At 39.8% G+C, this 60,948-nt stretch overlaps 2 protein-coding genes across 3 annotated transcripts; both read left to right on the top strand.

The window, feature by feature from the left end:
• The first annotated feature begins 4,377 nt into the window (after positions 1–4,377).
• Gmppa (GDP-mannose pyrophosphorylase A) lies at positions 4,378–14,324 on the top strand. The gene is made up of 9 exons (XM_028184695.2): positions 4,378–4,602; positions 4,964–5,162; positions 6,168–6,336; positions 7,262–7,470; positions 8,301–8,397; positions 9,362–9,514; positions 10,900–11,020; positions 11,613–11,756; positions 12,406–14,324. The coding sequence occupies exons 1-9, from the start codon at positions 4,563–4,565 to the stop codon at positions 12,504–12,506; spliced, it is 1,233 nt and encodes a 410-aa protein (XP_028040496.2). The 5' UTR covers positions 4,378–4,562; the 3' UTR covers positions 12,507–14,324.
• Positions 14,325–25,597: 11,273 nt separating this feature from the next.
• LOC114250718 (facilitated trehalose transporter Tret1) lies at positions 25,598–58,298 on the top strand. Of its 2 annotated transcripts, none has more exons than XM_089735670.1 (8): positions 25,598–25,661; positions 44,092–44,321; positions 50,935–51,104; positions 51,513–51,666; positions 53,384–53,516; positions 55,102–55,331; positions 56,485–56,679; positions 57,215–57,631. In XM_089735670.1, exons 2-8 carry the CDS (start codon positions 44,118–44,120, stop codon positions 57,473–57,475), a joined length of 1,347 nt encoding a protein of 448 aa, XP_089591796.1. In that variant the 5' UTR covers positions 25,598–25,661; positions 44,092–44,117; the 3' UTR covers positions 57,476–57,631. The 2 variants fall into 2 exon arrangements, with proteins under 2 accessions (XP_089591796.1, XP_028040507.2); XM_028184706.2 differs by lacking the exon at positions 25,598–25,661 and adding an exon at positions 27,901–28,060 and having other exon boundaries at positions 57,215–58,298.
• The last annotated feature ends 2,650 nt before the right edge of the window (positions 58,299–60,948 follow it).

The raw sequence follows: 60,948 nt of genomic DNA on the forward strand, positions 1-60,948 counted from the left end.
TACAAACAAAATATTACATGTCAAAGAAAAATATTTAATTGTTCTTATAATTTTCCTCATTGTCGTCGATATTGAACTGATGAATAAGGCGATATCAATATCGCCTTATTCATCAGTTTCTGTAAAAAATTAAGAAAAATTATACAATTTGAATAATAAAAAGAATATGTACAATAATTTGTCATAATAATTACATACCTGATTGAGTTTTGAGCGAATCTCTAACATAACTCGGTAGTAGATCTTGGTGTTTGTCATCTTTCAATACCCTGTCATCATTATCCGGTTCCATATGAGGTTGGATTTTTTAGATGAGCATTATTCCAAATGGTATATACAGAATTTGATCGCAAAAATTGCTGCAATAGCTCGCTTTTACAAGGTGGTAGATTGCTAACGTCAAAATTTCGCAATTTCTTTCGGTCAAAAGCTTCGTTTACATTAGAGACTGTATAGGAGTCGATGAATAATTGAAGTCGAGCAGCATCAATATCAATTACATTACGGACATTGTAAGCATTGCATATAGACCTCTATTATAGATGTTTTGTTGTTGATCTAAATTTTCAATTGATTCGCTGTTACGGAAATTTTTGAAAGCTTCCTGGTACTCTGGATATTTTTTAAATGTTTTGTATGGTTTTAATTTTCCTTTCCTGAAGAACGCAGGATAAATCCTTTTTTTTTTATGATTGAAAGATTACTGGTGGCCCGGAGGCCTTTCCAGCTTCACCAGGACAGTTGTTGAGTGAGTTCCACCTGATGTGTTTACAATTTAGGTCGCCCGCCAGAATGACAGAGCTTCCCATGCCGGGTAGCGCCTCGATATCACTGCTTAGAACGGATAAATCCTATAAACGACAGCTGATGTGCAGTAAAAGATCACAATAGACTAAGCACTCTATCTCGCTCACACCCGCTTGAACAGTTGCTACCTCGCGCTCGCACCTACAGCGGGCTCTCAATGTGTCTGGCAAGATGTAAGAACCATTAAAGCTGTCCGGCTATTGGGGTAACATATTTTTATAAGTCCCTAAGTAACATATATAAAATTTAGCTTTTATAGTATAACGAAAGTATAATTAAAATTTATTAAAGTTTAGGGGTGTCTGGCAGGGGGTAACAACTGGAAAAAGTGTCCGGCAACGGATATCGTGATTTCTAAAGATATTCTGGAGTAAATATTTAAAAAAAAACCTTTATACTTTAACGAATTTAAGGTACTATTTTATATACCTTTACTGCCTGTTACCTGCCCAAGTAACCACAATCGAAACTCTATAATCGCGGGTCGTTCTTACCTGTGTTGGAGACATATACAGAGAAACTTTCAGCTTTTATAAAATAACGAAGGTCTGGCTGTCGTGGGCTCTTGCTCTATTAAGAAATGTAAATACCTACATACTTGTCATTTTAAGAAATAAATCTAATTTCGTTCGTTCATTGTATTAAAAACATATTTTTAGCGGCGTGTATGTTTTTAAAACTGATTTTTTTTCTTTACTTGTTTCATCATGTTAGTAATCATTCACTTTTCCGTAAAACGTTTCAATATAGTCTTGTAGGCAACGGAAATAAACCAATTTCACGTGTACACAAACTCATGTGCATTCGACGCGGTAATATGATGACAGATGGAGCGGAACTACATTGGATAGCATGTGCATGATACAGTCCCATTAGGAGTAGGAGAAACGTGGATATAATACAAGATAAAAGCATGTAATATACGACTAGCCACAATTATGTAATGACAAGTTGTAAGTGATGCTTAGTTTGACGTGAAAGACTATTATGATTATTCAATTTCGTTTTTTTTACGATTTAAATTTTAAATCGATATTATCACAGTGATTCATTGATCGTTATAAATTAATTAAAATATCTAATATGTAACAGAAAATTTGGCGATATTGTAGTTCGTGACTAAAACACAGGTAAATTTGTTAAAGTTGTATTGGTTTATTTTATGGGACCGAACAAATTTTGTGGCAAAGGTATTGTGTAAAAGGGGAAAAATTAACCAAATAAAACTAATTAGCTTGCGGTAGTTGATAACTTTGTATTCGTATGTCGTATCACTCTTGTCAGAGCGGTCGTGGTCGCCATACGGCATCATTGCTGTGGTCAGATGTTATCACGCCTCACGAGCAATCGCCACTCCTCCCAGTTTTTCGTGAGCCTGGTACACTCATGCAAACAGCCGCCAACTGCCGACTTGATCTGATCGGTCCATCGCATGTTATTTTTGTTAATCCCTTTTGTTATAAATATATACCTACTTATTACAATATATACTTTTGTTTTACTAAAACAAAACCGAAGCTCACAAAGCATATTTATTTTACGCGGGTCCGTTTTTATCCGATTTCAGTTTATCCGATTTTATCATATTTGAGCAGAATCCGAGAAACTACGTCCAGCAGATTTGTTTGATTTTCTCACATTTGTGCATTTTCACAGATGCTAAAACATTTAAGAAAGTACCGTTATTATATTATACATATAAACCTGGAGATATATTAACTAAATTAACGAAATTAAACAACTTACAACATTAATTCACACAACTTAGCTTCTCGCCTTCCCGCCAAAAATATAGTTTTTTTTTTCTCCAAGTGCAACTGAATTATAACAAAAGTTTAATACGGAGCTCTAGATACAAGTTACTAAAAAAATTTAAATCGTAAACTTTTAAATGAATAGTATTATCCACGATAGGGTTTCCTCAATTCATGTTCGATATATTGTGCTATATGACAAGAGCTCGCGCTGTAGTGTAGATAGGTAGGTATTATACTCTTAATGGCATATCGATTTTGTGCTATGTGATCGAAATATTGCTTCCAAATTGTACCAACATTTAAAATTACTATCAGCAACTATTAGAAACGATCGTTTGATTTTAAAAGCTATATGGTTCATGTGGCTCAGCATTATCCCATGAGTGTGTACCAGAGAGATTGCCAATCCAATCAATATAACAAATTACAAACTGTTTTCAATATTTTAATTGATGATGCTTTTAATATTTAGGACAAATGGGTAGTAAGCTGGTAAAAAAAAAACAGAAATTGTCCCTCAAAATGGTGGTGGATTTGAACTATTTTGGTTGTGTGTTGAGTATTTAAATAACCAGGTATGTACAATATCTGTGGTGTAAACGCCAAATGTAAATGAAAATTACATAAAACAATTCCTTATTCAATTGTAGGTACTTATTCGTCAAAAATCAAATCATCTAAGTGCGTACAAAAGTAATTCTACGACTCAATCAAAATAGTTGTTATCACTAGTCGTACTGTCATCATCAGCATTATCATCATCATGACCTTAAAGTGGTTAGTACAGCCACGGCGGCGAGCTTACAGAATGCCTAATGTTAAGCGATTACCCAATCTGACACGGCGCGGGTATAAAATTGCTTAGATGAGTGGACGAGCTCGCAGCCCACCTGGTGTTAAGTGTTGAGATAAGTTCTAAAGTCTCAGTATAGTTACAATGGCTGTCCCACCCTTTAAATCGAAACGCATTACCGCTTCACGGCAGAGATAGGCGGGGTGGTGGTACCTACCCGTCCGAACTCACAAGAGGTTGAAGTCTTCGTGGCCTAAAGGATAACACGTCCGGTGCATTCGTGTTAAAGCGATGAAGGAATAACTCAAAGTGGGTGGCGCATTTACATTGTAGATGTCTATGGGCTCCAGTAACCACTTAACACCAGGTGGGCTGTGAGCTCGTTCACCTATCTAAGCAATAGAAAAAAAATACATAAAAGGCCCTACCACCAGTAATTACGCAAATTATAATTTTGCGGGTTTGATTTTTTTCTTCCTTCACCGTGGAAGTCAGTCGTGAACATTTCTTAAGTACGTATTTCATTAGAAAAATTGGTATCCGCCTGCGGGATTCGATCACCGTTGCATCGCTAGATACGAATGCACCGGACGTCTTATCCTTTAGGCCACGGCGACTTCAAAACAACAGAAAATAATCTTAAATTACATTGCACAACATATTATGATTTTACCTATAATTTGCGTTGCTAACTCCTGCTGCTAAGCCGATGACAGTAATTTTGGAAAGATTTTACACAAAATATTACGTTTTGCGGTCTTTTCCAGGTTATTTTCTCCTGCACTAGAAAGCGTTAATGAACTGTAATAATTATTGTCACAAATTTTGACCTAATTACGTACAGTCACTACTTTTCAGTGGGAACACGAAAAGAGGGGTGATGACAATTATTTTATTTTGTTTAATAATGGAAGTTTGTTCAAGTTTTTGAGATGGTGGGAGAGCACGGTCTCAGTCAAGGGTGTAATTCAACCTGACGTTCTAGAATATTTATATGTTCCCTTTGCCGATTCACTTAACGAAATAAACAAAAAGTTTGACATCTTGGGTTTGACATATAACTCTAAGCTAAGTAAATTTAAAAAAATGTTTTGAATTATGTTTTCAGAATGACGTGGTGGTGAGATATTTTCTTTAGTGGAACTGAATTAAAATAAACTGAATTACACTTACTTATTTTTGTAGAAGAATATATCTCTGTTAACATGTTGAAAGCCGTCATACTTATCGGAGGACCACAAAAAGGTAAAAATGAAAATGCCGACAAAGACTCCCCGGCCTAACGATATGCCCTATCACCAAAAATTCCAGCCTTATTCTTTCTGAAATTGTGTTTATTTAAATTCCAGTATATATTATATTTATGTTCTAGTGAAATGTAAAATAAATGAACTTAAATATAAATTACGGCCTACTACGGTAAAAAAGCGGCTTGGCTCTGCCCCTGGCATTGCTGAAGTCCATGGGCGACGGTAACAAAACAACATCCGGTGGGTTGTATGTTCGTCTGCCTAAAAGGACAATAAAATAAATAAATTAAAACATTGCTTGAAGTGAATTTTTTTTATCATAATAGGTGAAATAAAAAGCTAAGTTTTTATTACAGGTACCCGATTTCGGCCTCTATCACTTGACATTCCAAAACCACTATTTCCAATAGCCGGTTTACCCTTAATACAACATCATATTGCCGCTTGCACTAAGCTGGGAGAATGCAAAGAGATCTTAATCATAGGCTCATACACAACCACTCAGATGACTCAGTTTGTTAACGACATGCAGAAGCTATACCGTGTAATAATTAGGTAAGTTTATATTAAACTTCTAGAATATGTAAAAACGCTATCAGTACTGGTTTGAAGGCTTGGCCAGCCATTAAACTACACAATTGAAATTGATGTCGGTTCTTAAGAGAAAATGTAAGCAGTACCTAAAATGAATCTTGAAGTATTGGTGATGGTATTCACATTGTTTTTCTTTTAATTTCTGCTATAGGCAGATGGGCATACTTAGCTGTACCATCACTCATAGATGTTAATATTGCCAGAGACACAGCTAAACCTCTGCTTCAAATGTGCATTGTGGTGGGTTTCTTGACGAGGCCAAGACCTTGTTCAAGAATCCATTTTTTTTTTTTTTTTTTTATTGCTTAGATGGGTGGATGAGCTCATGGTGTTAATTGCTTACTGAAGGTCATAGACATCTGCAATGTAAATGCCGCTACCCACCTTTAGATATGAGTTCTAAGGTCTCAGTATAGCTACAATGTTTGCCCCAGCCTTCAAACCTAAAAGCATTACTGATTGACGGCAGAAATAGACACCCGGTAGTACTTACCTGTGAGGATTCACAATAGGTCCTACCACCAGTAATTGCATAATTTTGTAGGTTTGATTTTTATTACATGGTGTTATTCCTTCATTGTGAACATTTATTAAGTACGTATTTCATTAGAAAAATTGGTACCCACCTGCAAGATTCGACATTGCATCGCTAGATACGAATGCACCACTTATCCTTTAGGCTAAAACAACTTTAACTTCTCTAAAATGATTTCATAAAAACCCTCAGTGATTGTTACAATATTAGAATTATGCTCATTAAAGAAAGGACCAAACAGACACCTTATCTACTGGTACGCACTCAGTAGATAGTCCATTAGAATTTGAATTTTTAATAATTGGTAAAGTAACTCATGCTAGCTTTGAATTCAATGACTGCAACTATGGTAACACCTTGATAGTCTCAATGTTGCCAAAAAGTGTTTATATACTTAAAGCATTTACCCTGGTAATAAATAAAAATTGCAGATACTTACAAGAGTTCACACCACTCGGTACAGGAGGAGGTCTGTACCACTTCAGAGATCAAATCCGAGCAGGAAACCCAAGTGCATTTTTTCTATTGAATGGCGATGTCTGTGCCGATTTTCCATTAAGAGAAATGTACGAATTTCATGAAGAAAAACCTAATGCTATTGTAAGATTCTTAATTAATTATCTTTAATAATTATATTGAAAAACTGCACTCTCTTAAGTGCATCACATGAAAATGTCTAAAGCAATTGAGGTGATTTTTTTTTAGAAATATAATACATTTGGTTAAGGTTTAGGTATAGAAAAGGAAAATGGAAAATTCACAGAGATATTATAAATCAATATCACTTGATTGTCAATTTATTTGCAACATATTTATTAACAAAAGACTTTTATACAAATAATGAGTGTTACACATTACTAGAATTTTTCTTTTTATATAAACAATGGGACCCATGCTGAGCATGTCCATTGAATAGATACCAAAACAATTACAAGTTTATGTGAATATAATCAAGTAATACAGGAAGTGGAGGAAGATAAAAATATTATGTTGGTTCATTATAGTAAAATAACAGAAAAGCACTAAGGTTCACAAAGAATTAAAATATATGATTAAAACAAGAAACAGTGAATTTTAATGGACATTGGAATTTTTTTAAATGTCCAGAACAGAATCCTTTATAGTAAAAAATAATAATTTAGTATGTAATTTTTTGTGTAGAAAAAGTGCTTCACAATGATGGAAGCAAATTCTTAATTCAATTATTGAATTTTGGCAGAGCTCTTCAGAAATAAATATAAAATATTTTTAGAGATATCATTTCTCGTGGCCTCTATCAAATATTACCAGTACTTTACCAGAAAACCTGTATCTGAGTACCAATGATAACTCTATATCTATCTGAATACTATTTCTATAAAATATTAAACTGAACATATATAGTTGTTTGTTCGGTTAAGTTGGTTTATCCTCTTGAGGTTACCAGCATAGGTAGGAAAATGTATAGCTTTATGGAGCCACAAACAATTTAATGTCACTGTATATGTTAGATTTATTGAATGTTACATGTTGAATCTAATTACAGGTAACGATAATGGGTACTGAAGCAACACGCCAACAATCCGTGCACTACGGTTGTATGGTACGCAATGGCTCTAATGCTGTCACACATTACGTAGAGAAGCCAAATTCATATGTGTCTACATTAATTAATTGCGGTGTCTATGTATGTTCCCTCAACGTTTTTCAAGTAATGGCTGAAGCTTTTCAAAAGAAACAGGATGGATTTTATAGGTATGTACTGTAGAGAGGAGAATAAAAACTTATACTTCAAAACAGATGCTCATGCTTACTTAAAAACGCACAAAGCTGATGGCAGGTCATCTCTAACAATTCCTCAGAGCCCCAAGGAACATATTATCTGTACATATAAATAAAATTGGAGTGTCTGTTTGTAATATTGAAATAACCGCTTTTTACTACATGCATATGAATATTTATACGGTACATACACCAAAATAACATTTTTTACAATTTTTGTCTGTCTGTCTGTCTGTTTGTTTGTTTCGGCTAAACTCTGGAACGGCTGGACCGATTTTGAAGAGACTTTCACTAATAGGTAACTGATATAAGGAGTAACTTAGGCTACTTTTTTAGACTAGCTTCGCCCCGCGGCGTCACCCGCAGTTATTGTCGTACCGCGCACAACATGGCGGGACTCGCTTATCAATAATAAAATTTAATGTTTCCGAAGCGAAACGAGGGCGGGTCGCTAATTATGATATAAAAAAACACAGTGATAACCAAACATCTGTAGACCCAAACAATTGCAGAGATTCAACAGCATGAGATTGTTTCTAATAACTCATAGATAACACATGATTTTACAATCCTCTTTGAGATTTGAGGTTTGAATATCTGTCAAACTGGTATGGAAGTCTGCTTCGTGGCAGAAATAGGAGGGATGGTGGCAACTAAATGTGGAGTTCCTAAATTCCCTACTATGACACAGCTTGTTGCCATTTAAAAAAAAATTACAGTAGAAAGTGCATTGGGCGTGAATTTCATTTCAGTTCACACCTAATTATTGTTTGTACAGTAATTCTTGAATATTTTTTTTCCAGTGGTAATGGTCAAGGCACTCCACACCCGGGATACATGTCATGGGAGCAGGATGTTTTGGCACCGCTGGCCGGCACTAACAAATTGTATTCAATGCAGGTAACTCCATGTTGAATGTCTCAGATTTAGAAATGCTCTATTTTTATTTAGAGGGTCAATGAACCCCACCGCTACTTATGTGAACAATTTTATCTTAATTTACCATTTCTATATAGTCTTTCTTTATATTATATACATGTATATACCCATCTATATTAGACAAAGACTAAGCATTTCAATACCATTATTACTGTTTAGAGACTGTTCTTATTTAATAGCAGTTGATGAGTTTTAGAGTGGTCATTAAAAAATTTGGATTTTATACCGTTAATTCAGCCAGAAGGTAGAAGGCTATGACTTAGAGTGTATTTGTATCCAGCAAATGCCACCATACCAGTGTTCGAATCCTGTATGCAGATAGAAAATTTTCTAATTAAATAAGTACTTAATTCACGGTCACAAATGACACAACGAAGGAATAACATCAACATTTTATAAAAATGAAACCCGTATAAATTATAATTTGCGTAATTATTATACAATTGAGACATATATAGACCTCACGTCTCATGGCGGATGCCGACATTCACTTGAGATGCTTATAGGCTCCGGTAACCACATAACAATGTGGACTATGAGTGGGTAGTGTAATAACCCAAAAAAGTAATAAATAAAAACTTTTATTGTGAAATTCCCGACGTGAAGGGTGTGTTTAACATCTTGCCTGCTAATTTGATTTAAAAAAAAAATTGTACGTTTGCATCTTGGCGCACGTGGGAGAAGTGAAACTTCTTTTGCGGTGTGTAGTAATGCGGTTTTCTTTATTTTTCGTCCTTAAATCAAATTTCTCTTGTAATAGGGTATGCTGTGTATAAGAGAAACGACCTAACTCTTACTAAACTGTTTCTTTTCTCTTTAGCCGTAAAGAGTTAAATTTTACTCTTAACGCCCCCAAAGAAGTTTCGCTTCAAAAAGTTTGGTATCAATTTCCCTTTGCCGATGACACGATTGCGATATTTGACAGGTGTCAAGCTGGTGGTCCCAAGTGAAGACGGCCGGCTCCGCGATATACGCGAACAGACACTGTCTAACGCTACACTGCACAAGAGACGACGTTTGTCAGATCATACCCGACGTCTACATACACCCGAGCGCCACTGTCGACTCAACGGCTGTCGTAAGTCAAATTTGGTCTTTGTTATAACGGCGTAAAGTCGCTTATCCATTACCCCAGATTTTCAAATTGTCATTAATTCAATTCTATGTATACGTATAAATAAAATTGGAGTGTCTGTTTGTAATATTGAAATAACCGCTTTTTACTACATGCATATGAATATATATACACTAAAATAACGTATTTTTCAACTTTTGTGTTTGTTCTGACTTATCTCTGGAACGGCTGGACCGATTTTGACGGGACTTTCACTGATAAGTAGCTGATAATATAAGGGGTAACTTGGGCTACTTTTTAGACTAGCTTCGCCCCGCGGCGTCACCCACGGTACGACAATAACCGCAGGTAACATCGCGGGACTCAGCTAATGAATAAATAGACATTTTGCGGGAACGCGAGGAGTGAAGTTGTGTGATTTGCTTTATTTTGTCTATTTAGTGTTTCTTCAGGTTTAAATGTGTAATAACGGTGGTTTATTAACTATTTAATATCTGTGAAAGCGCACAAATGTGGGAAAATGAAACAAAGCCGCTGAACGTAACTTCTCGGGATCCTCCAAAAAGTCTCAGTAAATGACCACCATTTTACTGAGGTTATATTTTATCCCATATTATTTCATTTCATCTCATTCGTTTTTAATCATTTATGCTATGTCGCGATTAGTTTCCTTCGTTTTTTATTATTCATAAACTGGTATAAACTGTAAATAATTGAAATGGCGAATTATAAAAATCTTATTACTTGACCCTGGTTAATGCGCAAACCGTGCCGAAGCCAAACAATAAAAAAGAAAGAATACATAAATAAATGACTGACTCACCTTAAGACGAGTAGGTGGAAATTTATAACAATATCATAGTAAGAACCAGTTTAGTGATGCTAAAACCTGTCGGTCCGCACCGGCGGTTAGATAGGGTAGACCTTATTCAGGTCTACCCCTAAACTATTGGAACTTCCACTCATGGTCCCCTCATCCTTTTTATCATCGCACCTCCCGACATCGGAGTAGAGTTCATCCATATTATCTGGAACCGCTGCGTTCATCGACAGTGCGTTTCCAGAGGTCTTTTTTGCCACGTACCATCCGGCTATGGAATGAGCTCCCCTCCACGGTGTTTCCCGAGCGCTATGACATGTCCTTCTTCAAACGAGGCTTGTGGAGATTATTAAACGATAGGCAGCGGCTTGGCTCTGCCCCTGGCATTGCTGAAGTCCATGGGCGACGGTAACCACTCACCATTAGGTTGGCCGTATCCTCGTCTCCTACAAGGGCAATAAAAAAAATTAAAAAATATGTTCCCCAGTGTTCCTCCATTGAAAATACACATCAAATTAGATCTACAGTAGGTACATTAAGAATAACTCAAACAAATTCGTTCTCTCAGATCGGGCCTAACGTCTCCATAGGTACGGGCGTTACAATAAAAGCGGGCGTCAGAATAAAGGAATCAATAATACTCGAAAACGCGACCGTGAATGAGCACTCCCTGATCATGTATTCTGTGGGTGAGTCCATTGAAAATTGCACTTTAAAAACAAAAAATATTTGGAACCTACGCTTTGTTTTGTGGTTATAACATATATCGAAGTATGGAGGGTAGATGAAAGGTCTTGAAGGAACATATTGAAAAAATGTCCGCCTGTAAACAGCAAGTTATTGTTGGAAGACTCACCGAAATAACCTGTAGCTTTGAAGTCGTCGTGGCCTAAAGGATAACACGTCCGGTGCATTCGTATGTGGCGATGCACCGGTGTTCGAATCCCGCAGGCGGGTTCCAATTTTTCTAATGAAATACCGTACTCAACAAATGTTCACGATTGACTTCCACGGTGAAGGAATAGCATCGTATAATAAAAATCAAACTAGCAAAATTATAATTTGCATAATTACTGGTGTTATAGTTACAACGGCTGCGCCACCCTTCAAACCGAAACGCATTACTGCTTCACGGCAGAAATAGGCAGTGTGATGGTACTTACCCGCGCGAACTCTCAAGAGGTCCTACCACCAGTAAACTAAGAATAATTGTGAAACACGGTATTTTGTCGTCACGATAGAATTTCGAGTAATTGTCATGTCAATTATTTCATTTTGTAGTCGGTCGGGAAGCTTCAGTGGGCGAATGGTCGCGTGTAGAAGGTACTCCTTCAGATCCTGATCCGAACAAACCCTTCGCCAAGATGGACAACCGACCGCTATTCAATACGGACGGACGACTCAACCCGTCTATCACTATATTGGGTAAACACTTTATATTGTCTATGTCAACAGAATATGGTAGTCGATCACTGAGTACTCGACATGGTCGATCAGTGACGTCGTGAGACACATATGGTTTCTGGGGTTTTTGGGATCTGTTGTTGTTAATTTTTATCTATAACTAGTTGACCCGGCAGACTTCGTAGTGCCTCAATCGATAGATAAAAGACCTAAACTTTTGTATAAAATAAACTTAAAACAAACAAAAGGAATCCGTCCGACGAAGGACACATCAAAGGAAAATCAAAATTGATATTTTTATTTAATTCCGAGCATTTTCATATTTATTTACCCTTTAAACCTTCTCTGGACTTCCACAAATAATTCAAGACCAAATTTAGCCAAATCGGTCCAGCCGTTCTCGAGTTTTAGTGAGACTAAGGAACAGCAATTCATTTTTATATATATAGATTTTTTTTATATTTAATTTTTTTTATTGCCAGTTGAGTGGACGAGCTCACAGCCCACCTGTCGTTAAGTGGTTACTGGAGCCCATAGACATTTACGACGTAAATTCGCCACCCACCTTGAGATATAAGTTCTAAGGTCTCAAGTATAGTTACAAGTATAGTTAGATATGTAACCTTGCAAGTCGTTCAATGGGATAGTTTATTTCTAATGTATTTTGCAGGTGCAGGAGTCGTGGTACCCGCTGAGACGATTTTGTTAAACTCCATAGTGCTACCTCATAAACATTTGGCGAGAAGTTTCAAACACGAAATCATATTATAGTTTTTTATTTTATTTTTCTAAACGACAATACAGGGCTGTATGTGATGCATTCTGTGCGCATAGATTTTGTTATGTGTGACTTTTTTCAAAAAATTACGTAAAAGGAGACTGAAACGATTACATACATTTTTGGGCCCGGATGTAACGTGATGAAACTAATATGAATTAATAGATTCAGATTTATCAGTACCTTGCTGAAAATTATAAAAGTATTCTCAATCTGAGAACCGAGTTAATAAAGATTTAGTAAAAGTTAGGTTATGTTACAATTCTTTAAAAGAGCTGAATAATAACTTATTTAAGCATAAGTACCTAAATGTTTATTATATCCATTGGATAATCTTTTCAATGTTATATTATGAATGAATATTAATGTTATATGGAATATGGAATTGCTATCCCACAATTCACACAGCGATCCATAATTTCAACAGTATCCAATGCAACAATTTCAAGTCAAACGTGTGAGCGATCTTCGGTGTCCAGTGTAGAAGCAATTGTCGTACAAGGCTGGCAGAGTTGGAATCCGTAATAATAAAGCAGTGATCGTTGAAAATATTAAAACAGCCCGATAGATACACACTCGAAATGCGTCGAAGATACAAAACGAGTAGAGCAGAAAAAACCAACAAGCGCCAAAAAATAATTGTATAATCTATGAACAAACGTCATGTCAGCTTACTGTCAAAGCTGTCATCAAAAATACAATCGATATTAATCGATTTGAAATCGATAATCATATTACTTTGTTAAGTAATAATAGACTTTTTCTTCATTTATGTATATAATCGCAATTAAATCCGGCGTATACCGCACTTGTATACAACAAGTATAAATAGCTCATTTAATTACTTTGCATTAATTACCTAGTGCAATGTTTTTCTTTTTATAATCCTGTAATCGATTAATTAAATCGATCACACCGCTAAGCCGACAAAAACTAACTTTCTCATTTTTCTCCGGTCCCAGAAAGAGGATTGAGGTGATTTTTTATATTCTTATATAAAAAAATATGACAAATTTTTTAGACTACATTCCAAGTTATTACATTTTTGGCCCACGATTTTCCGTGTCCTTTGCTTCTTGGCGGGAACGTGAAACCCGTTTTGTTTTTATTCTGTCAATTTAGTGTGACAAGTTGAATCGTGTAATCATGACGAATTGTTAACTGTTTAGGTAAATGCGACATTGTACTTCCCAGTCTCCATAATTCTCGATATACGGCATAACATAACATATACAGGCATTATTTACTGGCGGTAGGACCTCTTGTGAGTCCGCGCGGGTGGGTACCACCGCCCTGCCTATTTCTGCCGTGAAGCAGTAATGCGTTTCGGTTTGAAGGGTGGGGCAGCCGTTGTAACTATATTTGAGACCTTAGAACTTATATCTCAAGGTGGATGGCGCATTTGCGTTGTGGATGTCTATGGGCTCCAGTAGCCACTTAACACCAGGTGGGCTGTGAGCTCGTCCACCCACCTAAGCAATAAAAAAAAGCAATATATTTATATATGATTCAAGAAAAAAAAATCCGTATTTATTCGCTGTTAGCCTAAAAGGGCTATTCTAGCTATCGCGGACGGGTAGGTGATCTCACGGGCTCAACCTGAGATAATTTTTTAACACTGGCCCTAGCAAGAGCAGTGCTTCGCAGAATCTACCACCGGATCGGAAACGCGTCTATTTTGTCACACGTGAGAAACCCTTGAAAATACTAATGGTACAGTTGAAGCGTAAAGTGTCTATTTTAATAACGTTTGGAATTATGTAAATTGATTTAAGGAATTGAAGGACCAAATGTACTGTTTAATCATAAAATAGTAAATTTTTTTTTAAAATAGTTGTATAATTGTATAATGAAGTGAAGAAAAAAATATCGAGAGGTGAAAGGCTATGTATTTGATTTAAGTGACATTTCGCTTAATTCGCGAGATTTTTCATTGTAATTTGTAGGTCTGTTTTCTATACTAATATTATAAAGAAAAAAGATTTGTTTGTTTGATTGTATTGAATAGGCTCCAAAAGTACTGAACCGATTTGAAAAATTCTTTCACTGTTTGGAAGTTTCAATATTCCCGAGTGACATAAGCTATAATCTTTTATGAAAAAAATTAGGGATCTTTACTAAAACGCCAATAATGTAACTCAAGGTGTAAAAAAATTACGTAAAATATTCTTTACATAACGTGCCCTGCGAAAACTATTGATGAAAAAATAAAATAATGTACTACGACTTTGTAGAGACAATCATTATTTACAAAAGGTGTCGCGGCAGCATATGTCTAACTATTATAGTTATGCCGCAATAAGTGTTATTTTATTTTAAAAAATAAAGCAACGTCAAATATCGTTGAAAATTTTGTTAAAGACCCGAGCGGAGCCGAATCGGGCCGCTTGTATTTGATATTCGTATCAACAATTATGTTATTAATTGAACTTCAATCGAGTTTACGTCATTCAAATATGTGACGAAGTTTTTATTAGGATATTTTCTCCTAATTTTAAACTTTAAATGGTTCTCCTGTATAGTTGAAATAATGTCACTTAAACGAAATAGCCCCCCTCGATATATACATATATAATAAAATTGTCGCACAAACAGTTCCGATTGCATCGCCGTTCGGTCCGGACGCGTTTTTGCAAATTATTGTCGCTGCCGTCGCGAACGTGAGTCTCGAGTTGTCCAACATTGTCGTTGTCGCACCGATCGCGGCATTGTTGTGCATTCTTGACGCGCTGTCGCTGGCGTCGCGACCTTGAGTTGTAAAAACAGTTTGTACTTGAGTTGTGCACTCGTAACGCTAACTCATTATCACCCACCCATTTCATATATTAAATTCATTTATATATTCGGCGAGCAAAACAGTCTCTTTCGAGACTAAAACTCCACTGAGATCACCGCTTGTTGTGGCATTCTCACAACCCAGTGGAGCCCTACCTTCCCAACTTTCCACCCCAATTCCCAGCCGACTGCCGTTTTCACGGCAAAGGCACTCCCCCCCCTTGGAGCTGGTAAAGCTCAGGGGGTGAACTCCCACTCAGGGGACTCGCCTTTCGGCGAGTTTGCTTAAGTCCCGGGGACGCCCCCCCCGGGCACACACTCACCATGAGTGACGCCAATGGCGCGCTCTTCTTTAAGTTCGTCCGCGACGTCTGTCCGGACATAATCGCCAAGTTCGAAGCTTACAAGGCCGGCCTTGACGCGCCGGCACTCCGCGACTCTCCGTTGTCGCCCCCCGCGCCGGTACCTCGCGACTCGCCGATGTCGCCCCCCACCCCCGCGCCTGCGTCGATCGCGTCTTGCGCGTCATCAAGCTCCGGCTCCGACTCCGAGTCGGAAATGGAGTACGAGTCCGCCGCGAGTCCCCAACCGGGAACCTCGGAAGGGTTCACCACCGTCGCGCGCGGGAAAAAACGCGCCCGCGCCGTGGAACCGTCCGCGGCGCCGAAACAGCCAAAGGCCGCGAACGCGTCGCGTCCTAAAGTCGTGGTCTCACCCGACTCCCCTCGCCGCGCAACCCCGTCGCCGCGACCCCAACCCGCGTCCGTCCGCAAAATTCCCGCGCCGCCGCCGGTAATTTTGCAAGATAAGACCGCGTGGGATCGCGTATCCCGTGCCTGTAAGGCACAAAACGTAAACGTCATCCATGCGCGTAACATCGCGCACGGCATTCAAATAAAAACGGCCTCACCGGACGACCACAGGGCGCTGACAGCCCACCTCCGAAAGGAACGCATAAGCTTCCACACTTATGCGCTCCAGGAGGATCGCGAGCTCCGCGTAGTAATACGCGGAGTACCGAAGGAGCTCGACGTCGAGCTGGTCAAGGAGGACCTCATCGGGCAGGCGTACCCGATTGTAAGCGTGCACCGAATGCACAGCGGGCGCGATAAATTCGCATATAATATGGTTCTCGTCGCGTTAGAACCAACCGCCGAAGGCAAACGGATTGCCTCAAGCCTCCGCACCGTTTGCGGCTTATCCGGGGTCACCGTCGAGGCCCCATATAGGAAAGGCACTCCCGGGCAGTGCCACCGCTGCCAGCTGTACGGCCACTCCGCGCGCAACTGCCACGCGCGTCCGCGGTGCGTTAAGTGCCTCGGTGACCACGCGACAGCCGACTGTTCGCGGGTCAAAGAGACCGCGACCGAACCTCCGAGCTGTGTGCTCTGCCAGAAGCAGGGCCACACAGCCAACTACCGCGGATGCCCCAAGGCCCCGCGGAAGCGTCTGGCCAACGCGCCCCCAAAAACCGTCGGCCCAAAGACTTCGGCGCCCCGTGCGCCGAAGCCTGCCTTCGTGCCGGCACCGGTGCCCACCGTCTCCGCGTGGGCAAAACCGCTGCCGCTCACGCTGGCAGGGAAACCACCGGCACCCCAGCCCCTGCTCGCGCCGCGCCCCGCCCCCGCGCCCGGTCCCGCGCCTCGCCCCGGCCCCGCGCGGCCTGCTGTAAACGACTTTACAATTATTCGCGACTACATCGCCGCGATAAATATCGACCGCATGCGTGCGTTCGCCGACGCCATGCGCAGAGCGGTCACGGCCGAAGACCGCCTAAACGCGACGTTCGAGTACATCGACGTCATCGAGTCCGTCCAGCGCACGCTGGTTTGATTACCGGTAATCAATGGCGTGCAACGGTAGGGAAAAACCGCGTTCCATAAAGTTAGCATTTTATAATGCTAACGGACTCGCGCGTCAGCGCGATCAAGTATATGAGTTTCTCCGCGATAATCTCATCGACATCCTTCTGGTGCAGGAGACCTTCCTAAAGCCCTCGCGTCGCGACCCCAAAGTCGCGAATTACGTCATGGTTAGGAATGACAGACTCTCCGCCCGCAAGGGCGGGACTGTCATTTACTATAGGAGGGCCCTGCACTGCGTCCCTCTCGATACTCCCTCGCTCTTACATATCGAGGCGTCAGTGTGCCGCATCGCGCTGACGGGACACCAGCCGATCGTCATCGCATCCGTTTATCTCCCCCCTGACAAACCCCTCCTGAGCAGTGACCTCGAGACACTGTTCGGTATGGGGGACGCGGTCATCCTGGCAGGCGATTTAAATTGCCACCACACTAGGTGGAACTGCCATCGCACGAATGTGAACGGTAGGCGTCTCGACGCGTTCATAGACGACCTCACATTCGAAGTATTCAACCCCCCGACCCCCACGTGCTATCCGTACAACGCCGCGCGTCGTCCGAGCACAATAGATCTGGCACTGCTGAGGAACGTAACTCTGCGCTTACGCTCCATCGAGGCAATGTCAGAACTCGACTCAGACCACCGACCTGTCGTCATGCAGCTCGGTCGCCCACTCAACCGCGAACCAGATACGAGGACCATGGTGGATTGGAAGAAGCTGGGCACGTGCTTAGCTGACACCGCTCCACCAATCCTCCCTTGCGGCCCGGATTCAACTCCATCCCCCGAGGATACCGTCGAATCCATAAACATCTTCACTGATCACGTCTCGACGGCGATCATAAGATCCTCGAAACAAGTCGATGTGGAGGACTGCTTCCACCGCATCAGACTTTCCCCCGAACTTAGGGACCTCGTTAGAATTAGAAACGCGGCAATCCGGGCCTACGATCGATATCCCACGGATTCAAACCGGACTCGGATGCGTCGCTTACAGCGGGAGGTCAAATCCCGCTTAAGCGACGCCCGAAACGAAAACTGGGATAGTTATTTAGAAGAACTCGCGCCCACTCACCAAGCATACTGGCAACTAGCTAGGACCCTCAAGTCCGAAACTATAGCCACTATGCCGCCTCTCGTACGCCCCTCAGGCCAACCACCGGCTTACGATGACGATGACAAGGCAGAGTTGCTGGCCGATGCACTGCAAGAGCAGTGCACCACCAGCACTCAACACGCGGACCCCGAACACACCGAGTTCGTCGACAGGGAGGTCGAGCGCAGAGCTTCCCTGCCGCCCTCGGACGCGTTACCCCCCATTACCACTTCCGAGGTCAAGGAGGCGATCGTTAGCCTACAACCACGGAAAGCTCCCGGCTCCGACGGCATCCGCAACCGCGCGCTTAAATTGTTACCAGCCCAACTGATAACGATGTTGGCCACCATATTAAATGCTGCTATGACGAACTGCATCTTTCCCGCGGCGTGGAAAGAAGCGGACGTTATCGGCATACACAAACCGGGCAAACCAAAGAACGAAACCGCGAGTTACCGCCCCATCAGTCTCCTCCCGGCGATAGGCAAACTATACGAACGGCTCCTTCGTAAACGCCTCTGGGACTTCGTATCCGCGAACAAAATTCTGATAGACGAGCAGTTTGGATTCCGCGCCAGACACTCGTGCGTCCATCAAGTGCACCGCCTCACGGAGCACATCTTACTAGGGCTGAACAGGCGGAAACCCATTCCGACAGGAGCCCTCTTCTTCGATATAGCGAAGGCGTTCGACAAAGTCTGGCACAACGGTTTGATATACAAACTGTATAACATGGGAGTGCCAGACAGACTCGTGCTCATCATACGAGACTACTTGTCGAACCGTTCGTTCCGATATCGAGTCGAGGGAACGCGTTCCCGGCCCCGTCACGTCACAGCCGGAGTCCCGCAAGGCTCCGCCCTCTCCCCGTTACTATTCAGTTTGTATATCAACGATATACCCCGGTCTCCGGAGACCCATCTGGCGCTCTTCGCCGATGACACCGCCATCTACTACTCGTGTAGGAAGAAGGCGTTGCTTCATCGACGACTTCAGACCGCAGCTACCACCATGGGACAGTGGTTCCGGAAGTGGCGCATCGACATTAACCCCACGAAAAGCACAGCGGTGCTCTTCAAAAGGGGTCGCCCTCCGAACACCACGCTGAGCATCCCTCTCCCGACTAGGCGCGTCAACACCCCCGCCCCCGCCGTTCGCCCAATCACGATGTACGACCAGCCCATACCGTGGGCCCCGAAGGTCAAATATTTAGGCGTCACCCTCGACAGTAGGATGACATTCCGCCCCCACATCAAGACGGTACGCGATCGTGCCGCCTTCATCCTAGGACGTCTCTACCCGATGATATGTAGGCGAAGTAAAATGTCCCTTAGAAATAAGGTGACACTCTACAAAACTTGCATACGCCCCGTCATGACCTATGCAAGTGTAGTGTTCGCTCACGCGGCCCGCATACACTTAAAATCCTTTCAAATTATTCAATCCCGTTTTTGCAGGATAGCCGTCGGAGCCCCGTGGTTCGTCAGGAACGTCGACCTCCATGACGACCTGGACTTAGAGTCCATCAGTAAGTATCTGCAGTCGGCGTCCATGCGCCACTTCGATAAAGCGGCACGACACGAGAACCCTCTCATCGTGGCCGCCGGTAACTACATTCCCGATCCTGCGGACAGAATGGAAAGCAGTCGACGTCGCCCTAAACACGTCATCTCGGATCCTCCTGATCCACTAACGGTGCTTTTAGGTACTTCAAGCACCGGTCACCGTTCTCGTCGAACCCGTCGCTTGCGACGAAGGGCTCGACGAGTAAATTAACTCTCAGACACAGCCCACTGAGTTTCTCGCCGGATCTTCTCAGTGGGTCGCGTTTCCGATCCGGTGGTAGATTCTGCGAAGCACGACTCTTGCTAGGGTCCGTGTTAGCAACATCGTCAGGTTTGAGCCCCGTGAGCTCACCTACTAAAGTTAGGGTTACGCTGACATAGCCTCTCAAGGCTCTCAGCTTAGGTAGGAAAAAAAAAAAAAAAAAAAAAAAAATAAATTGCTGTTTTATTTTTCCATGTACAAGAAAGTATTTATCGATTCTGGTTTGTAATAACTCCCTCCAGATTCTCCTGTAAGTTTTTAGTAATAAAATAGATGGCGTTGGTGTTTTAATTTTCTAAGTGCGTCGGGTCGGCAATGACCAACCCAAAAGTCTAGTTTTGTTTTGCGTGGAACTACCGATGAATTGTAACCTGTGTATACCTAATACACCAAACATTTCTGGTGGGCAGAGCACCAGTCATGTGGTCAGATCTGGTTAAGAAAGCGGTTGGTGGTAGCATACACCATGAGGTACATGCCATGACCAAACACTATGGAGTCATATCGTCTTCTCGCATTAAAACTGTATAATCTCAAAACTTACTAATTTTACAGAAGAGTGTTTTAAATGTTTAACATGTAATATTTTTAATATTAATCACCTTTGCTACATTTATTTTTTATTTTTTACCAGTTAAATTATCTGTATTTTAAAGTAAGATAAAATTATGTATTAATTTTGTTAATAGTAGTCAAAATATAGGTAAACTAAATTAAACTACGCTCTTTTGACAATATTTATGAAAATAATACTGGTGATACCAAATGATTCAGCATATTAACTCAATTTCGAATATCTTTGGAAATTGTACACTTTTAATGCGAAAAGACGATATGTGGTCGCGATCCTCAGTAGTGAGGGAACGATGGAAAGACTTCATCCGACCACGACGGGGCAACGCAGAGCCGCCGTCGCCCAAACATGTCTTATCGGTCCCTCCAGATTCACTCTCGGTGCTTTTAGAACCCTCAAGCGCCGTTCTCTTCGAACTCATCGATCACGACGAAGAGTTCGTGCGAACTAACCCATGGACACTGCTACCCATGACCGAACACTGAAGGAAAGTCATATGTGGTCGCTATCCTCAGTAGTGAGGGAACGATGAAGAAACAAGACCTCATCCGACTGCGACGGGGCAACGCAAAACCGCCTTCGCCCGAAACATGTCTTGTCGGATCCTCCAGATTCACTCTCGGTGCTTTTAGGACCCTCAAGCACCCAGCGAACTTACCCATACACACAGCCCACTGACTTTCTCGCTGGATCAAAGGGTGGTCATTTATGTCGCGATTCCGATCCGGTGGTAGATTCTGCGAAGCACTGCTCTTGTTGGGGTTAGTGTTAGCAAATTCTCTCAGGTTGAGCCCGTGAGCTTACCTACCCGTCCACGCGCAGCCGGATTAGCCTCTTAGGCTACCAGCGGATAATAAGGAAAATAAAAATAGATAAGAGGTAGGCACCTACTTCGTTACTAGATGGCGCTGATACAATTTTGATTGTATACCTGCACTTTTGTAGCCCACTGTACATTATATAATAATATATATTCAAAATATTCATTTTAGACGGATGTTAGCTTAAATTCTAGTGCGTCCAAAAATCTATTGAATACTTACATAAAATAAATTTAATTATTTCCCAAAAAAAAAACGATCTTGTTGTTTTATCTAAAAATATTATTATAAATTTATTAGTTACGTTTAGGAAGCGATTGCCGAACTTCAAGGCCAACCGTCGTTTATGTGTTTCGATTTACATTAATTACAAATTTTGAGCGATATTTCGATGTTTATATTATATTTGATTGTTTAAAAACTAAGCTTACTTTTATTACGTATTCAAAAGATATGTACAGAATTTAACGCGTTGAGCGCTATATAAAAAATCGAGTATTTTTATTCAGGCCACGGTGCTCACCGGTGAGCCTTATCTTACTGAACCGCTCAGCTTGCAGAAGCAGAAGCCACAGATTGCAGCTATCAAACAAAACGCGTATGGAAGTGAGCCGCGTGGCCCTTTTGCCGAACCGAACGGCGTGGTTTTCAAATCCAATAGAAACTTTTAGTTTTTATCGAGTACCTAATTTCCTTTTAAAATATATTAAAAACTATACGGTAGAAGTCGCTAATAATTATCTTCTGTGCAAATTATCGAATTTTATAAATTTTAAAATGCAAATCTCAAGTTGATAAAAATTACTCCTTCCCTGATTTTGGCTTCACCCAAATGGTAGAATACGCTAAGCTCACCGGTGGGTCGTAAAGTTCAACGTATACACGATGTGCTTTTAGCCAACTCTGGTATGCAAGTGTTCTTTGTGCTCTGGAAGGGGTTATGATAATTTTATTTTAGTGTAGTATGGGCGGCAGTAATGAAATTGAATCGAGGAAAAAAAATTCCTTGATGCAAGAAAAAATCCTCACGTGTCTGAGCCCCGTTGAGATAGAAACCAGGAGAAATTGGCAGACGTTGCGTTGCATCTAAGTGTTTCGCCACCTTAACTTGGCGCCAATAAGCTCGGTTTCTTCATACTAAAATTCCGAAGCCAAGTTAAAACCGAAGAGATTTGTAAACAAACACACACAATTTAGTCTAGACAAAATAGTAAAACTTGACGTGATGTCATCAATTAACACAATCCATATAAAAATATATTTTGAGTATTATGTCACTGTCCTGAAAATTTGTTAATGTAAAATTAAAATTAGCATATAAAGGTGTAAGTAGTAATGTACCTAATATTTAATGCTTTTGTAGTTTAGTTTTAAGGCAACATATTTAATTATTGAGCATCACAAACGCAATAACCAGACTTATTTCCAAATTACGTTCAAAAAACGTCGCTTAAGCTCAGGGCAAAACGAGGAGGACAGATAACTTTTATTTGACCTACATGATATATCATTTTCTCTAGTTTTTGCGAGAGAGATGACAACAAAACCTTGAGATGACACCGTGAAAGTAGTTATAATAAATTTTAATATAGTTTTTATTGCTATGAAATCCGCATGAGTACCAATGTTTTTCTTTCATAAAGGAGTCCTTAGATTTTGGCAGATGCATTCTTTTCTTAAATTTTTTTATTGCTTAGATGGGTCAATGAGCTCTCAGCCCACCTGGTATTAAGTGGTTACTGGAGCCCATAGACATCTACAACGTAAATGCCGTTACCCACCTTGAGATATGAGTTCTAAGGTCTCAGTATAGTTACAACGGCTGGCCCACTCTTCAAACCGAAACGCATTACTGCTTCACGGCACAAATAGGCGGGGTGGTGGTACCTACCCTTGCGGACTCACAAGATATCCTACCATCAGTAACGACTCTATTCTTTTCTTATGTTACCAATTCTATTTCTGTGCACAATGAAGAATCTGTACAATTGAGTCTTTGTTGCATCTTCTTTTTTTTCTACCTGATAGCCTTAAGAGGCTATATCGGCTTTACCCTAGCGTGTAGGTGAGCTCTCGGGGCTCAGACCGGAGGTGTTGCTAACACTAGCCCTAGCAAGAGCGTGCTTCGCAGAATCTACCACATCCTCGGAATCGCGACCCACTGAGAAGATCCGGCGAGAAACTCAGTGGGCTGTGTCTATGGGTTAATTCACTCGTCGAGCCCTTCGTCGCAAGCGATGGGTTCGGCGAGGACGGTGACCGGTGCTTGAGGTACCTAAAAACACCGTTAATGGATGCATCCTCTGATAGATTGACCATATAAGATCTTCTAAGGACCTTATGAAGTCTTAACGGCTTCTGAGTCCATCTGTAAAAATCTAGAAACTGGTGGCGTTTAATTATATTGAACTTACTGAAATTAGAAAACTGTTGCTTACGTTCTATGTTCCTCGATTTAAGTATTTAATACCTATATAAATATTTTATATTTGAATTTTTAATTAGTATTTTCCATTTTTTCAAATCATGTATCAATCACGTGTACATTTGTACATGTGACTAAGTAAAATTCATAACCATAACTTGAGTTACGTCAAGGTAATGACTAAATTAAGATTCTAGTTATATCAATTGTGATAGGGGGAGCCACTAGTACGAGTACAATATTTGCATATTCACGTCACATTTTCTAACTTAAAACTCCAGGTAATTTCCTGAATTTTCAGTCTAATACTTTTAACGGTAAAATTCGAAATCACTTATACATTGGAGTTGCCGAGTGGGTCGGTTGGTGGGTAATAAAACTCCCTCGCCAAGCTTTTTAATGCACGCAATAGGATGCTCACAAATACAATCCCCGATTCAGAAATAGCAAGATAAGCTGCTGTCTAATAAGGCTAAGCCAATCGAGATATAGCTGTTCATATATATATATTTGTATAAAAAACAGTAATTTTCGCATCACACGTAAACACATTGAAAGCATTATAAAATTGACGTGGGCTTTAGATATTGCAAATCCTTTTCGAAACCAACTTATCTATGAAAACGTATGAAGTTAATTTTTATGTGAATTACATGTGAAAGGTAAACAAACATGTGAAAGCTAATAAAAGCTACGCAGAAAAATTTGTTATGGAACCGATAGCTTTATTTTATGGCTATCCATTATAGTTCAAAATTTTTTTTATTGATACGCTGTATCTATATTTATAAGCTATTGTCCAAAATCAATACCTGGTCGGAATGAGCAAAAAAACCTTACTATGGTTTAGGTGTATGTACCTACGTAATGTTACACGATGTTACATTGTGGAAGTCGTCATGGCCTAAAGGATAAGACGTCCGGTGCATTCGTACCGTATTCGTAGGTGCACCGGTGTTCGAATCTCGCAAGCGGGTACCAATTTTTCTAACGAAATACATACTTAACAAGGTTCACGATTGATTTCCACGGTGAAGAAATAACATCTTGTAATAAAAATCAAACACGCAAAACTATAATTTGCGTAATTACTGGTGGTAGGACCTCTTGTGCGTCCGCACGAGTAGGTACCACCTTCTTCCTATTTCTGCTGTTAAGCAGTAATGCGTTTCGATTTGAAGTTTGGGGCAGCCGTTGTAACTATACTGAGACCTTAGAACTTATATCTCAAGGTGGGTGGCGGCACTTACGTTGTAGATGTCTATGGGCTCCAGTAACCACTTAACAAGCAGGTGGGCTGTGAGCTCGTCCCCCTATCTAAGCAATAAAAAAAAGGCTTGATGACTAATTCTAACAGCATCCTGCTGTACCATTAAAAAAAGTAATTCTTGAAAATGAGGAAAGATCTATTTAGCTGTCTACGTAGCGAATTTTATAATTGCTGGTGCAAGTGCGATCGGAGTTCTAAGGCCTTTCGAATAAAAACATTAACAGCCAATAAAACCTCTAATCAAACAAGTTTTCTAACATCTATCGAACTATACCTCAGACTTTTTTTTATTCCTAGGCAAAACTAGTGCATTCCGATCTCCTCCATGTGCTTGTTTAAGGTCCGCTTTGACCCAAGAAGAAATCAACGCGAACCTTGTGAAAGAGAGTGCCGGATGGTGACGGATGCCGTCAATCACGGACCCGACCGCCGGCAGGAAGCCGGCAGGAAGATCTTGGTACCGGTTCGGTATCCAGTGGGGGCAAGATGAAGGGGAGGTATGTGGCGATAGCATAATACAACGCAAGATACTGGACAGATGCCTGAATCTCGCTTACATTTTCAAGATAAACTTACTTATATACAAGTTCCGAACAACAACATTCGGACCGTCGGACTACCGAGCAAATATCACCCGTTTGGTGGAAGATCTTCCTTTCGTCGTAAACCTACACAAGGTATGCACATGCGAAACACGTCATGTTGCCCTCAGTCTGATGAGCTCTGATTCGAACGCGGGCTGTTGAGCGACAGGGTTTTTAGTCAATTTAACTCCGGTAGTGCAACGCCTACCTATTTTTTCGGGCAGTGGGCTGAACTTCAAACGAGATATCCTCACCTAGGGGGTACGCAGGGTATGTGGGAGTTGACAGTCTGCCGATGCTATGGGCAAACCGTGAGCCTAAGGATGTTTTTAGGGTTCTACCCACAAACTCACCCACCCATTGCACTCTCTCACTCTAAGTGCAATTCTCGTCCGGGCTTAGAGCCCGAGCAGATTAGGGCGGTTCCCGCGGTCAACTCTACAACCAGACTCATGGTGCCGCCCCAAGGGGTCATCAAGGCGATCGTCGACGATGAACGACGTCGATCTCCACGATACGGCCGCCTGGTCGATGCCACTGGTGTTCCTGGATGTTCGCTGGGTCAGAACCAGCGTGCCGGGTCGGAACGCGATAAACTGCGGACTGAGTGACTCTTCCACAATACGTCCGGCGACGATATTAACGCTTACCTTAACTCTTCCTTACTGCTTCACGGGAGAAATAGGCCGGGTGGTGGTACCTACCCGTGCGGACTCACAAGAGATCCTACCACCAGTAAAATCACCAGTAAGATCACCAACTTCCTGCAAGGCGTAAGCGGAAGTCATACAATTTCCTTCCGACCAATGAAATCACTCAAAGTATCGATCATGATAAATTCAGAAATTACGAATTATTCTACTCTTAATGTCGCCCGTGGAAATAAAAGCAAACATATTTATTATGATTGTTATACCTTCCGGTGGCCGGCGTCAATAATCAACAAACACGTCTTGGAATTTAAAAACAACAAAACATTTCAAACACGAATTACGGCTTCGAACAAAATTTCGTTTCGACAAACTTATTTCGCTAGATCTTAAAATAAACTTCCGCCTAAAGATTTTATTTGATACTAGCTGACCCGGCAGACTTCGTAGTGCCTCAATCGATAAATAAAAGACCGACGGGGGACACATCAAAACAAAATTGTTATTTTTATTTAATTCAGAGCATTCTCATATTTATCTACCTTTTAAACCTTCTCTGGACTTCCACAAATAATTCAAGATCAAAATTAGCTAAATCGGGTCAGCCGTTCTCGAGTTTTAGCGAGACTAACGAACAGCAATTCATTTTTATGTATAGAGATTTGCTTGTTTTGCGTATAATTTTTTTGTATGATACAGATATGCGAGAACTATATACCAACTACTTGTATAACCTTAGTGTATCTACGTGTACTAGTACTCAAACACCGTCTCCTCCAAAATAATTAAAATATACAAAAATATTTTCATTGATTACTTGGCGACCTATGTAGGTTTAATTTGTTTATTTAGTTGTAGTAGCGTATGAACTAATTAACCACCTGTTATTAAGTGGTTACTGAAGCCTGTAGACAACATAATGAACAAATCCCGCTATTCACCTTGAGAGAGAAAGTCAAAATCTCAATTGTAGGCCCACTATCCCACCCTTCAAACTGGACCGCATGGCTGATTCCGGCAGGAATAGTAAAGTGTTACTTACCCGGGTAAGGTCACAATACAACCTACATTCGGTAAGAGACCAGGTATTTTTTTACCTTTTAAGCGTGGTCGATCAGAAGAGCGTACCAATCACCGCAACGGCCAACCAATGGATATAATAATTTCAGCTGTTCTCTTCAAAGTGCAATGCTTAAATGCTTTCCAGTAGCAAACGGCTTATCTACGAAAACAAACTTTAACACGACCGGTATGTAAATGCATTCATGTTAATTAATCTGTAATATACCCATTAAATAATAATATAAATAATAAACTATAACACTCATTCGCAACAACGAATCTTTCGTTAAGAACAAAATCAACAACTTAACGCTTCGTATCATCAATTAAAATGTTATCTCACGAACAAGGAATCTATGAACTCGTAGCCGTTAAAGTAAATAATAAAAAAAAGCTAATGAAAAACAAAGTATCGTAGGTACGTTTTGCATTTTCTGTGTCAAGCATTCAGTTCCTTCAAAGTCGCGGCATCGTCCGGTCGAAAAAGATTAACACGATCGCAGAGTGACAAAAAATATATAACTAAAATGAATATCTTTCTAACAAAAATGATGTGGAAAAACGGCACTAGGATTAACCAGTATTTGTTTGCGATTTTAAGTGAGTTTTTTACTATTATTTTTGAAATTTATTCATTGAAAAATTATGTTTGTAGATGATGCGGTTTTAATTCGTAAATTAAAGTGACTTAATATTTACAACATTATATTATTAAATATAATGTTTTTAGAGACTAAAGTTTTAGATATAATTTAAGAGCGCAGTGATTTCTCTAAATTCTGTGGGTGACGAAATACTTAGAATGAATGAGTTTTGAAATTATTTAAATATCAATCTAATCACGAATGAGTTTAATAATTTCTAAGAGGTGTCGTTGACGCTATACATAAACAATTCAACGATTTAACAGCTTCGCTCACTAATTCGATGTTTCGAACACTTTCTCGGCTTTTCTGGAAAATTTAATGAAAAAGATGTACTTAAATTTGACAATAAAAATTTAAAATGAATGGAATGAACGCGTATTTTTTTTATAAATTCAATTTTGTTGACAAATTTTATTCGTCCGGGTAATTTCAAAAGTTCTTTACAAAGCCTTCATTGTAAATATTAAATACTACGTAATATCTCAATTTAGATTTAAAACTTTAAGAAAATATGTTTCTATTCATGCACATTTGATTATTGTTTACATATAAAGTGGAATTCGCTTACTATAATCGATCTTATATAAATTAATCATTCATAGGGTCGCTTCTTCTGTTTTGTTGTAATTCTGAATTCGAGTACAAATTGTTTTTGCCTGATTGTTTATGGTTTATCTTTAGGATCGGTTTTCGAAGTGTCCATCAGATATCTAAAACATAATTGAAAGGGGTTTTAATTATAACATTGTCTTCGGTTTTCGCTAGTCTTCTAGAAATAATTAAAACTACCGCACCTTGATCTTTCGTTACCAAAATAATTACGGTATTCGCAACATCTGAAAGAATATAACGACAATAATAAACACGAAGTTAAACCGTAAGAGTATTTCTAGTTATGATGGTTTGATTGTTCAAAGAATGTTTTCTTTTTACGTGGGTAGTCTCCGGTTATTTTCAATATTTATAAGAAATACCTAATTTATTGTTTGACAAAAACATGACGGGGCGACCAGAGTTACAAGTGAATGAAGCTCTTAAATTCATACAGGATTTATAAACGGTTTATTATCCGAATTATTTATCATGCAAATATCACAAAAATATAGACCGTAAATTGACAGATATTATTCGAACATATAAAATAATTTGAAACCTGTTTATATATTATGTGTTTAAGTTAGCTAAAGAGTTAGCGACGGACAATGAACTATAATTATTGATTAGAATATAAGCTACCGTTTGCTCGTTCGCTAGACTATTAGCTAATACTATACAGCCTTATTATTTTTTCCTACCTAGTATGCTGATAACCTTGAGAGGCTATTTCAGCTTCGCCCTAACGTTTAGGTGAGCTCACGTATTTTTGATTGGCAGCTAAATTCCCAGACGGCCTTGAAGAGTTCAGCTCCACATAACAGTGAATGGTTACCGATGTTCGTGAACATCAACAATGCCAAGGGCACAGCCAAGCCGTTGTTTCCTGTTTTTTTAAAAATCGAAATGTAAACAAGGAATACGTAAAATACGTCTGTTGTCCATTTTTTTTTATTTTTTTTTGTTGCCCCTGTAGGCAGACGAGCATACGGCCCATCTGATGGTGAGTGGTTACCGTCGCCCATGGACTTCAGCAATGCCAGAGGCAGAGCCAAGCCTCTGCCTACCGCTGTGTTAAGTGATTGTCAAACGTCATAGATATCATGAAGTTTTTTTATTGCTTCGACGCGTGGACGAGCTCACGGCCCGTCCGGTGTTAGGCGGTTGCCGAAATCCCATTCTTATGAAACACATTGCTGCTTCGCAACAAAAATAGGCAGGGTAGCGGTACCCATCCGTTTTGTCCATGTTCACACGGTTTGACACGGGCGCATCGCTCCTATTTTTTTTTTTATTTTTTTTTATTGCCTTTGTAGGCAGACGAGCGTACGGCCCACCTGATGGTAAGTGGTTACCGTCGCCCATGGACTTCAGCAATGCCAGGAGCAGAGCCAAGCCGCTGCCTACTGCTTAATACTCTCCACAAGCCTCGTTTGAAGAAGGACATGTCATAGCGTTCGGGAAACACCGTGGAGGGGAGCTCATTCCATAGCCGGATGGTACGTGGCAAAAAAGACCTCTGGAAACGCACTGTGGATGACCGCAGTGGCTCCAGGTAGTATGGATGAACTCTACTCCGGTGGCGGGCGGTGCGATGGTAAAAACGAGACGTTGGTATCATCTCGAACAATTCCTCAGAGATTATCCTCAGAGATATTAGCTCCTATTTTTTCCTTTAGGCCACGAAAACTTCGGATTTACTCGAAATTTGACATAATTATTAAACACCGATGACAATTCAATATTTCAAACAGTTTGATCCGTTATCCTTACTAGGATAATCAGAATTAGCGATTTAGCGAAAATGGAAAAAAAATATGAAAAAAATTGAAATTGAACTAAAAAATGGAAAATAAATAATAGCTTACAAAAGCGTGGGGCTCTTTTTAGGATATTATCAAAATAACCCTTCTACTATACTACATATTCATAAAATATTTATAACTATTGATACCATCCACCCCACTCTTTTTTTACAATAACACCATTTTTTTACACTACTTTTTAGGTAATTCAAATTTGTTATAATTTATTTTCTATTTTTTAATTCGATTTTCTATAGAAGCGTATTTTTTTTAGTTTTTTTAAACTATTCTTTATTTCTATCATATCAAACAGAAACAAAAAAGTGGTTTTTTTTTTCTTCAAAATTCTGTAACTTATAAATATATTTTTTATAAATGAACATCTTTTTTAAACCAACCCGAATCTGTATTGCATATACAAAACCGGCTTCGCATTGCAGATAATATATGTTAATTAAAAATTAATGTCTCCGTCCGTTTTCGTGACGTCATCAAATCTAAACGGCCTTAACAGCAACTTCATGAAGTTTTTTGTCACAATTGTTAGTAGTGGGCACGAGACACTGCGTAGTTACCATATACCTATATTATTAATAAGGAGTAAAAAAAAACTAAAACAATTCTAAATTACGTTTATTAAATAGCATTAAAGCGGTTTACACGATCAGTTTTCGTTACGTTCAATATGACTGACCACAGATTGACGGATTGACTGACATACGTGGATAATCGCGGACAATTCCTCTTACTTTACTACGTAACTACACTTGAGACCTTAGAACTTATATCGCAAGGTGGGTGGCGCATTTACGTTGTGGATGTCTATGGGCTCCAGTAACCACTTAGCACTAGGTGGGCTGTGAGCTCGTCCACCCATCTAAGCAATAAAAAAATAAAAAAAACTCGCAATTCAAACGAAAATATCATAGAAAAAACACATTCTATTCAACGGATTTGGGCGATTAGTTCCTGTAAATTTATTTTTAAAGTAATTATCAGTGGTAACAGTTAGACTATAGCTCGAGACTGTCCATTGTAGATATTACAGGTTCTGCATGACCAACAAAATTCTACCAAATATGACCCAGGCTAATCTTTTGCTGTAAAGAACAAAACTTCTGCTATGGCTTCGTTTCTTCTGTATCTTTTTTCTAACGTGTACTCATAAAAAAATTTTTTTTTACTAATTGACCATAGATTTACGATTAGCATGGAATAGAGAGTGACCGTGTGAAATACTTTTGCAAACACTAATACTATGCTATGCTACGATACATTATCACGTAGCTTCTTCATTGCCATAGTAATATTTAGAGAATTCATCACTTTAGTACGTGGAAATTAATAGCCGTGTAAGCGATGATTGACTCGGTGTGACATAAATTTCAACTGATAGATTTGAAAAAACCTTCAATAGTCTAAGTGTAGTCTTTAAGCTATTGCATAGCTTTTATCGAGGGCTTTGGGCTCGGCGACCGAATCAAGAAATTCCGTAACGAAAATAAAACCTAACCCCCCCAGTCCGCCTACCATGTAACTCGCGTTCAACACATTCACACGTTGCGCTTGTGTAGTGTTTGTGAATGTGTGTTTGCATGCGCATCATGAAAAGTCTGCCCATCGCCCTCTCTCGCGCGGTCTATGAGTGTGAAGGGGACAGTTAATGTTTTGCTTTTGTTAATGTTTATAAATGAGTCGACTAGTATCAAAGCCGGCAATGTGACTTGTGGATAATTATTGGTAAATCAGAAAAACGAATTATTGACTTTGTATTCCATTGGCAGTCACAAAACTCTTCTGAACGACATCTTAGATAAATAACAGGTTAAGTATTAACCTTTCGTAGGACCGTCGAGGCGATTCGCCCGGTCCTTGTGGATTGGGTGAATCGTGACAGAGGACGCCTCACTTTCCGGCTCACGCAGGTGCTCACTGGGCATGGTTGTTTCGGTGAGTTCCTGCACCGGATCACAGCCGAGCCGACGGCAGAGTGCCACCATTGTGGTTGCGACTTGGACACGGCAGAGCATACGCTCGTCGCCTGCCCCGCATGGGAGGGGTGGCGCCGTGTTCTCGTCGCAAAAATAGGAACCGACTTGTCGTTGCCGAGTGTTGTGGCATCGATGCTCGGCGACGACGAGTCGTGGAAGGCGATGCTCGACTTCTGCGAGTGCACCATCTCGCAGAAGGAGGCGGCGGGGCGCGTGAGAGACGCACAATCCCGTCGCCGTCGAGCGGGGGCCAGGGAGGCGGATCTCGCCCAAGCCCTGGCCCTCTAAGTGTTTCGGGTCCCCTCACATGTCGGTCTGGGGACCGGCGAGGGGACCTAAGAAGACGACGTGCAAGCTGCTCTGCACGCGTTTTACGCAAGAGCATCCGGGTGATGGAAGGCCGGCTATCCTCGACCCACGCTGGTTCTGGCCCAGCGGGGTATTCCGTAGGGTAACCCACTCTAACCGGCGCCATCTAGGCGGGCTTCGGACAGTCTGCCGACCGAGAGGGCTGGTGGTCGTGGCGCCAACGACCGCCAGTCCGACGTCCCGAGGGGGAGGGTGATGGGAGAGATGTGCTCCGCACTAAACGCTTCACTTTCCCCCCTTTGCCTTGTCATGAGTTCTGTCTCATGCGAGGTTTGGACGTTGGTTGTTGAGCGACAGGAGGTTTTAGTCAGTTCGACTCTGACATCCCCGCCCAGTATCCCCAGAAAAGGGCGGAAATCCGGCGATTTCCTCCTGACCAAAAAAAAAAGTATTAACCTTTATTTAATGCAGGTTTTGAACCGTATTCTTTGAAGGAGACGATTATATCCAAATCAATCTGTATTGAAATATCAATAATTTTTTTTTGTCCAAATGCACAGATTGCCACCTTTGATAATAGACGACTCAAATATAGCGTGGTCTTTTTTTTAATTATTGTTTTAATATTAAATTATTAATGTCTGATTATAATTGCATAAGTTAATAAAAAATGGTATACAATAATAGCTTTATTCCGGCAATCCCCGAGTGCCACATGTGCTTTTTACTTAAATTTGTATAGAATTGAAACAGCGTTCCTACGTTTGCCGCTAGGGGCGCTGTTCCAACTCCATACAAATTTGAGTTAACTTTTACGCGATCGAGACGTTAAAAAACTCGCACTAAGCACACTGGACTGAACGTGTGACATTAGCATTAGATTAAGCTACATCGTTTTTTTTTTTCATTACAATCACTAAATGTAAATTTATTTTTGTATTCTTAGTTAAAATTATACAGCGGCAATGAACGAATCGCATCAAACTAGTCAAACCGGTAGTCGGTCAAAACAAGAACCCCTCAAGCAATGGCGCTCGCCGAATAGTGAAGGGTTGCGTCCCTCTTTTTTCCTTGCCTATTAAATTCACTGGTAGACTATTCCAACTACGCGCGGACGGTGAGCTCACAGGCTGAACTTGAGAGAATCTGCTAAGACCAGCCCTAGCAAGAGCAGTGCTTCGGAGAATCTTCCGCCGGATCGGAATCGTGACGCACTGAGAAGATCCAGCGAGAAACTTAGTGAGCTATGTCATGGGAGAGAGAGTACGCTGGTAGATCCAGGAAAACTGCCCTTGTAGGCAGACGAGCATACGGCCCACCTGATCGTGAGTGATTACTGTCACCCATGGACTTCAGCAATGCTAGGGGCAGAGTCAAGCCGCTACCTACCGCTTAATACTCTCCACAAGTCTCGTTTGAAGAAGGACATGTCATAGCGCTCGGGAAACACCGTGGAGGGGAGCTCATTCCATAGCCGGATGGTACGTGGCAAAGAAGACCTCTGGAAACGCACTGTCAATGAACGCAGCGGTTCCATATAATACGGACGAACTCTGCTCCAATGGCGAGAGGTTTGATGATAAAAAGGAGATGAGGGATCATCTCAAGCAATTCCTAAGAGCACTCCCCAATTTATGTTCCGAAGCAGGAAACAATAAAAGCTGTGAAATTTTCATTGGTCTGGAAATTGTAATTGTTAAGGGTGCTGCACTCTTGGAGCAGATTGTCTCGCTCATAGATTAACGAAATTCATTATACGGGAAAAATTATAGCTCAGAGCTATTGGATATGAACTAATTTTTTTTTTATTGCTTGGATGCGTGGACGAGCTCACAGCCCACCTGGTATTAAGTGGTTACTGGAGCCCATAGACATCTACAAGGTAAATGCGCCAGCCACCTTGAGATATACGGCTGCCCTACCCTTCAGACCGAAACACATTACTGCTTCATGGCAGAAATAAGCAGGGTGGTGGTACCTACCCGCGCGGACTCACAAGAGGTCCTACCACCAGTAACCTTTCGACGGGTTCAACAAGGACGGTGACCGGTGCTTGTGGTACCTAAAAGCACAGTTAATGGATCGGGAGAATCCGTAATGACTTGTTTAGGACGACTGTTTACGATTCGGTCTACAGGATCGGGTAGGTATGTAGTTTACACGTTACACTTTAGTGACACAAAAACACGACGTTAAAATCACCTTTGTAAACCTGCGCAGTAGCAAAAGGTCAGATAATTATAGGTAAAGTTGCATTTTTTCGATGATCCTGTTTTATCCTTAAATTATTGTTTTGATTGTTCAAAAACACGTTCTACTAGGAAACATTCAATCCAAATTCATTTTTATTAAAAAAAATCAATTTGCGAAATTGGTATCGTGACCTCTGGTTATATGCAGCTTGGCTCTGTCGCTACCATTACTGACTCCCGGGCCTGAGCGTAATCTGTTACGCAGACGACACGTTGGTCGTGGCCCGGGGGGGGAGTTTTGCTGAGTCTGCCCGTCTTGCTACGGCTGGGGTGGCGCATGTCGTCGGCAAAATCAGGAGATTTGGCCTCGACGTGGCGCTCAGTAAATCCGAGGCCATGCGGTTCCACAGGCCCCGGAGAGTGCCACCTGTCGATGCCCATATCGTGGTTGGAGGCGTCCGTATCGGGGTCGGGGTGCAGTTGAAGTACCTCGGCCTCATTCTAGACAGTCGTTGGACCTTCCGTGCTCACTTTCAGAATCTGGTCCCTCGTTTGTTGGGGGTGGCTGGCGCGTTAAGCCGGCTCCTTCCCAATGTTGGGGGGCCTGACCAGGTGACGCGCCGTTTCTATACAGGGGTGGTGCGATCAATGGCCCTATACGGGGCGCCCGTGTGGGGCCAGTCCCTGGCCGTGGGGGTAGCGAAGCTGCTGCAACGGCCGCAACGCACCATCGCGGTCAGGGTCATCCGTGGTTATCGTACCATCTCTTTCGAGGCGGCGTGTGTACTGGCTGGGACGCCGCCTTGGGTCCTGGAGGCGGAGGCGCTCGCTGCTGACTATCAGTGGCGGGCTGACCTTCGTGTCCGGGGCGTGGCGCGTCCCAGCCCCAGTGTGGTCAGAGCGCGGAGGGCCCAATCTCGGCGGTCCGTGCTGGAGTCATGGTCCAGACGGCTGGCCGATCCTTCGGCTGGTCGTAGGACCGTCGAGGCGATTCGCCCGGTTCTTGTGAACTGGGTGAATCATGACAGAGGACGCCTCACTTTCCGGCTCACGCAGGTGCTCACTGGGCATGGTTGCTTCGGTGAGTTCCTGCACCGGATCGGAGCCGAGCCGACGGCAGAGTGCCACCATTGTGGTTGCGACTTGGACACGGCGGAGCACACGCTCGTCGCCTGCCCCGCATGGGAGGGGTGGCGCCGTGTCCTCGTCGCAAAAATAGGAAACGACTTGTCGTTGCCGAGTGTTGTGGCATCGATGCTCGGTGACGACGAGTCGTGGAAGGCGATGCTCGACTTCTGCGAGTGCACCATCTCGCAGAAGGAGGCGGCGGGGCGCGTGAGAGACGCACAGGCCCGTCGCCGTCGAGCGGGGGCCAGGGAGGCGGATATCGCCCAAGCCCTGGCCCTCTAAGTGTTTCGGGTCCCCTCACATGTCGGCCTGGGGACCGGCGAAGGGGGCCTAAGAAGACGACGTGCAAGCTGCTCTGCACGCGTTTTATGCATGAGCATCCGGGTGATGGAAGGCCGGCTATCCTCAACCCACGCTGGTTCTGACCCAGCGGGGTATTCCGTAGGATAGACCATTCTAACCGGCGCCATCTAGGCGGGCTTCGGATAGCCTGCCGACCGAGAGGGCTGGTGGTCGTGGTGCCGACGACCGCCAGTCCGGCGTCCCGAGGGGGAGGGTGATGGGAGAGATGTGCTCCGCACTAAACGCTTCACTTTCCCCCCTTTGCCTTTTCATGAGTTTTGTCTCATGCGAGGTTTGGACGTTGGTTGTTGAGAGACAGGAGGTTTTAGTCGGTTCGACTCCGACATGCCCCGCCCTCCATCCCCAGTGAAGGGCGGAATTCCGGCGATTTCCTCCTGACAAAAAAAAAAAAAAACCATTACTGACGTCCGAGAATTGGCATTGTTGGCAGTAACCACTCACGATTAGGCGGGCCGTCTGTTAGTTTTTTTTTATTGCCCTTGTATGCTAACGAGCATACGGCTCACCTGATAGTGAGTGGTTACCGTCGCGCATGGACTTCAGCAATGCCAGGAGCAGAGCCAAGCCGCTGTCTATTTTTTTAAATATGCCTCTGATCTCGAAAAACGACTTAAATTGTTTAAAAAAAAACTGACCCAATTTTAAAACATCTTACAGCGTAATTAACTATATTACAACGCTATTTATTACACTATAAACCAAATCACTTAATTAATAAAACAATCATTAACATCGCATTTGATTACAATTGCTTAATGTGCCAAGTTCAGGTTTTGAGCTGCGCTTGTTGCCGCGAAGAACAACTGTTAGTAATTCTCAGTTGGTTTTTCCTCTAGCTCTAGAATTTTGTACAACGAAATACATATTATTATGTGGTTTGTTATTTGTTGTTCGTATTCGCGGGATGTTTTCACTCCGAATATACAAAAGACAAACACACCATTTCAATAATATCTATAACTAGCTGACCCGGCAGACTTCGTAGTGCCTCAGTCGATAAATAAAAGACCTAAACTTTTGTATAAAATAAACCTAAAATAAACAAAAGGAATCTGTACGACGGGGGACACATCAAAGGAAAAAAAAATTTTATTTTTATTTAATTCCGGGCATTTTCATATTTAGTTACCTTTTAAACCTTCTCTGGACTTCCACAAATAATTCAATACCAAAATTTGCCAAATCGGTCCAGCCGTTCTCGAGTTTTAGCGAGACTAACGAACAGCAATTCATTTTTATATATGTATATATATATGTGTATAATATATAAACTAAAAAAAAGAGTAAACACCGCTAGGCACTAGAAGATACAAATTAAAACTAAAATTACGTTTTTACATTCAACTTAAATGGACGCGCGCGAATCTTGTTGCATGACGTCACGGGACACCTGCGCGTTCGGGAACTCCGATCGCGTCCGATGACCCCCGAGTGTTGTATGTGCTTCTGTACCAATACGTTCTTTTGTATCTCGGATTTCTAGGGATAGCTGATGAAAGGGCGCCTAATAAGCACTCTTTAACTTCAAAGACACATAATGTAATTACTGTTGAGTTCCTTGAGTATCTACAGTCGGCATCATTGCGCCACTTTGAAAAGACGGCACGACATGAGAACCCTCTCATCGTAGCCGGTGGAAACTACATACCCGACCCAGTAGACCGAATGGTAAACCGTCGACGTCGCCCAAAGCACGTCATTACGGATCCTCCTGATCCATTAACGGTGCTTTTAGGCACCACAGGCACCGGTCATCGTCCTCGTCGAACCCGTCGCTTGCGACGAAGGGCTCGACGAGCGAATTAACCCATAGACACAGCCCACTGAGTTCCTCGCCGGATCTGCGAAGCACTGCTGTTGCTAGGGTCAGTGTTAGCAACTCTCCGGTTGAGCCCCGTGAGCTCACCTACAAACGTTAGGGTGAAGCTGAAATAGCCTCTCAAGGCTATCAGCATAGGTAGGTAAAAAAAAAAACTATCTAATGAACAGCATAATTCAATGAAAATCGTTGTAATTTCAAAATCATCGGAGCATCTCGAGTTTTTCCAATTTCAATTTGATTCCGAAACAATCCGGTCTCGTAAACAATGTTTGCATAATCAACCAAATGTCAGGGTCGATTAAGGTTTTATAGAAGCTCCTAGAATATAAATCGGATGCCCTACATATAGATAACGTTTGCAAAAAAAACACTAAAATAAATAAAAAATATTATTTTAATATATATCAATATATAATACTTACTGTAAAACTGTAACATAATAATATGTATTCTGCATTGTGAATATCTTCTATCTTCTATCTTCTTCTTCTATATATATAAAAATGAATTGCTGTTTGTTAGTCTCGCTAAAACTCGAGAACGGCTGCACCGATTTGGCTAATTTTGGTCTTGTATTATTTGTTCTCGAGTGGAGACCGCGCAGCGGAAGACGTAACGTGGGACGCCCCCTGGCTAGATGGTGCAATGACCTCCGCACGGTGGCCGGCAAGAAGTGGATGAGGAGAGCCGCAGACCGGGCTCAGTGGTGTAGATTGGGAGAGGCCTATGTCCAGCAGTGGACGACTGTGGGCTGTTGATGATGATAATGATGATGATGATTATTTGTGGAACTCCAGAGAAGGTTTGAAAAGTAGATAAATATGAAAATGCTCGGAATTAAATAAAAATAACAGTTTTCTTTTTCCTTCGATGTATCCCCCGTCAAACGGATTCCTTTTGGGTTTTTTTAAGTTTATTTTATACAAAAATAATATGATTTATGATGATTTGTGTTGTTGACCACAATTTACGTTCTTTTTTTTTGTATGTTTGTCTAAATCCATAAGTTTGTTCGTTCATGATTAAAAGCTTAAGATACATTTTATTAGAATAAAACTTTTTATTTAAGCGAGTCAAATGAGATATCTTTTATCGCTATGACAAGGGTGATACTTATATCGTTTCTAAAATACATTTTTTCACATCCGTTTCAACCCAAACCTGTACCACCAATTATCCTGTATTTCCAGCGCGTATCAATTCACTTGCACATAAACACTTACAATATGGAATGGTCTAGTTTTATGTTTTTTTTTTTTAAATAATTTGAATTAGGTGTGCAGCGCGTTTTCATTTGCATTAAATTTGCAATTATATTACGCTTAGCGGCATATTTTCCAATACTAGATCTCTGTGCACAAAATGGCAATAAACAATAGGCCAACAAACTTACCATGACACTGCATATTTTTGAGATATATTTTAAAACATCTAACATGCAAACAAATTAATGCTGAATTGACGACTGTGAATAACGGCAGTGAAAAAAATTAATTGTAATTTTATTCACTGCCATTGGACTTCATTTACGTATGATTTAAATTGAGGCTACTGCTTACATTTTTTAAAAAAATCCATTTTTTTTCTGTCTTACAGATAGACGAGGGCATACGGCTCACACGTTAGTGAGTGGTCACCGTCGCTCATGGACCTCAGCAGAGCCTGGAGCTCAGTCAAACGGCTGCATAGTGCAGTCCGTTACCTATTAAAATTATTCTAAAATTCATGAGTATTATGTCTCAGAGTCAAGAAACTTTTGCATTGTCTATGGAGAACATTTATATCATACCATTAACTCGCGCAACTAAAAATTCAAATAAAAAAATTAATTATTTTATTCCAAACTAAAATGCTTTAAAAGTTGCGAGAATTCTTCTCATCCGATTTTGGAAACACCTTGAATGCTAACTCGTTATTTCTTTAACCTAAAAATTTAAGATCGTCAGTTTTTTTTTTGGTTTGGCAACAAGTAATTGGGGAAAACCGACAAAAACATATCGTCAGCATTGAACTAATAATACTTTGGTTTGTTTCGGCACTCATTCCTTAACATTTGTGGCAGTATTTTCTACGTCGTTTTATCGGACTCAAATAAAAGAGGAACGTTTAGGGTTGCGACTGTTTTTTTGTTTGTGACGTTTTCCCAACTAACTAAATGTCTCTTTCAAGCCAAAAATTTGGATTCTTTAAAACAGAAGTTCAATGACAGTAAACGAAAGGCGATAATTCACATATTTTGTAATAGATTCATCAAACTAATACGCCTAATGTTGTTTTTTCTAAAGAAAGCTTTTCCTTTTATTAATGGATTTTACACTAACAAAAGAGTTGTGCAATCGAACTAGAGAGCCTGTGTTCTTTTATGCATTAGGGCCGATTTACGATGAAAAAGTTAGCGATGATAATTTTCTTTTTCTTATCCCAAATTACGTGGGTGATCCGGCGGTAGTTCTTTTGACGTTCAACAAGTATGTACTTTCATTTATGTTGAATAAAAATTTTTCGATTTTGATTTGATTTGATTTTATTTGATTTGGTAGATTCTGCTAAACACTGTCCTTGCTAGGACCAGTGTTAGCACATTGAGCACATTGAGTCCGTGAGCTCAACCTGAAAGAATATGTATCTGGAATAGGCCCTTAGGCTACCATCGAATAGGCAGGGAAAAAAAAACGACCGGCCATATGTCAACCCTTCTTGGGTTATATCTCCATTTATCCATTACAACGTGTCTAGCCCACTGAGTTTCTCGCCGGATCTTCTCAATGGGTCGAGTTTCCGATTCGGTGGTAGATTCTGCACTGCTTTTACTAGGGCTAGTGTTAGCAAAGTCATCAGGTTAAAGCCCCGTGAGCTCAGCTATTCAGTCGGTGAATCTAGCATGACCCCTCGAGGTCACTAGAAGGCCCCTAGAGGTGAAAATATGTCATAGGAAGGGACTATTCTGTTTCTTCTATTGTTTCTTTTACATCTTCCTGTTTCATTCTATGATTTACATTTCATTAATACTGACATTCATAATAAACTTTAGATTTTCAAATATATTATATTTTTAAATTTCGTTAAAATGACATTACTTATTGTTAATTTTAACGTTAGCACTAACGGTGTTAGTGCGCCGTAGTTTATTAATTAAAATGATCAAGCTGTTATCAGAATGTTAAAAACGTTCAATAATATGTTTAAAAAATGCACTAAAAAGATTTTTCAGTTTATCATAAAAATTTAATTTTTTTTTTTTATGTTTTTGCCTTAACATTCTTTTCAATGAGCTGTGTATGTTCTTTTTTGTAATTAAAACGCTGTCGTAAAACTGACGTCGGTGGTGATGTCTACATTTCTTTGCTTGTATATTTGTCTGTTCGTGCATGGTTAAAACGTTTGGTACTGATGCTAATCTATGTATTTATCATTACTAGAGGTCCCACAGTAGTCGAAATTCGACTATAATTAATTGGAATTGTAAGTTTGTACACTATTATGATTGTATTTTATACTTCTATAATCACAAATTTCGCCAAGACTACACTATAAAACATATTAACAAAGACAAACAATATTTAATCTATTTTCAACTTGACAACAGACGTCAAGAACAAAAGTTTGACAATGAAATAGTATGCATACGTGTGTGCGTCAAATACATGGTATATAGCGTGTGTAATGTTTTCTTTATTGATTTAATGTATCTTTTATGCATTATTTAAAAAAAATATTAGCATTGTGCACTTCTTCTCTATATTCTCTATAAGTGTGGAAAATTTCATACTCCTCCGTCCGCACAATTTTCGTAAAAAGGGATACAAAATTTTTGCTTCACGTATTAATATATAGATGTATTGAAAGGCCTCGCTTAGTACGACGATGTATTATCGTATTATCGTGCTTTATTTTCTTTTCTTTGTTGTTACGTTTTAGGCTGCCCACAGGTTGTTATTACTGTGTGTGCTTATGTATATTTTGTATTCGGGTTCACCATTTAATTTGATTTTTTTGTTTTTATTATTTTTATACCAAGTTCTTAGTCTGTACACACGTACCTAGCCTTGATTTCCGCAATGAACCAAAGGGAAACGGGGGTGACTGAAAATCAGCGCTGTACGATTTATCGACATTAAACAACATTAACTGAGTCTTCTGGCTTTTCCTTTTTTCTTTTCTTTTCTTTTCTTTTCTTTTCTTTTCTTTTATTTATATTTTATTTAGTGTGAAAGGCAATAAATGATTTTGATTATTAAAATTTATTATTATGTAACTGGCCTTTATATTTACACAATCGTTATACACCAAATTACAATACGATCTGGGTATATGCTGCTATATGCTATGCTGGGTGGCTGGTAAGAGTTGGATGAGATAAGCCGAGGATCGTGTGTGATGACGATCGTCAGTAGCGTGCAACTCGATAAGCCTATGTTGCTGATGATGGGGATACATCCAAACTAATGACTTAACCACATGAATGGTATGAAGAAACTGCTTCAGTTTGTTGAACATGCTCACAGACTGCCTGATGGTAAGTGGTCACTGGAGTCCATAGACAACATCGTTTTAATGCTGCCGCCCGAGTTGAGACACAAACTCAACTGTAACGTATATCGGACAGTCATACGAACAGTTTCACCCACCAGACCAAAATGAAAAGCATCATATCTTGGATATAAAAATAAACAGGATGGTGGTATCAACCCACGTGACGTGACATTAGGCGCTGTCACCCGTTGCGTCATTCCCTAACCTCATATTACATCTCCGAATTTTCAACTACCTTTCACGTGAGTTAGAAGTAAATGGGAATACATATCGGGATCAGTAAACTTAAATTAAAGGCATTAATAATTCTCTTAAACACCAAATGATACTTGAGCTCTTCTTCATGTAGTGCAATAAAATACAAAAGATCCGGTTCGAAGGTTCAAACAAAAGTCTTCTGCTATAACAGCCGCGTAAGTAATAAAACTGCATATTTTTAAACATGGCAATACCGTTTCGTGATCGTCCGTGGATTAATACAATTAGCCTATTTGTAAGTAAATTATGTGCGGAACGTACTAGAACAGTCGTCTGAATAAAAATACACAATAGCTGTCCAATATTGCGCGGCACGAAATGTTCGTTTGCCGATAATTGCCTTGCAATTATCCTTGATTGAATCACATGGGTTTTATCGATTTTAAATAAAATAGGTTTTGTTCTTAATACAAGTAACTAATTTTACTCTCCTAAGACAGACGTACAGAATATAAAACTTAAAAGTTAGTTTTTCGTCAACAAGCAATGTAAAGTGATTTATTTTTAATGCTATTACATTGCGCGATATAAAAACTTTAATAAAAATAGAATTGCTATTTTTTTATGGTCATAAATGAATAGAACAGCTCTTCATAGATAATACACATAAATTAATTATAGAAAAGCACTCAAGCACTCAACAAAAATGTTTACGGGCGTCGGCCACTAGATGGCTTCGCTACGATTAGTTTCTCATTGCTCCTGTAGATGTCCTGTCTATAACGAATAATGTATAATTTAATTTTTTTTTATTTTCTGTGTTTAGTTATACAATATTTAAATGCCTTAACTTAAACAACATATTAGTTTAGGGGCATCAGCTACAAGATGTCGATAGTTTCGATACAAAAGAAAAATATTTTTCTTAAAGTATCGCAATTTTAGGGCCTGGAGCTCTTTGTGTTCAGAACGTTTCGAAACCGATATTTTGATTTCGACTTAAAATCTTCCGAAATCCGATTTTAACAGGTTACAAATTTTGTCCTCAGTAACGATACCGCTGCTAAGCTTCGGAATGATCCAGGGCTGGTTGTCGCCGATGATCGCCTCGCTCCAGTCCCCGGGCGGGCCCTCGCCGGAGCCGTACAACAGCAATGACATTTCCTGGGTGACCTCAGTCACTTACATATCGGCGATCATCCTTGGCGCCCCAATGGGCCATCTCACCGACAAGTACGGAAGAAAAGTCATGACCTTAGCTACGACACTTTCGCTTATAGTAAGTATTTTAATACGCTTTTATCAGCTTGACCTGTATCTGTGTAGAAGATTGCACAAAGTGGAAATGAGTTCTCGCTCCGGGCATTTCAATATTGCAATAATTGTTACGTTATAATACTCATTGTAAAAATGAATATTTAAAAAAAATCTAATATAAAAAAAGAAAAGAAAAAAGACATGCCCGCTGAGTTTCTTACCAGTTCTTCTCAGGGCAGAGGCTAGTTTTTGTGAATTGGCGGTAGTTCTTTTTGACGTTCAACAAGTATGTACTTTCATTTACGTTAAATAATAAAAATTGATTTGATTTGATTTGCATGCAGGTGTGTGTGTGTGTGTGTGTGTGTGTGTAGTTAGTATAGTTTTACTACTGACTACTGCCCCACTTTGGCTCACGCAGGACCCAATCACCGTCGACGTTCTAGACACGTCCTTACGGATCCACCCGATCCGCTAAAACTGTTGTTAGACACCTAAAACTCTAGCACTAGAAGCAGTCATCCTTATCCAGGAAAACAAAACAGCTTAATGCCTTTTCTTCCTGAATTTTACAAACAAATTTCCTCTTTGTGTAGACAAATTTACAAATCCTACGATCATAAAACATAATTGAAGAAAAAATTGCAACAACAAAACCGAAGAGACATTTTAATAAATAAATCTTATCAAAATCTTGACGGTGTCAATGATTATGGTCGATGTCAGTTGAGTTCGCCCAGTAGCTCGATCATTACTTACATTGCGGTACTTTATGTTTAGTTCGTATTATATCTAGACTGAATTAGTTAGTAGTCTAGTTGAACCAAGGTTTTTTTTTTAATATTCATTGAACCAAATAAATTTTAATTTGCATGATTACTGTTGTTCGATATCGAATATATACAGTTTTTTTTTTATTGCTTAGATGTGTGGACGAGCTCACAGCCCACCTAATATTAAGTGGTTACTGGAGCCCATAGACATCTACAACGTAAATGCGCCACCCACCTTGAGATATAAGTTCTAAGGTCTCAGTATAGTAACAACGGCTGCCCCACCCTTCAAACCATTACTGCTTCACGGCAGAAATAGGCGGGGCGGTGGTACCTACCTGTGCGGACTCACAAGAGGTCCTACCACCAGTAATTACGCAAATTATAATTTTGCGGGTTTGATTTTTATTACACGATGTTATTCCTTCACCGTGGAAGTCATTCGTGAACAATTGTGAAGTACGTATTTCATTAGAAAAATTGGTATAATACCCGCCCGCGAGATTCGAACATCGGTGCATCGCTAGACCCGAATGCACCGGACGTCCTTTAGGCCACGACGACTTCAAACTTTTTTTTTATAAATTCTATTCATCACTACATAGTATAAAACAAAGTCGCTTTCTCTGTCCCTATATCGAGAGCGAGGGCGGGTCGCTAGTAAATGTATAAAATAGAGACTGTATGCAGCAGTCAGCTAAAATTTTATTAAGTGTATAAAAAAAACCTATCTATATGCTGGTAGTTCAAGGGGCTATTCCAGCTACGCGCGCACGGGCGTATACCTAGATCAGACGAACATCCGATAAATTCTCATTTCCGAGATTCTCTTTAGAAAAAAAAACCCAAACAGTTAAATCACGCGTCAAAAAAAAAAAACAGTTTCTGGCTCCGACAATCATTATCAGATATCGGATGCTACATTTCTGAATCTATTGTTTCATAGAGGAAGTAATATAATGTATCGATTAGGAAATGATGTTCCGAATGAATTTAGTACAATCGATTGGCATTTTTTTTATTCTTTTAGTTTACGCTACGATAATTATGAACAAACGTGTTTTTATCAACAAGACGTCTGTTCTGCTTAATTGGCTAGTGCTTTGTGATAACGATCTTTTATAAATAAGTAATTTTTTAAGCATAATAAAGACGAAGGAAGCGCGGAACAGCCTATTCATCGAAATTAAATTTCTTTTGGACCACGTTTTGTTTTTGTTGTAGTAAAAATAAAATCGGTGTGATCATAGTCTTAATCCTTCCTTACATTTTGAAAAGCGTCTCTCACACTCAATAAAATTTCGTGATGACGCACTTAGTTATTTTTATTATTATCATCGGATTTTACGAATTAATTATGTAATTAATTAACACTATTTTTAGTTAACTATAAAAATATCATGCTAACAAACATTCTCCATAGCTATGTAAATAAACTATAGATTATGTAAGATTATTGTTTATTATAAGGTTACTGGACGACCTTGTCGTGCATTCGAACAACTACGTATTCTTCCAAACTCACGTCATACAAGTTTATAATCGATGCACTCGGACTTCGTATAAAATGTATGAACTTTTTTTTTCCTACCTAAGCTGATAGCCTTGAGAGGCTATTTCAGCGTAACCTTAACTAGTAGGTGAGCTCACGGGGCTCAAACCTGATGACGTTGCTAACACGAACCCTAGCATGAGCCGTGCTTCGCAGAATCTACCACCGGATCGGAAACGCGACCCACTGAGAAGATCCGGCGAGAAACTCAGTGGGCTGTGTCTGAGGGTTAATTTACTCGTCGAGCCCTTCGTCGCAAGCGACGGGTTCGACGAGAACGATGACCGGTGCTTGAGGTACCTAAAAGCACCGTTAGTGGATCGGGAGGAACCGAAATTACGTGTTTGGGGCGACGTCGACTGCTTTACATTCTTTCCGCAGGATCGGGAATGATGTATGAACACAAAGAAGACGGTTAACACATTCGACAGACCTATATATTTTTTTAAATTGATTATTTACGTGAATTCATATGTTCAATCTGTCTTCCTGGTTTTGTTTTATTTAAAGGAATGATAAAATAAAACAGACATATTAGAAATTGTAACTATTTAAAAAAAGAAAAGTAGGAATTTAACTTTTAATAAAAACCTATTCATAATTTCATTATTGTTAAAATGAACTCCGTTATTAAAACGAACTTAAATAGTAAATGTTGCATTAAAATCCAATTAATATCGAAATGAGTAATGCAATTTGAAACTGATGAGTAGCCACGTATTATTCAATTAAATGAAAAAGAAAACATCGGAGCATGAATCCACGCAGATCAGCATTTTTTTCCCTACCTATGCTGATAGCATTAAGAGGCTATTTCAGCTTCTCCTTGACGTGTAGGTGAGCTCACGGAGCTCAAACCGGGAATGTTGCTAGCACTGGCCCTAACAAGAGTAGTGCTTCGCAGAATCTACAACCGGATCGGAAACGCGACCCACTGAGAAGATCCGGAGAGAAACTCAGTGGGCTGTATCTATGGGTTAATTTACTCGTCGAGCCCTTCATTGCAAGCGACGGGTTCTTGAGGTACCTAAAAGAACCGTTAATGGATCGGATGGATCCGTAATGATGTGTGATCAGCATGTTTGAATCTTATAACAACGGTTGTTTTAATCTTCATGTTTCGCGGCAGAAATGGGGATACAATTATGAGCTTTCAACACAAACATGACAGTTAAAGCAGTAGACGGGCGGACGAGCTAACGGCCCACCTAGTGTTAAGAGGTTACCGGAACTCATAGGCATTCCGGGGTATCCCGGAACACCAGCGGCACCGCCCGGGCGGCCTGGTAGGGCCGCCGTACCGCGGAGACTGACGTCGTTGGTCGTCGACTATCGCCTCGACGACCCGTCGGTCGGGCGTCCTCGGGGTGACGCCGCGTGTCTGGTTGTAGTGTTGACCGCGGGAACCCCCCTACTCTGAACGGGTTCTGACCCCGGACGGAGATCGGACGTCGGGTGTAAGAGTGTAGGGGAATCGTTTAGTGGGTGGGCCCTAAAATCCTTGGGCCCGCGATCTGCTCTCAACACCTGCAGATCGTTGAGTCTCACATACCCCGCGCGCCCCCTAGGCGCGGGGACCTCGTAGGGGGTTCGGCCACCGGCCCGAGAAAAAAAAAAAAAAAAAAAGAAATAGGCATCAACAACGTGAATACGGCGCGCCATCTTGGGATAAAAGTAGTTAGTAACAGTTTTAAAGTAAAACGGTTACTCCATCTTTCAAATCGACGTTACTGCTCTTATCCGCGCGGGCTTCCAAGACGCCCTACCACCACTACATGTACCATAATCCAGGTCAGGAACAGTGTGATTAGTGCGAGTTTTTTAATGTTCTCGATAGCGTAAAAGTTAACTCAAAATTGTATAGAGTTGGAAAGTTTGCTTTCGTTTGCCGCTAGGACACTGTTCCAATTGCAAAAAAAAATTGAGTTAACTTTTACGCTATCGAGAACGTTATAAAACTCACACTAAGCACACAGTATTTATATCGCAATCACAACGCGTGCGTCTTTAATATGTTTATTGAAAAGAAAAAAAACGTAATAGTAAATAGAAATTACATTACAAAAACGTTAACAAGGAAATATGAAAGTAATATAAAATTTTGCCTGGTTAATTGCTTTCAAAATATTAATATGAAGAGGCTGTATATCCATCAATAAATGTACCTGCTTAGATTCAGTACTCTGTTAAAACCATATTTTTAAATTTATTTTTCCCAGGTACCTACACCGGTTTTTGAGCCAGCCAATCAGTTTATTCGCATACGTATTTATTTTCAAATTGTGAAACAGCTGCTGTATAGCTAAGTATTAAATATTTTTTAATTTTTGAGTCCGCGCGGTAGGTACCGCCGCCCTGCCTATTTCTGCCGTGAAGCAGTAATGCGTTTCGGTTTGATGGGTAGGGCAGCCGTTGTAACTACACTGAGATCTTAGAACTTATATCTCAAGGTGGGTGACGCTTTTACGTTGCAGATGTCTATGGGCTCCAGTAACCACTTAACACCAGGTGGGCTGTGAGCTCGTCCACCAATCTAATCAATAAAAAAATGACACTTATTTATTAATTTGTGATCCTTGCATTCCGTAATGTGGGTTATAAAATAAAATTTGGTACATTGATATAAAACACATCGCTTACCGTAACTGTTTCTTGATGTTAATATTATTATAATTTATTTATATTATAATTTTAAATGTTCGGGTGCACTCACAAAGCATATCGCATGCATGCTCATCTACTAATGTAAACAGATAAAAAAAGATTTGAACAGCCTTGAATTCAGACGGAAATACATTATAAAATCATTTGAACATCTTCTAAATGATATCTAAGTATTTAAATGAAATACAAACTTGTATGGCCGTATATTCTTTTACATATTGTTGTTTCACATTTTATATGTTGCAGAATTTCGTTTCAAGATAATTCTATTATCTACCTACGTTATTATAAAGATGAAACCAAAGTTGAAGTCGTCGTGGCCTAACAGATAAGACGTCCGTCCGGTGCATTCGTGTTGAGCGATGCACCGGTGTTCGAATCTCAGGCGGGTACCAATTTTTCTAATGAAATACGTACTCAACAAAGGTTGACGATTGACTTCCACGGTGAAGGAATAACATCGTGTAATAAAAATGAAACCCGCAAATTTATAATTTGCGTAATTACTGGTTAGGACCTCTTGTGAGTCCGCGCGAATGGGTACCACCACACTGCCTATTTCTACCGTGAAGCAGTAATGCGTTTCGGTTTGAAGGGTGGGGCAGCCGTTGTAACTTTACTTGAGACCTTAGAACTTATATCTCAAGGTGGGTGGCGCATTTACGTTGTAGATGTCTATGGGCTTCAGGTGGGCTGTGAGCTCGTCCACCCATCTAAGCAATGAAAAAAAATCATAACCGAACCTTTGCTCGCCCAACTGTCCTGGTGAAACTGGACAGGCCTTCGGGGCACAAGTAATCCTTTTTTGATTAAAAAAAAAGGGTCTTGCATGGGTAAATACAAAAAGTGTGACGGTTCTTACACATTTCTGAGATTATTTAAACCTCGCTTTTCAAAATGTAAGGAAGGCTTAAGGCTATCATCACACCGATGTTATTTTTACTACAACAAAAACAAAACGTGGTCCAAAAAAATTTAATTTCGATGAATAGGCTGTTCCGCGCTTCCTTCGTCCTTATTATGCTTAAAAAAATACTTATTTATAAAAGATCGTTATCACAAAGCCTACATCACTCTCCTGAACTTTCTTTCTTCGTAACAAAATGAAAGAAGGACAAAGATAGAAACAAATACAGAGTTTTTTTTTCACATTTATGGAATTTGGTTCGTACCTTATCCGTACATGTGATCGAAATTCAATTTTATAATTTAATATTTTTTCCTACCTATGCTGATAGCCTTAAGAGGCTATTTCAGCTTCTCCTTGACGTGTAGGTGAGCTCACGGGGCTCAAACCGGAAGTGTTGCTAACACTGGCACTAGCAAGAGCAGTGCTTCGCAGAATCTACCACCGGATCGGAAACGCGACCTACTGAGAAGATTCGCCGAGAAACTCAGTGGGCTGTGTTTATGGGTTAATTTACTGGTCGAGCCTTTCATCGCAAGCGACGGGTTCGGCGAGGACGTTGACCGGTGCTTGAGATACCTGAAAGCGCCGTTAATGGATCGGGAGGATCCGTAATGACGTGTTTAGGGCGACAGAAAGAAATTCAACCGTGAAGTGACCATTTTTGTCTTCGGCCATGATTATATTAGATATTCATTCCACGTCATTTCATAACCAAATCATCTGGCTTTCCTAACAGATATACTGGCAAATCAAACTGCTGTGTCTGGAGCCGTGGGCGCTGATAATGGCGAGGGCAATCGCTGGGATACCCTGCTCGGCGTGCTACATAGTCCTGCCTATTTATTTAAAAGAAATAAGCGACATTGACTTGAGGGGAGCTCTGGGATCTCTCCTCATATTAAATAGGTAAGTGTTTTTAACAGAGCGAATTTTTTCAACGCGACTTTCAAAACGTTGATGCCACCGTTGATATTAAAGACGCTTCTTTTTTTTCTACCTACTCTAGTAACCTCGAGGGGTTATTTTAGATTCACCAAGCTAATAGGTGAGCTCACGGGGCTCAAACCGGGAGTGTTGCTAACACCGGCCCTAGCAAGAGCAGTGCTTCGCAGAATCTATCACCAGATCGGAAAGGCGACAACAAGGCTTACGCTGACATCTTGCTAGGGTTAGTTAGCAAATTCTCTCAGGTTGAGCCCGTGACCTCACCTACCCCTCAGCGCGTAGCTGTAATAGCCTCTTACTAACTAAATAGCTTCAAGAGCTTCTTAATGACTAAATATCAAGAGCTTCTATTATGGAAACGCTTTCTAGAAATATAGGTTACTTGGCAAGTTACGTGGGCGCCGATCTACTGGCTGTCAGCACGATGCTATGGCTCGGACTCATGGTGCCCGCTATCGTCTTCTTCATCTTCCTGATCATGCCGGAGACACCGGAGTTTCTCGTGAAGCAGGGGAAAGTAGATGTATGTACTAATTGTTATTATTTTTTTATAGTCATAAAAATTGAGGTTTTAAAAAAAAAACATTTGACGCCCAGTCTTTTAATATTAAAAAAAATATTTGAGATCGAAAGGCGGTGCCGGGAAAAAACTTAGTAAAATATTATCTATAAAATATAGATATATATAGTCTTTAATTCGATGCATTTAAAACAGCTGGTGATGGCATTTCAGGGATATTTCAATAGAAAATGTTGTCTATACTAATATTATAAAGAGGAAAGATTTGTCTGTTTGTTTGTTTCGAATAGGCTCCGAAACTAATGGACCGATTTGAAAAATTCTTTTTCCATTAGAAGCCGACATTGTCCCTGATGAACATAGGCTACTTTTTTTAATTTTTTTTTAATTATTTTTTTTGGTTTCATGTGTGTTTTAATGTTTCCGAAGCGAAGCGAGGGCGGGTCGCTAGTAATAGATAAAGATTAGGTTGAAGTTGTTCTGTCCACAGCGCGGCGTAATCAATACTATTATATTAGTAATAAACTATAATAGCTTATTACTGTACTAACGCCAGTCTTTATTTCCTCGAAATTTCAACACGCTTAAGTTTGAATCGGTCTATGAAGAAAACTTAAATGAGTCGAATGTTATGTTTAATAAAATCAAATTAGTTTACTTCATACTAACGCCATCTAGTGATTAAAATCTGTACCAGGATGGGAGTGTACCATAGAGTCCATAGATAATTAAAAAATATTAAAGTAGTCTACTCTCAACCGTCTATTATTGAAACCATAAAATAGTATTAACAGGACGAACATTGTGCATGCATCACACGATTAGAAGTGACAATCTCGGAAGTCGAATAACATTGTATGTTCCGATATTTAAATATTGTAGACAGATATGATAATTGGTTTAAATGGTATTTATTTCCGATAACGCTTTAGAAAATTAATTCCATAGAATCTTTAGTAAGACAATAAAGAATTAAACATAGTTCTAATTTTTGCTGATTTTAATAACGCTCTAATTTTAATAACCTATAATGGGTTAATTCCTTGGTGAGTTCACATTGTGGTGAGTCTCTGGGCTTTGGTGACCACTTAACTTCGATTGTACCGTATCTCGAAATCAAAATACACAACTAATACATCCTACCACCTACGAAAAGTGGGTTGGTTATCTTATCTTGAAATTAAGAGGTTAAGGAAACCAGTACTTGAGCTTTTGTGTCAATGCTAGTAAATTAATCTGAAAACGATGCTGCCTATTCTTTGGTGAATCCATTGATAGGAATCTACGACAGCCACAGAAGAGACAGATAGATTATATTCAAGTCCACACAAACTTTATTCACTTTTTTAAGTATACCGCGCGCCATCTACCTAAAGTAAAAGGTACTATCCCGGAAATTTCCAGAAGCATCCCCAGCAACTAAGCAGTCGATAGAAAAAACGACGCACATTTTTTTTTATTGTTTAGTTGAGTGGACGAGCTCACAGCCCACCTGGTGTTAAGTGGTAACTGGAGCCCATAGACATCTACAACGTAAATGCGCCACGCACCTTGAGAGACAAGTTCTGAGGTCTCAGTACAGTTACAACGGCTGCCCCACCCTTCAAACCGAAACGCATTACTGCTTCACGGCTGAAATAGGCAGGGAGGTGGTTTCTGGAAATGGTGGAATTTCTTTTTTGTTTTTCAATTTACAATTTTTTTTTTGTTTTTCATTCAGGAGGCCAAAACAGTGCTGGCGTGGCTCCGAGGTGTCTCCGTCGTAGACAGAGCGGTGGAACAAGACATAGACAACATTGTAAGCGTAGAGAAGCAGACGAAAATCGACGCCAAATCCGTTTGGGGAACGATTTGTAAGTTTATTTCGCGAAAACAGAGGCTATTAAAATCTCGATTGCTCATACTAATGAACAATTCTCTAACTCGATTCGAAGGAGTGATCTATCTTAGTCATTTTCGTGCTCAAATTACGAGCGTCATAAAAAATGAAGGTCTTTAATAAAATCGAGGCCCGTAATTGCACTGTTTTGTGCCTTACCGTATCTTATTTCCCACTGAGCTTTCACCGGATCTTTTTTTTTATTGCTTAGATGTCTCTTGCGAGTTCGCACGGGTAGGTACCACCGACCTGTCTATTTCTGCCGTAAATCAGTAATGCGTTTCGTTTTGAAGGGTGGGGCAGCCGTTGTAACTATACCGAGACCTCAGAACTTATATCTCAACGAGGGTGCATTTACGTTGTAGATGTATATGGGCTCCAGTAACCACTTAACACTAGGTGGGCTATGAGCTCGTCCACCCAACTATTCGTTGGCCCATTCGTTGTCATTATTTGCCTACATTTGTTCAGTGCTCGACATTAGCTACTCTTCTAGGGCCACTGAGCCCGTTTTCATCATAATACCTAAATTTCACCTAATACCTATCCAAATTATACCTATACCTAACCAAAAATTCACCTAATACCTAAATAAAAAAAATGAATTTTGAAAAAAAAAAAAATTTTTTTATTAATATTCCTCACGAATCCGTCGAACGATAAACGGTCCATTGCACCTTGAGATTTCTAAAAGTCGAGCCTATTGTAATTTTTTAAATAACAAAGTCATAAAACTAATTGATTACATGTTCAAAATTAATATTGTTTATTTCAACTTAATTTATTGAGTTCGCTTGCCGAATTCAATTCACAATAGATCACAAGGCGGCGGCGATACATCTATGCTATTATTTGACTGTCCGGTGACTTTGTATGGTCGTGTTATGAGAAACGCAACAGTCCATTGTACTTATACCAAGTGATACTTTACGAAATATCGAAGAAAATTATAAACGTGACGCCATGAAATCGTGATAAATGTCTGAAAATGAATATTGTTCTCTGTTTAAACACTAATTGTTTTTTTCTCGCTTCGAATGTAGTCTAAAGAAGTTTTTTTTTATAAACTTTGTACGAGGTTTACCTTTAGATTCCTAGTTGAGGACATATCAATTAATCTATACTATATGTGTGAGGCCGGGGTTGGAGGGAGAGAGTAACAATTTTCATTGCACTCTGTGGTTTATTCCTCGAAAAATTGTGTAACGAAAATTAAGTTTCAGAACATAGAACGTACTTGGTAGATACGAAAATAATTAAAGACAAATAAAAACAATTTGATAAAAGCACAAAATATATTATTACAGAAAACGCAGTTAAAGTCTTTTATTGTCTGGAGTATTTGTTATCATTATATTGTATGGAGAAACCGCATTATATAGACCATCGTCAGACATCATATGGGCGAATAGCTAGGCTGATCGAGCCCCACAGACACAGCCCAGTGAGTTTCTCACCGGATCTTCTCAGTGGGTCAGTGGGCTAGCTACCAAACTAATGACCGTTCCGGACATGTAAATATCAGCGATGGATTGAATTTTCTTTTTAATTTTTTTCAGTACATGACAGGCCGACGTTCAAAGCGTTCATAATAACGTTGGTCATCAAAATAACGCAACAGTTCGACGGGTACTTAATAGTGCTTATATACGCCGGTTTCGTATTCAAGAAGGCCTCAGATTTGGTAACGATACCGTTGACGCCGAACAAGCAGGTCATGATGATCGGAGTCTTGCAGCTCTTGGGCTCGATTTTGGCCACTTGCATCGTGGAGAAAACTGGGCGGAAGGTACGTTAGAATATCGTTTCGAAGTCCTCACGCAGGTTCAGATACACTATGTTGCTTAGATTTCAACTATGGTGGTTCTTACTGGTGGTAGGACCTCTTGTGAGTCCGCACGGGTAGATACCACCTTCCTGCCTATTTCAGCCGTGAAGCAGTAATGCGTTTCGGTTTGAAGGGCGGGGCAGCCGTTGTAACTGTACTGAGACCTTAGAACTTATATCTCAAGGTGCGTGGCGCATTTACGTTGTAGATATCTATGGGCTCCAGTAACCACTTAACACCAGGTGGGCTGTGAGCTCGTCCACTCATCTAAGCAATAAAAAAAAAGATACACTATGTTACTTAGATTTCAACAATGGAGGGTAGAAGTAAGGAGCATGATCTCAGTGTATTAAAAAGTGTACGTTGAGAAGGAGCAAATTAAGGTGGCGCCACAGTAGCAAGTGGAAAGATTTTAAAAACAATGCCATAAACTACCACACTTCAATTCAATCCAGCATACTTCACTCTGTTTAAAACTGCTATATACATATCGAGAAGTGAAAGGTTTTTTTTTATTGCTTAGATGAGTGGAAGAGCTCATAGCCTACCTGGTATTAAGTGATTACTGGAGCCCATAGATATCTGCAACGTGAATGCCCCATCCTTTAAGCCGAAACGCATTACTGCTTCACGGCAGAAATAGGCAGGGTGGTGGTACCTACCTGCGCGGACTCACAAGAGGTCCTACCACCAGTAAGGCTATTTGATTTAATCGACACTTCGCTTAATACGCTACATTTATCTTTGTAATTAAAGGTCCGTTTTATTTGTTGATAGCATCACCAATTCGTTGTTTTTAATCGAACTTCAACTATGTTTAGTCGAATAAAATAGCTGAAGAAGTTTTTTTGTCATGATATTTTTTCCAAATTTTAAATTTTAAATCTAAATGCTCTCCTGTAAAGTTGCAAAAAAAGTTCACTTAAACCAAATATATTTTCACCCCTCGATATTCTACACTTCCTACACGAGCGCTATTTCGGTATTTCTAGGTAAGACACCTTTTCAACTAATTCCCTATAAAAGTTGGTACACTGCTTTTTACTTCTACCCTCCATAATTCTACTGACATGTGAACAGTTAATAAAAAATAAAAAAATAAAAACATCCCCAGCTTCTGCTAGTTTCAACATCGTTCACTGTCGGCGTTGGGATGGTGGCCTTATTCGCTTGGTTCTATATGACTTCGTTGGGCTTCTGGCTGCCGGGCTGGGTCCCGGTGGTCGCCATGTGCGTGTGCATCTTCGCAGACGCGGCGGGATTCCAACCAATCTCATACATAATTATAACGGACCTGTTCACTTTTCAGGTAAGACATGAATACGAATCCTTTCCATTTAAAATTTGATCAATGAAACATGGCTAATGGCCTCTGATTTTGAGGTATAGATTTTAGTCTAAATAGATCTGCTCTATGTCTTCTCGTGGATGTTGTTAGGCGAGTAAGGCTTTCACCGGATAATAGATAGCAGTGCTTTCTGAATATTTAAATGTGAAAACACTTTCAATTGTTATTAGAGGACTTATTTCGGATGCTTCGGACGGAATAATGTATCTTAGTCTAAGCATCAAATACAACATTCCCACTTGTCACAAGAGTACTACGGTTACCAAACGGACATTCAATAGTTGTGGAACGTAACGCCCGTATGGGTATGTCACCACCATTTTGTCTATATCGACCGTAAATAGGTATAGTGACACGTGAAACTTGAAAAAGTACATTAAAACTTTGATCTCATTTCTCAAGGTGGATGGTGGCATTGATTATTGTACAGGAGATGAACTCCTTTACTCATCTAAGTTTTAAAATGCAAATAAAAATATATATATATTTATTCCAGTTACGAGGCACAGTGTCGTCGTTCACGAACATTTGCGCTAAAATAAGTAATTTCATACAAATGAAATGGTTCACCGATATCTGTAACCTCGTCGGCATCCACTGGACGTTCTTGTTCTTCGGTGTGGTATCGTTCGGTGCGTGCATATATACAATGGTGCGTTTCCCAGAAACAAGACAAAAGACTGTCGCCGAGATATACTCTAAGTTGTCGGGAAGCGATGAGGAGAAAGATGAAAACAAAACTGAGGTTATACCGTAGGGCGAGAGTGGAAATATCTATTAATTCTGTTAATTTTATATTGTCATGTTTTTGTTTGTAAAATATATTTTAGTTGAGAATCGAATTTGTTTCCGATTCTAGTAAGTCGAGGCATGTTCGCGACCGAACCCAGTGCCTCTAGATATAAAAAAAAAATGTGTTTCCTTTAAAAAAAAAATTGTACGGTACCTACTATCTAAATTTTGTAGGTAGGTACACACCTATGTACGTTTTTCGCTATTTTTGAATCTTTAATCAATTTCCATTGAATTTGTGAGTTTTCAGTGTGTTTCTCATCATCTGAATTATTATTATTTTGTGTAAACCTTTGAAATGTTGTTAAAATACTTGACCGAAAGATTGTGAATGTGGAGTAATGTATTTTTTTTAATTAGAATGGAATATTAGGTAGTATGTACTTTGAGTGAATAAAGAAAAGTAACGTATTTTTTGTATTCAATACTTAATTTAAATCGAGTCATAACGCTAACTTTATTTCTATGTAATTTTTAAGCAATCTAAATATAGATAATAATGGATCCTACCAAATTAATATATAAATGTAGCCGTATTCGTTTTTAGTACATAGTTAATATTCTGATCTCAAGTTAACACTTGTAGCAAGATATTGAGTTTTACATATCTAATTTCACCTTTACTAGGTATTTTGGTAATAACTTTGACAACAGATTCAATTACAACAATATGGTTTTGTTAAAAAGTTAAACTGAATAAACTGACTTCTGTGACCGATAAAAAGTAGAAAAGCGCGGCAAATTGAATTTAAAAACATCCTTATATTAAAGTGCTTACAAAAAAAAACCCTAAAGTAAATAGTTCCTATGATATTTTTTTTAAATAGATGAATGAAAATGAGAACAGGTTGTTAAGACAATGAATAAAATACCGAAATAAATATAGCTTGTAATTTAAGGAGTTAATTTTTTATTATCATATTTTTTTCATACTATTTTTCGATTAATACCTCAGTAATAAATTGCTTCGGTAATATAAATAAAAAATATTAGCAGAGCTGCATAAAACGCTAATTTCTACCAGTGTGCTTAGTGCGAGTTTTTTAACATTCTCGATAGCGTAAAAGTTAGCTCATATTTGAGTCGTCTATTATCAAAGGTGGCAATCTGTCCATTTGGACAAAAAAATGTTATTGATATGTCAATACAGATTGATTTGAATATAATCGTCTCCTTCAAAGAATACGGTTCAAAACCTGCATTAAATAAAGGTTAATACTTAACCTGTTATTTATCTAAGATGTCGATCAGAAGAGTTTTGTGACTGCCAATGGAATACAAAGTCAATAATTCGTTTTTCTGATTTACCAATAATTGTCCAAAAGTCACATTGCCGGCTTTGATAATAGTCGACTCATTTGTAAGGAATGGGATCGTTTGCCTACGTTTGCCGCTAGGGGCGCTGTTCCAACTGCATACAAAATTGGGTTAACTTTTACGCTATCGAGAGCGTTAAAAAACTCGCACTAAGCACACTGAAAACGTGCAGTCGAAAAGCTAACACCGATACGGTATGAAAAAAAAATTAGTGTAAAGTGCGAGCGAGAAACAAAAATAGCTTATCTTAACGCGAGAGTGAGAGATAAATAGACCACCATTTTGTGTCATTTGAAATTGAATTAACTCGAACAATGAAACTGTTTAGTTTTAGTCAGAAAATCAAAATTATTTGTGTGATAAAAATATCTCTATGTTTTATTTGGCTTTCAAGGATGTTAAACAAAGATGTTAATGTGTATTAAAATAACATTTAATTGCCTACTTGTCGAACTTAGTTTGGACGGAGAGCAATGTCATTTAAAAATATTAGTGCAGAAATCTTTTCCCACGGAATATTACAACAAGGTTTTTACTTTAAAATATGTTCTCATAACATTATCTAAGTATATTTTAAGAACAAAATCTATGAAAGCAAATTGTAGGTAGTACTTAAATAGTGTAGGTAATTTTTATGCGTTATTTTTAAACAAATTTATAAACGGACTTGGCAATAGGGATTAATAGTGACATTAGTGTTATTGAGTTTGAATTTTAGCTTGAAGTCCAAAATACATTACGAACGCGAACTTTAGAGGCTTAAGTAATTCTCAATTTAAGATCAAAACAATTATAAATACAATTGTTTTAAATATACAACATCTGGTGTTCAATTTTCAATAAATACAAATGTGTTCAATATTGGGCCAACAAAACACCAATAAAAATTATTGACGTTATATTAAAATTGTCCATATTACTTAGAACATAATACCTATAGGGAAATACAAATACGAAATTGGGTATTTAGTCGTAATATGTAAATATAATATTTAAAATGTGATAATAATTAATGTAGACGTAGACAATATGTTATCGATAGTCATAAAATAAACGATTAAGACGACTGCTTTGTTTATTTTCCAAGGAAGAATAAAAAGGTATATAATTTTACCCACTTTCGTTATTTTAGTCTAATAGAGACCAATATCTAGTCACATTTGTCCAAGATTTGATCAAAGACCATTGAACAAAAATGTGACTTACACAACTACCAACAAATGCGTTATCAACACCAGACCGCAGTCCAAAATATACCTACTGACGGAAATATGTTTGAACTAAACAATATTAATAATAAACATTTTTAACCTCTCATTATGAGAAAATATTTTACTATGATTATTGCACAAATATTGATATCCTATCTAAATGAATATCTTAAATTTCCATGTGAGATCTCAACCAATTGCCGAGCACCATGGAATTTTCGTATACCGGAAATCATTTCAGGTATTTAACTTATTTGAATATATTTGTATTGCGGTATACGCACCAGACCTGTAATAAAAAAAAATCTATTCGTCGTAATATTAATCTCATTTCCCTAAATAACTCGCTAATTCCCAGCTCCTAATAGCTGATTACTGAGTTGGGTGAATAGCAAAAACGCACGAATTTTCTATTAATAACTGTTGATGGGCTTACAACTATCGTTTACGGGGGGTTTCTGCAGAGTTTGAAGAACAAGATATCCGCAGTGCAAAGGCTCTGGCTGTAGCCAAACCCAAGATGAGTCGCAAACTCGCTTAAGCACCTTAAAAATATTGATACTTTTACTTCGAAAAAATGTCTTGCTATACGTTAATCCATAGGAGTATATTGTTTTTTTTTTCCTACCTAAGCTGATAGCCTTGAGAGGCGGAACCTTAACTAGTAGGTGAGCTCACGGGGCTCAAACCTGACGAAGTTGCTAACATGAACCCTAGCAAGAGCCGTGCTTCGCAGAATCTACCACTGGATCGGAAACGCGACCCACTGAGAAGATCCGGTGAGAAACTCAGTTGGCTGTGTATGTGGGTTAATTTACTCGCCGAGCCCTTCGTCGCAAGCGACGGGTTCGACGAGAACAATGATCGGTTTTTTAAATCTTTTCACTTGCTACTATGGCGCCATCTTCAT

The sequence above is a fragment of the Bombyx mandarina genome, chromosome 20 (assembly GCF_030267445.1).
Source record: "Bombyx mandarina strain Sakado chromosome 20, ASM3026744v2".
In the NCBI taxonomy this organism is placed as follows: domain Eukaryota; kingdom Metazoa; phylum Arthropoda; class Insecta; order Lepidoptera; family Bombycidae; genus Bombyx; species Bombyx mandarina.

Excerpts from the sequence above, each read along its gene's own strand:
- Gmppa (XM_028184695.2), top strand. The coding sequence starts at position 4,563 with ATGTTGAAAGCCGTCATACTTATCGGAGGACCACAAAAAG. Across the intron at positions 6,337-7,261 it reads AAGAAAAACCTAATGCTATT|GTAACGATAATGGGTACTGA; the intron begins GTAAGATTCTTA and ends ATCTAATTACAG. Across the intron at positions 8,398-9,361 it reads ACAAATTGTATTCAATGCAG|GTGTCAAGCTGGTGGTCCCA; the intron begins GTAACTCCATGT and ends GATATTTGACAG.
- LOC114250718 (XM_028184706.2), top strand. The coding sequence starts at position 27,988 with ATGAATATCTTTCTAACAAAAATGATGTGGAAAAACGGCACTAGGATT. Across the intron at positions 51,105-51,512 it reads TCTCTCCTCATATTAAATAG|AAATATAGGTTACTTGGCAA; the intron begins GTAAGTGTTTTT and ends AACGCTTTCTAG. Across the intron at positions 55,332-56,484 it reads TGGAGAAAACTGGGCGGAAG|CTTCTGCTAGTTTCAACATC; the intron begins GTACGTTAGAAT and ends AAACATCCCCAG.